Source organism: Physcomitrium patens, chromosome 14, assembly GCF_059467195.1.
Source record: "Physcomitrium patens ecotype Gransden chromosome 14, ASM5946719v1, whole genome shotgun sequence".
In the NCBI taxonomy this organism is placed as follows: domain Eukaryota; kingdom Viridiplantae; phylum Streptophyta; class Bryopsida; order Funariales; family Funariaceae; genus Physcomitrium; species Physcomitrium patens.
In genome coordinates this window covers 809,605-881,693 of record NC_143423.1, presented here as the reverse complement: position 1 = coordinate 881,693, position 72,089 = coordinate 809,605, and the positions used below count along the sequence as shown (strand labels likewise).

Sequence of the window (72,089 nt, the reverse complement as noted above, 5' to 3'; positions counted from 1 at the left end):
ATTGACAAGAGTACACTTACAATATCAGAGCTTTGTTTTTTCTTGAGTAAGAGTGGATTACCCCTTTCTCTTGACAAGACATAAGCGTATTAGAAGTTTGCGGATTACCCACTTCTAAACTGATATTGTTCTTAGTATCTTCTTTGTTATCAAGTCTTTCTTTTCTTTTGTCTTGAGCAATATCAAACAAATTTTTTCTTCTTAGTATCATTATGGCAGAGCTTGTTGAAATAAAGAGTGCAATGGCACAAATGCAAGAGCAAATGAGGGAGTTAATGCTTGCGATGCATCAACTCAATTCACCAACACAGGAAAGAACAAGAATAGCAGAAAGTGGAGATATAGAGATGATCGGAGCTGCTTCAACATCTACAACAAATCACGTTCCTTCTCCAATTGTACAACACCCTATAAGCACTAGAGAACCAAGAATTGCCTTACTTGAGAAATTTGATGGTACGAGATCAAAGTTTCGAGGGTTCATCAATCAAGTACAATTGGCAATTGAACTTCAACCGCAAAGCTATCCAACTCCAGGATCACAAGTCAGGTTTATTGGCACTCTACTTTCTGGTTCTGCATTATCGTGGTTTTCGTCTTTTCTTGAATAACGAAATCCAATATTGGACAATTTGGAAGCTTTTTTGGCGGAGTTTCGATCTATGTATGGTGAACACGATGCAACTCGTATTGCAACAAATAAGATCCGAATTCTGCGACAAGGAAATCGCTCAGTAACAGTATATGCTTCACAATTTCGACAACTTGCAATTGACATCAAGTGGGATGATGCTGCACTGATCAGTCAATTTCTTTATGGATTGCAATACGAAGTAAAGAAATTGATGCTCAACTTACCCGATCCTCAAACTTTGAGTCAAGCAATCGATTTTGCGGTAAAATGTGATAATCGACTTTTTGAATTTCGATCTGAGAATCATTCACGGGAACCTCAACGTTATTACTCAATGGCAACATCAACATCTTTGCCAAACGTACATTCGGAAGTAGAAGACATGCAAATTGACGCGGTACGTTTTAAACCTCTAACTGAGCAAGAAAAGATTCGTCGTCGTCAAGAAGGATTATGTTTGTATTGCGGAGAACCTAAGCACACTGCTCAACATTGTCCAAAGAAACGACGCAACTATAAAATGAGGGGTACGACGGTCAAAGAAGACAACATGTCGGAAAACGGATCCGTCCAGCTACAATAGGGACCGTGCAGCTGGAACCTTGTACAATTCCTAATGAAGGTCCTATCCTCTCCTCAGAACCCTCTCCTTGTTTTATAATAGACTTATATTTAGGACCTAAGAATTACAAAGCCTCTGCTTTATTAGATTCGGGAGCCTCAGCATGTTTTTTAGATGAACAATTTGTTAAAAGTCGTAAAATACCCTATGTACAGAAACCTAAACCAGTACATGTAGAAGTCATAGATGGTCGTCCCTTGTCTTCTGGAGATGTCACTCATGAAACTCATCCTATAAAAGTAACAATAGACGGTCATGATAGCTACATAGCTTTTAACATAATTAAATCCCCGTCCAATTGTCACGGACATACATATAATTACCTATATGAATAGATAAAAGTATGTAAAAGTAGGTTAATTGTGTAATATCTTCTAGAGAAGCTTCTTAGAAGCTTCATAGACGCTGCTTTGACTTTATAGGAGTCTATAGTTGACTTTTAGGTTAAAAACTTGGTCAACAAGTTAGCCATGTGCCACGCATGTTGGAAGCTTAAAGAACAAGCTAACCACGTAGTCCATCCATAGAAAACTTGCCTTGCAAGCAAAGGCATGTGGCCTAGAAAGTCAACATATATTGGAGGTCTTATAGAACATCGCCACGTGGCTTCTAGTTAGATAGTATATATAGAGGCAAGAGTGAAGCCCTCTTCACTCTTGTCAACTCCTTTCTTGCTTCTAGTCTAGTTTCAAGGGTCTCTAGTTGTCTTCTATTTTGGCAATAGCCATTCCAGTTTCTTTCTTAATATACATATTTCTATTTTGTCCTATTTCTTTTTGAGAAAAGTCTCATTTACTCTTTAGCTTTCATCGAGTTCTTGTCCTTGACAGATTGACAAGAGTACACTTATAATATCAGAGCTTTGTCTTTTCTTGATTGAGAGTGGATTACCCCTTTTTCTTGATAAGACATAAGCGCATTAGAAGTTGCGGATTACCCTCTTTTAAACTGATATTGTTCTTAGTATTTTCTTTGTTATCAATTCCTCTCTTCTATTTGTTTTGAGCGTTATTAGACATCTTCTCTTTTCTAAGTGCTACTATGGCAGAGCTTGTTGAAATGAAGAGTGCAATGGCACAGATGCAAGAACAATTGAGGGAGTTAATGCTTGCGATGCATCAACTCAATTTACCACCACAAGGAGCAACAAGAATGGTAGGAAGTGAAGATATAGAGATGATTGGGGCTGCTTCAACATCTGCACCAAACCATGTCCCTTCTCCCAGAATGGAACACCCTTCGAGTGTTAGAGAACCGAGAGTTGCCTTGCCCGAGAAGTTTGATGGTACCAGATCCAAGTTTCGAGGATTCATCAATCAGGTCCAACTAGTGATTGAACTTCAACCCCAGAGCTATCCAACTCCAGGGTCACAAGTAAGATTCATTGGTACACTTCTTTCAGGTTCAGCATTGTCATGGTTTTCATCTTTTCTTGAACGACGAGATCCAATATTGGATAATCTGGAGGCTTTTTTGGCGGAGTTTCGATCCATGTTTGGAGAACATGATGCAATTCGTGTTGCAACCAACAAGATCCGTATTTTGCGACTAGGCAATCGATCAGTAACATTATATGCTTTGCAATTTCGACAACTTGCAACTGATATCAAGTGGGATGATGCCGCACTTGTGAGTCAATTTCTCTACGGATTACAATATGAGGTAAAGAAATTGATGCTTAATTTACCTGATCCTCAAACATTGAGTCAAGCAATTGACTTTGCTGTGAAGTGCGACAATCGACTTTTTGAATTTCGATCCGAGAGTCGCACAAGTGGGCCTCAACGTTACTACAATTCAATGGCAACACCAACGTCTCCTCAACACATACCTTCAGAAGTAGAGGATATGCAAATTGATGCGGTACGTTTCAAACCTCTTACTGAGCAAGAAAAGTCTCGTCGTCGACAAGAAGGATTGTGCTTATATTGTGGAGAACCTAAGCACACTGCTCAACATTGTCCAAAGAAGCGACGTAACTACAAAATGAGGAGTACGGCTGTCAAAGAAGACAGTATGTCGGAAAACGAGTACGTCCAGCTACAATAGGGACCGTGCGGCTGGAATCTTGTACAACTTCTAATGAAGGTCCTATCCTCTCCTCAGAACCATCTCCTTGTTTTATAATAGATGTGCGTTTAGGACCTAATAATTACAAAGCCTCTGCCTTGGTAGATTCAGGAGCCTCATCTTGTTTTTTAGATGAAGAATTTGCTAGATGTCATAGAATATCATTAATACAAAAAACTAAACCTGTACACGTAGAAGTCATAGATGGTCGTCCGTTGTCTTCTGGAGATGTAACTCACGAAACACTTCCTGTAGATGTAGTAATAAATGGTCATAGTAGTTGCGTAATTTTTAATATAATTAGACCTCCCTCTAATCCAGTAATTTTAGGCTTATCATGGTTAGAAAAGTATAATCCTCGAATAGATTGGATTTCTCGTAAACTTGATTTTCCTCAGAGCATTAGTAACAGTTCTATTAACCAAGTAAAAAACCATGAGTCTAGTATAGTAAAACTCGCACCTATAGGTGCAAAAGCATTTATACACGCAGCAAAAGAAGGATCAACTTTTGCTATTTATGCTGCACCTATTTCTGAAAGCGTAAAGACTTCAAGTGGCATTCCAAGTCAATATCAAGATTATCAAGACGTTTTTGAGAAAAAGAATGCAGATATTCTTCCTGAGCATCGCCCATACGATTGTTCAATCGATCTCAAGGAAGGAACTCTGCCACCATTTGGACCAATTTACAGTTTATCGCAAGATGAGTTGGCTGAACTCAAGACATTTATTGACGAAAATTTAGCGAAGAATTTCATACGCCATTCAAAATCTCCAGCAGGAGCTCCAATTCTATTCGTAAAGAAAAAAGATGGATCTTTACGAATGTGTGTTGACTATCGAGGACTCAACAAGATCACAATCAAGAACAGGTATCCATTACCTTTGATATCAGGACTCCTTGACCAGTTGAATCAAGCTAAGATCTATACAAAAATAGATCTAAGAGGAGCATATAATCTAGTACGGATCAAAGAAGGAGATGAATGGAAGACTGCGTTTCGAACCAGGTATGGACATTTCGAATATAATGTCATGCCCTTTGGACTCACGAATGCACCAGCTGCTTTTCAACATCTCATGAATGATGTATTTCGTGAATTTTTAGACAATTTTGTTGTGTGCTATCTAGACGATATCCTGATCTATTCCAAGAACGTCGAAAAACATGAAATACATGTTCGTCAAGTATTACAAAAACTTAGAGATGCAGGATTGTACGCCAAGATGGAAAAGTGTGTATTTCACACTACTCAAGTTGACTTTTTAGGATACATCATTTCAAATGATGGTCTTATGATGGATTCTAAGAAAGTCCAAACAATCATGGATTGGAAGATTCCAAAGACTGTAAGAGATGTCCAATGTTTCTTGGGATTTGCCAATTACTATCGGATCTTCATCAAAGACTTCTCACGAGTTGCAGCTCCACTTACACGCTTGACTAGTAAAGATAAATTCCAATGGAATCAAGAAGCGGAAGCAGCATTTGAAGCCTTGAAGACATCGTTTGTCGCTGCACCAGTCTTATATCGTGTTGACTTTTCCAAGGCATTTTTTATGGAAACAGACGCATCGGATTTTGCCTTGGGTGCAGTTTTATCACAAATGGGAACAGATGACAAACTTCATCCGATAGCTTTTCATTCAAGAAAATTCTCAGCAGCCGAGATCAATTATGAGATCCACGATAAAGAACTTCTTGCAATCGTGGATTCTTTTCAAGAATGGCGTCATTATCTAGAAGGTGCTTCTAGTCCAGTCATTGTGTATACAGATCACAAGAACCTCGAGTATTTCATGTCAGCACGCGTGTTGAATCGTCGTCAAGCTCGTTGGAGTATGTCTTTGTCAAGATTCGACTTCATTATCACTTATCGGCCAGGAAAACAACAAGGTTTGTCCGATGCCCTGTCTAGACGTTCTTATTTTGCACCAAAAGAAGGAGATGCAGCTTTTGAGCAACAAAGAACGGTCCTCTTGAAACCGGAGCAATTTCATCTCCGAGCAGTGAAATCAACATTGACTGTTGATTCAACTTTTCTCAAGCAAATCCAGTCCAGTATGTCCTCAGACCCTCTTGTTCATGATATCGAGAATAATTCTTCGAAGTCTCATGATTCTTCTAAGTTTGAGTTCAAGAATAATCTATTATATTTTGAAGGACGCCTATATGTTCCAGAAGGAAAAGCACGTTTGCGTGTTCTTCAAGCACGTCATGACTTTCCAGCAGCAGGGCACTTTGGATATAATAAGACTTTGGAACTCATATCAAGAGATTTTTGGTGGCCACAAATGTGGAAGTCAGTCAAAGACTTTGTACAATCATGTGATATTTGTTCAAGATCAAAAATTCCTCGTCATCGACCTTACGGACTTCTTCAGCCATTACCTATACCAGAACAACCATGGTCTTCTGTTTCTATGGATTTCATCACAGATCTTCCAAGCTCAAGATCTTATGATTCTATATTTGTGATAGTAGATCGTTTCACCAAGATGGCACATTTTATGCCATGTACAAAATCTATCACAGGTGAAGAAACAGCTAAGCTTTTCATTGATAATATCTATCGCTATCATGGATTACCTAAAGATATCATATCGGATAGGGGAACTCAATTTGTGTCGAGATTTTGGAGGACTCTTTTCAAGATTTTAAAAGTGGACATAAAGCTATCTTCAGCTTTCCATCCTTAAACTGATGGACAAACAGAGCGCGTAAACCAAGTCTTGGAGCAGTATTTAAGGTGTACCATCAACTACCAACAAGATGATTGGACAAACCTTCTGCCATTGGCAGAGTTTGCTTATAATAATACGGTACATTCCTCCACGCAACAAACACCTTTCTTTGCCAATTATGGCTATCATCCATGACTTGATACTTTTGATTTTTCAAAAGTTGATAATCCTGCAGCAGAAGATATGGCAAATCGGTTGTCAGAGTTACATGCAATAATGAAGGCGCAGTTGAAGAAAGCTCAAGAACGACAAAAGATAAATACAGATGTATATCGTAAAGAGCAACCACAATTCAACGTGGGTGATAAGGTATGGCTACTTCGTCGCAATATCAAGACCACTCGACCTTGTGACAAATTGGACTATCGTAGGCTTGGCCCCTTTTCTGTTTCTGAACAGATCAACCCAGTTGCATATCGGTTACATCTACCGGAGTCAATGAAGATCCATCCTGTATTCCACGTGTCTCTTCTTGAACCATATAAGACAATGGATATACAAGGAAGAAGACAAATGCCACCGCCTCCTATAGAAGTAGATAATAATGAAGAATTTGAGGTGGAAGAGATATTAGACTCAAGGCGGCGCCGAAATAAGCTGGAATATCTTGTTCATTGGTGCCGATATGATATTAGTGAGCGCACATGGGAGCCATCTAGGAATCTAGCAAATGCATCAGCTAAAGTCAAAGTTTTTCATCAACGACATCCATCAAAACCAAGATGAAAACCTCTCTTATAAAAGAGACAAGATTGAGGAAGTTATGAAGGCCTCAACAGTGATCAAATAATAGGGTGGTCTTCTCGCCCTGGAATGGGACACTATCGATGGCTAAGAGGACCCATCAACTATCTTCGAAGATAACAAAGATCAGAGTATGTAGCAAATACAATTCGCCGCATATTAGATTTTCTCAATATATAATCACCGCTCCTCGTGGAACTCGTCCCTAGAAGGGGGGGTAATGTCACGGACATACATATAATTACCTATATGAATAGATAAAAGTATGTAAAAGTAGGTTAATTGTATAATATCTTCTAGAGAAGCTTCTTAGAAGCTTCATAGACGCTGCTTTGACTTTATAGGAGTCTATAGTTGACTTTTAGGTTAGAAACTTGGTCAACAAGTTAGCCATGTGCCACGCATGTTGGAAGCTTAAAGAACAAGCTAACTACGTGGTCCATCCAGAGAAAACTTGCCTTGCAAGCAAAGGCATGTGGCCTAGAAAGTCAACATATATTGGAGGTCTTATAGAACATCGCCACGTGGCTTCTAGTTAGATAGTATATATAGAGGCAAGAGTGAAGCCCTCTTCACTCTTGTCAACTCCTTTCTTGCTTCTAGTCTAGTTTCAAGGGTCTCTAGTTGTCTTCTATTTTGGCAATAGCCATTCCAGTTTCTTTCTTAATATACATATTTCTATTTTGTCCTATTTCTTTTTGAGAAAAGTCTCACTTACTCTTTAGCTTTCATTGAGTTCTTGTCCTTGACACCAATCCAGTTATTTTAGGTTTATCCTTGCTAGAAAAATATAACCCTCGAATAGATTAGAATTCGCGTAAACTTGACTTTTCCAAAAGCGTTATTAATAGTTCTACGAACCAAGTAAAAAATTATAAGTCTAGTACAGTAAAACCCGTACTGATAGGTGCAAAAGTATTTATACACGCAGCAAAAGAAGGATCAACTTTTGCTATTTATGCTGCACCTATTTCTGAAAGCGTAAAGACTTCAAGTGGCATTCCAAGTCAATATCAGGATTATCAAGACGTTTTTGAGAAAAAGAATGCAGATATTCTTCCTGAGCATCGCCCATACGATTGTTCAATCGATCTCAAGGAAGGAACTCTGCCACCATTTGGACCAATTTACAGTTTATCGCAAGATGAGTTGGCTGAACTCAAGACATTTATTGACGAAAATTTAGCGAAGAATTTCATACGCCATTCAAAATCTCCAGCAGGAGCTCCAATTCTATTCGTAAAGAAAAAAGATGGATCTTTACGAATGTGTGTTGATTATCGAGGACTCAACAAGATCACAATCAAGAACAGGTATCCATTACCTTTGATATCAGGACTCCTTGACCAGTTGAATCAAGCTAAGATCTATACAAAAATAGATCTAAGAGGAGCATATAATCTAGTACGGATCAAAGAAGGAGATGAATGGAAGACTGCGTTTCGAACCAGGTATGGACATTTCGAATATAATGTCATGCCCTTTGGACTCACGAATGCACCAGCTGCTTTTCAACATCTCATGAATGATGTATTTCGTGAATTTTTAGACAATTTTGTCGTGTGCTATTTAGACGATATCCTGATCTATTCCAAGAACGTCGAAGAACATGAAATACATGTTCGTCAAGTATTACAAAAACTTAGAGATGCAGGATTGTACGCCAAGATGGAAAAGTGTGTATTTCACACTACTCAAGTTGACTTTTTAGGATACATCATTTCAAATGATGGTCTCATGATGGATTCTAAGAAAGTCCAAACAATCGTGGATTGGAAGATTCCAAGGACAGTAAGAGATGTTCAATGTTTCTTGGGATTTGCCAATTACTATCGGATCTTCATCAAAGATTTCTCATGAGTTGCAGCTCCACTTACACGCTTGACTAGTAAAGATAAATTCCAATGGAATCAAGAAGCGGAAGCAGCATTTGAAGCCTTGAAGACATCGTTTGTCTCTTCACCAGTCTTATATCGTGTTGACTTTTCCAAGGCATTTTTTATGGAAACAGATGCATCAGATTTTGCCTTGGGTGCAGTTTTATCACAAATGGGATCAGATGACAAATTTCATCCAATAGCTTTTCATTCAAGAAAATTCTCAGCAACTGAGATCAATTATGAGATCCACGATAAAGAACTTCTTGCGATCATGGATTCCTTTCAAGAATGGCGTCATTATCTAGAAGGTGCTTCTAGTCCAGTCACTGTGTATACAGATCACAAGAACCTCGAGTATTTCATGTCAGCACGCGTGTTGAATCGTCGTCAAGCTCGTTGGAGTATGTCTTTGTCAAGATTCGAATTTATTATCACTTATCGGCCAGGAAAACAACAAGGTTTATCCGATGCCTTATCTAGACGTTCTTATTTTACACCAAAAGAAGGAGATGCAGCTTTTGAGCAACAAAGAACGGTCCTCTTGAAACCGGAGCAATTTTATCTGCGAACAATGAAATCAACATTGACTGTTGATTCAACTTTTCTCAAGCAAATCCAGTCCAGTATGTCCTCAGACCCTCTTGTTTATGATATCGAGAATAATTCTTCCAAGTCTCATGATCCTTCTAAGTTTGAGTTCAAGAATAATCTATTATATTTTGAAGGACGCCTATATGTTCCAGAAGGAGAAGCACGTTTACGTGTTCTTCAAGCACGTCATGACTTTCCAGCAGCAGGGCACTTTGGATATAATAAGACTTTGGAACTCATATCAAGAGATTTTTGGTGGCCACAAATGTGGAAGTCAGTCAAAGACTTTGTACAATCATGTGATATTTGTTCAAGATCAAAAATTCCTCGTCATCGACCTTACGGACTTCTTCAGCCATTACCTATACCAGAACAACCATGGTCTTCTGTTTCTATGGATTTCATCACAGATCTTCCAAGCTCAAGATCTTATGATTCTATATTTGTGATAGTAGATCATTTCACCAAGATGGCACATTTTGTGCCATGTACAAAATCTATCACAGGTGAAGAAACAGCTAAGCTTTTCATTGATAATATCTATCGCTATCATGGATTACCTAAAGATATCATATCGGATAGGGGAACTCAATTTGTGTCAAGATTTTGGAGGACCCTTTTCAAGGTTTTAAAAGTGGACATAAAACTATCTTCGGCTTTTCATCCTCAAACTGATGGACAAACAGAGCGCGTAAACCAAGTCTTGGAGCAATATTTAAGGTGTACTATCAACTACCAACAAGATGATTGGACAACCCTTCTGCCATTGGCAGAATTTGCTTATAATAATACGGTACATTCTTCCACGCAACAAACACCTTTCTTTGCCAATTATGGCTATCATCCACGACTTGATACTTTTGATTTTTCAAAAGTTGATAATCCTGCAGCAGAAGATATGGCAAATTGGTTGTCAGAGTTACATGCAATAATGAAGACACAATTGAAGGAAGCTCAAGAACGACAAAAGATAAACGCAGATCTATATCGTAAGGAGCAACCACAGATCAACGTCGGTGATAAGGTATGGCTACTTCGTCGCAATATCAAGACTACTCGACCTTGTGACAAGTTGGACTATCGTAGGCTTGGCCCCTTTTCTGTTTCTGAACAGATCAACCCAGTTGCATATCGGTTACATCTACCGGAGTCAATGAAGATCCATCCTGTATTCCACGTATCTCTTCTTGAACCATATAAGACAGTGGATATACAAGGAAGAAGACAAATGCCACCGCCTCCTATAGAAGTAGATAATAATGAAGAATTTGAGGTGGAAGAGATATTAGACTCAAGGCGGCGCCGAAATAAGCTGGAATATCTTGTTCATTGGCGCGGATATGATATTAGTGAACGCACATGGGAGCCATCCAAGAATCTAGCAAATGCATGAACTAAAGTCAAAGTTTTTCATCAACGACATCCATCAAAGCCAAGATGAAAATCTCTCTTATAAAAGAGACAAGATTGAGGCAAGATAACATTCAATTTCCTATCCTTGTTTGTAACTTCTTTGCATTTGTGATGCTAATTAGATGGAGAGCCAACAACCAGCGGATTCAACTCAAGAACCTTCGTTTGCTGACCTACCGGATGAGACATTACGATTGTCACAACCTTCAAGACGACGCAATCGAGATGAAGATCTTCAAGAACGACATGTTCTTCCTCGAACAGATGGTGAGATACAACGCGTTTGGTATCACGATTTGGGAAGGGACTCCCGATGTTTGGTGTTTTTGCTAGAGGTAGGAACAACTCCTGATGGTGTTCCAAATATTCTATTCGAAGGAAGTTATGAAGGCCTCAATAATGATCAAATAACTGGGTGGTCTTCCCGCTCTGGTATGGGACACTACCGATGGTTGAGAGGCCCTATCAATCATCTTCGAAGAGAACAGAGATCAGAGTATGTGGCGAATACAATTCGTCGCATCATAGATTTCCTCAACATATGATGACCGCTCCTCGTGGAACTCGTCTCTAGAAGGGAGGGTAATGTCACGGCCATAATCATGTAAGCTAATAATTACATATAGAAATAGGTAGAAGTAAGTAAAAGTAGATAAAAGTAAGTTAATTGTATAATATTTAATATAGAAGCTTCCTAGAAACTTCTTAGACGCTGCTTTGACTTCATAGGTGTCTTTAATTGACTTTTTGGATTAGAAACGTGGTCAACAAGTTGGCCATGTGCCACACATGTTGTTAGCTTGAAGATCAAGCTAACTATGTGGCCCACACGTAGAAAAACTTGCCTTGTAAGTCAAGGCATGTGTCCTACAAAGTCAACACATATTGGAGGTCCTATAGAACGTTGCCACGTAGCCCCTAGTTAGATAGTATATATAGAGACAAGAGTGAAGGCTTCTTCACTCTTGTCAACTCCTTTCTTGCTTCTAGTCCAGGTTCAAGAGTCTTTAGTTTCTTGTCTTGTGGCAATAGCCATTCCAGTTTCCTTTTAATATACCTACTTGTTTATATTTTGACTTATTATATCGAGATAGCCTTTTGGTGTATATTTTTCCTCATCGAGTCTTTGTCCTTGACACAATGTTGATTATGTCTATGAAAGATAATATTATTCACCATGTAGACAACATTGACAATCCAACACAAGTGTGGTAAGTTTTACATAATTTATTTTACTGCAAGAATGCAATACAAATAATGCTTCTATTTAATCAACTACATTCTACCACTATGGATAAAGAAAGCTCAATTGGAGATTACATACACAAGATAAGCAAGATAATTACACATCTACATTTAGCAAGTAAAGAAGTACTTGAATCTAGACTTGTTTATATTACATTGAATGATTTATTTTGCACATATAAAGACCTTATCCAAGGTCTTGTAGTTCTAGATGAACTTCCTAGATTTGAAAAATTCACTGGAAAGCTTTTAGTCAAAGAATCCAAACGATGTAGTAAAATGGTGCAACATAGCAAAGTACTTCTCTTTTGAGAAATCAGATACAACTCCATTGAGAGAACATAAAGTAAAGAGTACATATAAAAAAACCAATAAAAATTAAGATGCTTTTTAGAAAAAACTAACAAAGCCACTAAAAGAAATAAAAGATATAATAATTGTAGGCAATAGAATTACTAGGCATGCAAATGCATTTGCCCTCATCAACCAAGAAAACATACAAATCAACGTGCAAATATAGTGACAATAGAAGAGATACTAAAGAAAGAATTACATAAAGAAAGCTAATTAGATTTTTTTGACTTTACAATACTAATAATGAATTTAGAAGAAGAAGACCAATCATCGTACCTTGATAGTGGAGCATTAATACATGTGACCGACAATAACACCTACTTTCAAAAGATCTCTACCACATCCCGCATTACAAGAGTAAAATTAGTAGATGGTGACTTCTACCTTGTTGTCTAAAAAGATCCTATAATAATAAATTACAAAGGAAAAAATTGACAAATCCAAAATGTACTTTATGTACTTGGAATCAAGAAGAATTTGTTGTCCATAGGTATAATTGTTGACCATAGGATACAAAGTTATCTTCTCTTTGGAAAAATGCTAGATAATGAAAGAAGGCTAAATTCTTTTGCTTGTAGCCAAAGGCATCAAGGACAACAAATCACGGCTCTACAAACTTGTGCCAAGAGAAAGAGAACCATAACTACTTATGATCAAACAACATGATGCCCAAATCTAGAATAAGATGTTTGGACACATAAATTGCCACTCTTTACATATTTTGTAGTAATGATCCAACAACATACTATACATATCAATGGAAAAGAGTTTTTGCTATGAATTCACCAAAGGCAAAGCACAAAAAAGAAGTTGCTCAAAGTCCACTATTACCAAATCAATAAAAAAACATCACTTATTGCATTCCAATTTATGTAGACCATTTAAAACAACTTTCTTGAGCAGTTCTAGGTACTTCCTTATAATAACAAACAACTATAATTGCAAAACATGGATCTTCTTTTTGAAATACAAAAACAATGTGATTGAGACCTTTAAGGAATTTCATCAACAAATCAAAAAAACTAAAGACAAGATATAAACACTTCAAACATATAAAGGAGATAAATTTTTATTCAATGATTTCATTTTCTTTTGCAAACAATAAAGAATAGTATGTTTCATCAGAAAGCCTTATATCTCATACCAAAATGGAATTGTGGAGCAAAAATATCAAATAATTCTTGACAAAGCAAAGAATATGGCTATTGATGCAAAGATACCTAATCTTCTCTAGCTGAAAGTAATTGCTACTACTACTTATTTGACAAATCTCACCCTATCCAAGACAAATCAAAATTTGTCACCAATAAAAATCTATACTAGCATGGTACTTGACCTAAAAAAACTAAAGGTCTTTGGATATACAATAAATACCTATAATAAAAAGAGCCAAGAAAAAAATTGGAACCTAAAGTACATTTATATATCTTTGTTAAGTACAATATTTGGACAAAGGATTACCACTTTTTCGATCTAGATAAAAATAAAGTTTTTTTTATCAATCAATGTGTGATTTAACAAACTTATATAGTATTCCTTCTCATTTCTTCAATGCCTAATGTTAAAGTTTTAAAAATCCCTTTTGAATTCTTTAATTTAGCTAGTAAAATCCACACAAGAAAAGATATATAATAATAGGTTGATATCAACTCACCCTTCTAAGATGCAAGCAATATTAGTAATTCATCTATGTAGCACTTCAATTCACCATCCTTGCCAAGCACCACAGGATTTAGTATTCTATCAACATAAAAGTCATTGAGACTCTAAGGAACATTGCACTACTCAAAATATTATATACTTTCTTTAGACACTACCTCAAAACCAAAGAATTTTAATAAGGCCTACAAAGACCTCATCTAGTACAATGCAATGAAAAGCAAATATAATTCACTTATTGACAATGGAACCTAGAATCTACTTTCTATACCTATGGATAAGAAAGCAATTACAACCAAGTAGATCTTTTGTACAAAAATTTTGGCATATGAGAAGAAACTACAATTGAAAGCAAGGTTCATAGTAAGAGGGTTTCAATAATAATAAGAGTATTATTTCTAAGAAATCTCCTCATCCACATTAAAATGGACTACAATAAGAGTAATTATTACTTTAGTAGCTATGAATTGTTGGAACATGCTCCACTTGGACGTCAAAGCCACATACTTAAATGGAATACTTATAGAAGAAGTTTATAAGACATAATCAAAAGGCTTTAAGCAAAATCAATACAAAAACCTCATATGCAAGTTAAAGCAAGAAATATATGGACTTTGACAATTTGAACAAGTATGGTATAGGGATATAGATTTGTATATCACTACCCTTAGACTTCATCGCAGAAATACAGATTATAATTTTTACACCAAAATTATCAAATATGGAATCTATATTATTTTAGTCTTTTATATTGACAATATAATGCTAATAGAAAAGGACACCACAAGAATGTAGTTAGTAAAAACATTATTAGAAAATAAGTAAAATATGTCAAATTTAAGATGTATGAAATTATACTTAGTGTTACAATTGATTTGCTTACACAACAAGTTGCAGATTGTGCAACATAGTTACACCATTAGATTCTTCAAGAAATATGACATAGAAGAATCCAATCCTTATTTTACATCTATAGAAGAATTAGTCCATCTAAATTTAGTAATATATTTAAAATCAACAAATACAATTAAATATCAAAGTCTTATTGAGAATTTGATATTTGTCACACACATTAGATTAGATTTATTGTACATAGTAAGTGTTTTTAGTCGTTTTATGACAAGGCCACTCTAAACTTATATAAATATGGAAAAAAAGGTCTTACAACATTTCTAAGGCATAAGCAATGAGGACATATTAGAGCAAAATAAAATGCAACTTGGTGCATTCTCTAGCTCTAATTAGGTACATGATCTAGATGGCAAGAAGTCAACAAGCAGCATATTTATTAAACTTAGGAAGTATCAATCTTGTGAAAAAGTAGGTTATAGCCTACAATGGCAACATCGATTGTAAAAGCAGAGTATAAATTCATGAGCAAAGCAGCAAAGAAAATTGCATGGACTCAGTCATTACTATACAACTTCAAAGTAAATATGATGGAATCTTCTCCTTTGCATTGTAATAATCTCAGTGCCACCAAACTCATTAAAAATCTATATTGCATATGTTAGAATCAAACATAACAAAATCCAATATCATTTCATCAAAAAAAAAAGGCTGCATCAAAAGAAAGCAATTCCAATACATGAAAACCTTTTAATATCCAAGAATAATGACATAACAACTTTAAGGAGAGAATACTCATTATACCAATTGTGATGATATCAGAGAGAGAGGGTTGGAGCATATCATTACAAAGCAAGTAATAAGGTCATCCAAAAAAGAGCCAATATTAGTAATTTAGGAATATTTCTTAAAAATAAGATAAACTTATAGTATGTCTTTTTAATCAAAAAATACCAAATAAATATAGAATAACATGGTGGCAACTTTGAGTAACAATATAGTATGTATATGAATATATTTATGTTCATTAATTAATGCAAGCATTTTGTCTCATTCTATATCTTGTGATAAATATGTTACAGTTTGTTGATGCAACATAATTTATTAAATTTAGATAATTTTTGATTTTATAAATAAATTTTTTAAATCAATTAAGAATCATAGAAATACTTATTGAGGTGTTAAGGCTTGAAAAATTGGATATTTAAGACAAGTACTAGAATTTGAATTATATCCATTATATTTACATATTCTACATCTTTGCAAAGATCCTTGTAGTGTACCTTTCACAATTTCAAATTGTGGGAAGTTACACTGTGTAGATGTCTCTACTTATGCAACACTTGGCTGTAATCAATTATAGGATTAAAAAGAGCATGGGAGTTGGGTCAATTTATAAATTTCTTAATTTTAACTATAATATTATAAATAAAAAGTTTAGATATTCTAATTCAAAATTTAAAATATTAATTATTTAATATAATTATTTTAAAATTTATTTTACTAATTAATATTTTATTGATTTAATCATATTATATATAGTAAATTAGAGATTATTTCAAGTAAGTTTAATTTTTTATTTATTTATTGATACATCAATATGATTTAATCATAAAATTAACATTATGCAAAAAAATTGATTTTTAAAAAAACTTCTCAAAAATTTAAATATTATATATAAATATTCAATAAATATGTAATTTCTTAAATTTTATTCATATATATATATATATATATATATATATATATATATATATATATAACTCAATTTTAATTATAATAATTCAAGTGAGCCTTTTTTTTATAATATTATATTAAATTTTAAGTTCCATAAGACATGCATAGTTTTTATTTTATCTTTACATTCAAGTTTTAAATTTTTTTAAAATTTATTTAGAAAATAATAATTATACCTATTTTTAAAATTACAAATAAATTCCATTTTTTTATAAGTAAATAAATTAAATAAATATTTCTATAGAAAAATGATAAAGTGATCCAAATTTTTACTAAGTCAATCTATATGTTTAAACCATAATTGTACTCTTTCAACCTCATCCTTATTTCTAGCCATTTCTTTTTTCTAAACCATCACCCTTGTTCTCAATGTTCCTAGCTCCCTGCTCTTGTTCTTAGCAATATTTGAGAATAAAGAATGGCTAAGAATAGGGGTGGAGGCTGCAAGGATGCAATGATGGTTAAAGTAGAATAGATCGCTTTAGTAAAAATTTGGGTTGCTTTATCATTCTCCTTTTTATATATCTATATTATTATTTATATGTTTTTAGTAAACTTTTGTTAAAAATATTTTCAAAGTAATTCATAATTTTGTTATATAAAAGATTTCATAAGTCATTTGAGAGTGAAAATTTGGTAATAAAACTAAGAATGATCTTAGTATTGCATTTATATATACAAGTTGCAAAAAGAATCACTTCATTTGTTTTAGCTTCTATTAATTTGCTAAAGAAAATATAATAAAATACCATTACAGTAAAATTAGTCACTAAGAGAGTTTGATTTTGCAAATATAATTATATCAAACCACATTACTATTGAAAGAAGATTTTTGGTTGAATTGTATTTATTATAATTAAATTTGATAACATTGTAATCTAAATCTAATAACTTTAGGAACTTGAAGAATTGAGCTATGAATATGAAGGCAACTAAAATCAAATATTTTTAAAATTAAATTTTAATATTTTTTTTAATACTTCAAAAATAGCTCAATTTTTTTAATTAAAGTCTAGAAAAATCTTATTAATAGTTAAAAAAATTTGATTCTTATTTTATTCTTATTTAATTATCATTGATCTTTTTAAGTAATTATTATTTTTTTATCTATAAATTAATATACTACATGTTAATTGTTAAAAGATTATATATATATAAGGCTGATTCCAGTTGATTCCGGTGGATGCGAGCCACCACCGACATCCCGGCGATGCACCAACTCACCCCCCACGCTTCCTTCTCTGCATCCCTCTCATTCATGCACACTTTCGCCCCGCATAAAAAAATAAAATCTTACTTTTACCTATACTCATCACATCTGTCATATGTATTAAACCCTTCATCTAAAGTGGCCTTTAAACTGAAAAGTCTACGAGCTTGTGGCTAAAAGCTGTGTGTAAAGGTTACTTCTTTTTTTAATTGAAAAGTCAAATTTTTGGAAGTCAAGGAGATAGTATAAAGTGTGAAGAGGTCATTACATTATACATATCTAATTATCTCTATTATTGTAGTTGAGATAGAATTTTATTTTTATTTTTATTTATTTTTTAAATCACATTTTATTTTGGTTTATTTGTTTGTTGTTGTCTTTTTTCATTTCTTCTTTTTCCTTCAATTTATAGTATGGAAGAGTGTTGAGTTTTTTTTTTTAATTAAATATTCATATAATTAAATTGTTGTATTTGTTAATAGAACATGTTTTTTTGTTGAAAGGTTGTAATAGTATTTAAATGGTTAGAAACTGCTTGTTCCAAAGTTACTTTTAATCTATTTTAATGTTGTTTTATTTTTTATTTTTTATTTTCGTATTTTCTTATTTATTCGAAAGTATTGACTTAAATTGGCATGATTCATAATATATTTTTAATGTTAAATTATGTTGTATTGTATTATCTTGACCTTCTTTTTTTTTACTGGAACTTCTTAAAAGTCAATTTTTAATATATATTTCTAACAAAATTCTATCTTTTATTTTTTCTTATAACCTTATAATCTCGTTTTTTTTTTTTTTTTTTTTTTTTTTTTTTAAGATTTTTTTTCAAAATTTCTTCTAATCTATCTTATGACATATAGTAATTGCATATAGTTTTTTTCCTTTGATAACTTTACAATCTTTAATTTTGAAAAGATTATTATCTAAAATAAATTTTGATGAATTATTCTTTTTCTAACAAGTAATTTTACTACTACAATAATAGATTTTTTTTTTTTTTTCTTCTAATCAACACAAATGATTTTTGAAAAACATAATGGCTAAAATAAATAACAGTTTCAGCAGTTCGAGCTGCGCTCAAGAGGATCACGCTCGAAGCCATCGAAACATCACATTCTCGGCCATCGAAGAAAAGATCTAATCTAATCAGTCCCCCCCCCGCCCCACCTGGATTGCGCTAGACTGATGAAAAAGCAGAAAAAACAAGAGCTGCAGAACAAGTCTGGTGCTGGGAAGACCCAGTCCCGCCATCGAGCGGAGCGCCTTGCGGAAAGCTTTCACGTCAAGTCTGGCACCCTAACAAAATACATATATATATATATATATATTATGTGCGCATCAGATCGCACCGTCGCAGCCTCTGGACTGGTGCCACCTAAGTTAGCGCCATCCGAGACCCATGCAGATTGATAGAATCCAGGTTTGAGAGGGAGAGGGTTGTGGGGGGAAGCGGGCACTGTCCACCAACTGATGTGCTCCATGCGTCCAGATAGTCGTTAAGTTGTACTTGGGAAGCTAGAGCCTGCCGAACTTCGCGCAGCGACAGTGTACGGTAGGAGAGCTGATTTCATCAGTTCTGATCTGGAGGGTTCATGCTCAATTGGTAGCGTATGTAGAGGGCCTGTTTGCGTCTCTAAGCACGCAGACGACGCTATGATGCAGTGTTGAGTAACTTGACGCCAAGCTCTGGGTGGAAGTTGGCCGATGCGACGCTGAAGCAGCACAACATTGTGAGCCGTGTGCTGGCAGTGATGGACTTTTTTCGACGCTGAGGGCAGTTTTGGTCACAGGAATTAGAGATTGAAACTTGTAATTTGATGCATGGAGCCACAGAGGATGGACAATCGGAAAATTCTTGGAATAGCAGATCTAGGGAGCTTAAAGAATCGAGCTTCCTACTTGCTGAAAGACAGCCTCAAAATTGCGCGTCTTGCTTTGGTGGATGTCACTACCACAGAACTGTACGCCGGTTTCACTTCGCTCCCAATATTCGTCTCTGATTATTCTCTGTATCTTGCGGTTAATGTTGCAGCCGAGATTTGTAGCCTTCTACATTGATTTATTTTGTGTAAACACTGATCGTTGCAGCCTGACGGAGGATGCTACTAACGCTGATGAGTGGGGGCCGACCACGAAGCAAATGGCTGAAATTTCGAAACTTCTAGTCAACTCTGAAGATTATCTGCGTGTCGTGCAAGTCCTCCACAAGAGGTTCGCTCTTAGGACCCAAAAATACTGGAGACAAATTCACAAGTCGCTCATTCTTCTGGAGTATCTGCTGGGCCACGGTCCAGATCATTTAGTGATGGAGTTTCGTGAAGACAAAGACAGACTCGAGGAACTCACTCGCTTCGTTTACGTAGATTGGAAGGGGTAAGCTGCAGTGCTCACGCCTTCAAGTTTCATTTTGCATATCGATATGAAATTAGAAAGAATCTCTGCGCTTTCCTAAATTGACAGCGCGCACACCCACACACATAAAAACAACAACAAGGAAAGTAGTGTTAACTGGTTGGTCTTCAACTTCTGTGCTGCAGTATTGACAGAGGCTCAGCTCTTCAAAGAAGAGCCACGCGTGTGCTTCATTTGCTGATGAATGAGGCAGCTTACATGGGGCACCGCACACAATCTCAGAAAACCTCGCGAGGCATTTCTGGTTTCGGTAGTGAATCTCTATGGATCAATTGTGATAGCCCAGAGTATGATCCTCACATTTTTAATCCCCGGAGCAAATTAGTTTCCGACGTATTACATAGCAATTCAACAGAAGAATCGACAATACTATTGGTCAACGAAGAGTATCGACATTCTACAATCCCACTTGGTGTCCAACAGACCCCCACATACTCAGATTCTGTCAGGGAATGGGAGGCTGACAACTTTTCGCCGAACACGAGCGAAAAAAGCTGGGGTACACCGTCGGTAAGTTAGGACTTCCAAATCAAGCATCTGGTCCATTATTGTTTCCAGGATTTCAAGTTCCCTCATCTCATGAATGCTGTGGATCTTCGATGATGCAGAGATCGCCAGGCGGTGAGAGCCCTAGTGCAAATGGTCGTTGCACTAATTCTTTCGGCAGTGATGGAAATCCCAACGAAGAATCACCATCTTTCGCCGCGTCATTCTGCAAGACCGCGCAAACTTCGGTCAAGGGTAGTTATGCGTCTGGAATTGGATTAACAATAATTGTCCCCGTGCCGCAGGACCAACGTCCACTGGCACCAAAATTCGAGGATCGTCATTCGGATAGTACCAGTCCAGTAGTGCAGAAATTGCCACCTCCTCCACCCACGGCAGAGTATAGATACGTCATGTCTCGGCCGCTTCAAACTAGTCCAATGACTACATCCCCACAATCCAAGAGAGCAGAATTGAAGCGCGATACAACACCGGATCTCATCGTCCTTTGACTGCAATCCAAATTGTGGCGTCTGTTTATGGTGCTCGTCAACAACATCATTGACCAAGTGGGTACAATCAAAACATCGTCTTAGTGCTCCCAGATTACGAAGATAACCACGGACTGATGACCTTCAAACAAATTCAAGTTCGAAAGCACTGCCGATAACAAGTTCATGCGAAGCCTCGCCGGATCGTGATCAGTTGAGACATCATCACCGACACCGCGAGCAACGATATGTTTTGTTTATTAGTTTTGCATTTTTGTTGTAACGGAGCCATGTTCGATGAACTTTTTTGCATCAGTTTAACGGTAAGAGATAGTGAATCAATCCCAGGTCGACAAGGTTCACGATTTCATGTAAGAATCCAGAAGGAGAAGACAAAACAGTTGTGTCGGTATAATGGCATTTCGAACAATTCAGTGAAGTCGTAGAAAAGTTTACGTCATGACATCTTTGTGTAAAATAAGCCCATTTTGTAAAAGTCTATTTAGTAGGATGAACAATAGAGCATTGGGAGAGATATTGAATAGTATATTTTTATTTTTATTTTTTTATTAATAGAATTCTGCATTGTAATAGTTTAATCAATTTTAGATCTTTGTTACTTAATTATTTGAAAATACCATGAAATAAAAAAATAAATAAAAATTCAGAAATAACTTGTTTCTATTTCAAAACAATAGTTTTTCAAAGAATTAAACTTACAAAATTGAATTTATTAAAAAAATTACAATCTTAAACATACTATAATTTTGGATTTAAAGGCAATTACATTAATCATTTTAAAACTCTTTCATTTCAAGTATGTTATTTTTCAACTATTAAATTGGATGCATTTATTTCGAAATATAGATTTTGAAACAAAGTTTAATTTTTTTCCTATTTATAATATTTCATTTGAATTCTAAAAACAATTTAAAATGTACATATATATATATATAGAGAGAGAGAGAGTGATAAACTATTAAATATATTGAATTATGCAACATGGACATTTTGATATTTTATTTGAATTAAATAGACACCTTTGGATTTTTTTTTTTTTTTTTTTTTTTTTTCAAATATATCTAGCTTAGATTTTTAGAAATATACATATAAATTTATCACTATAATAATTACACCAATATTTTACTAATTCTGGGTTTTCTTGTTTCTTCTTGAATATATATATATATATATATATATATATATACATAAACTATTTTTGAATTCAAAAATTAACTAAAAATTATACATATAAGAAGTTGACTTTTTCTCAGTATAATATTTTATAGATTAAAATTTTATAAAAATTATAAATTTTTAAAATAAATTAACATTCTCTAATGGTAGCAAAAGTATTGATTATATTTAAGTTAGTTCAAACAAAAAAAAAAAAAACTAGTTAATTTGTTTCATAATAGAATTGATTGGTAGTTTATGTGGTTAGAAATGAGTTTTGTTTGTTTGTTTGTTTTTTATTAGTTTTATTTTTTACTAGAGTTCAAGAATATATAAATTTTAAAAAAAATCTTTTATCACATTTTTTTCTTTAAAGCATTTAAAGATGAATTCTAATCTTTATATGAAATATAGAAAAATATTTAAATTTTAATTGCTAATTTATAGAACTTTACATATAAAAAATTTAAAATTATAAAATTATGTATAGTAAAAATTTGAGTATTTTTACATGCAGCCACGATATATTTTAAAAGCAGAAAAGATTGAAGTGACGCATTTGTTACAGTCATATAAATTATTTTTAATTTAAAAATATTTGACATGAATAGAACTTATTAAAAGTAATTGTTTTATTATTATTCTATTTAACACAAAGTATTGCCTACCAAAGTATTTTTTTATACTTAAAATATTAAAAAATATTAGTCCTATAAAACTATATAAATACCATTTAATATACTAAAAGATATAAAAATATGTTATAATTTTTAAATTTTAATTATTTAAATAATTTATTTTATAATTAAATTTTTTTATACTAATATAAAAATTTAAATTTATAATTACAATATAGAACATCTAACCTAACGTATTAATTCAATCAGAGTATAAAATAATTAAAAAAAAAAAATTATAGTTTGAAAGTTCTAGTATCAAATATTACAAGATATTAATTTTTAATATCATTTCTTATGAAATTAAAAGTAATAATATTATTTTATGAAAATAATATTATATTTAGAATTAATACATCATAAAATAAAATTATTTTTAAAATTTTTAAAAAAATCTTTGGAATACATAGAATATTAATATTTAAATAAAAATACTTAAAAGATATTATATTAGTTTAGTTTATTTTATTTTAAAATAAATTAAAAATATGAAGCAAAAAAACCAAATTTCTAATTGTATAAATAATATTTAAGAATTAATTTACATTCTTTTAATATCTTTTAAATTATTTTTAAGAAGTTTAAAACTTAATTATATATATAATTATATATTATTATACTTACATATATATATATATATATATATATATATACACACACACACACACACACACACACATATATATATATATATATATATATTGATCAATTGAAAATACTTAAATTTTAAAAAATAAAATAGATAAAATACTTCAATAAATTTGTTGAGTTATTGTATATATTAATTAAATATTTTTTAAATATAAAAATATTTAAATCTACATATATAAAAGTACAAACTTAAATATCAATCCTTTGTAAGAATTTTTTTTTCAATTACATAATAGTTACAAATATTTTAAAATAAAATTAATTCAAGTAGAATTATTTTTTAAAAATAAATTTTAAAACGTTGAATTTATTTTATTTCATATTTTTTTGAAATCATCATAAATTATTTTACTTTAAATTTTAATTAAATAGAAATAAAATATATCAGAATTGATTACAAATTTGTACACACAAAATATATACAATCCAGTAGAAACATGTAATGTAAGTGGTTCTCTTCAAAGTTGAAACTATGTCCACTAGAGCATATACATAAGAATTTGATTGTACTAGAAAGTACACATACTATGCAGCATAGTGTTGTACATAGGATTTTGTAACAAAAACTTTAAGAAACTCCATTTCTAACTTTAATGCCTTCACTAAACTTACATTAAATTGGACCTAGACCAACCCATAGGAGCTACTTAAAATTTGGCAAGCAAAGTCTGCCAAAAGAATTCACAATATAATCATATGATAAAAATAACTATTATAATTATAAAATCATTTATAGAATTTCATTTTATACTAGATTATTTTTGTTTGGTTATTATGTATAAAATTAATTTACATAAGCTAATATATTTTATAGTAAAAAAATTAAACAAAAAAAATGGTCTTAATAACATTAATATAAGTTTAAGTTAATTTAATCAACTAAATATCTAATCATAAACTAGAGTGCTATAATAGCAAAATGTCAAGTATTATATGTTACACTTATTAGTGGTATTAAATTTAGTAATAAATATATATTTTGTAATTTTTTGAATATAAAATATGATTTTATCTTTAAGATTTATTTTTATTTGTATTTTTAAAAAATGATATCAGAGCATGATGTAAGATAGATTCAAGCTTCTCTATATAAACTTTTCATCTCAAAATTTTGAAATAGATATTAAATAGATTGAGTATGTTGAGATAAATAAATATGACAATCTAAAGTCTAGCATCTAAAACATATATAATTCTACCTTTGACTACAACGAACTATATTTTAAAGGACATTGAGATTAAGATGTTATTCATTTGCTTCAAATTATGAATATAATAAATGGATCAAAAGTTCTTAATATAAGCAATTAAGTTGGCCTATTAATATGAAAATTAAAATATGCAAAAGCTTGTTAGATATATTGTTGTATTATTGCAAAAAACAACTAAGTGCACTTAAATATATGACTTCTTTTAAATAAGTGTGGAACAAGATCAAAAATATTTACCAACAATCAAATAAAGTCTCTTAAATAATTTTTCATAAAACATTATGCTATCTCACAATATCTAATATTAATAATATTTTGAGTTTTTTTAAGTCATGCTAATTTATTCTACTATAAGAAGCTATTATTGATTGCACATTTAATAATACTAAATAAGTTATGTTATTATTTTTTGCACTTATAAATTTATTAAGTGTGTTTGTTATAATACATAGAAGTATTTTTAATCTAACTTTCTCTGAGCTCCTCTCAAATTCTTTTTAAAAAAATATCATAATAAATTTTAAGGTTAAATCCTTAAAAATAATTGCTTTATATGTTAAAAGGAAATTTATTAAACCACCATTATTAAAATTTAAAAAGTTTTAAAATCTAATTAACAATAAGATAAAAATCTTCTAAAATCCAAATCATTTGCTCAACCTTAAAAAACTATACACTCCTATCTTCTATTTTATATTATTTTTGTGGTAAGTTAGATCACAAGGCTTGAACGTAAGAAAGAGAACTTAACTTGAAAATTTCAAAGATACACAGCAATACTACTATTTCAAATAAAATTCTACATTTATTTTTAACCTTTGTAAAAACTCCTGTAATATCATTATCATAATGTTTAGACTTTGATGCAAGTCAACATATGTCACCTCTTTATGCTTTCTTTTATAACTATAAAAAATTAAATATATCCAAGACTATTCTTTTGGATAGTAATAGCTCTTATGCTACATTCAACTTCAGTTTTGTGATTCTAAAACTTCTACTAGTGAATCTTTACTAGCTCAAGATGTCCTTCATATACTTGGTTTTATTAAAATATTTCTTTTTGTAGCTTAAACCACAAGTATTAGAAACTTATGATTACCTTTGCTTATAATCAATAAGTAATCAACACCAATTCACCAAAAAATCATTAAAACATAAATTTTTGAATTCAAAATGATATATTTTTTTTTAGATCTTAAAATTGATTCTTTTATTTTAAATTGTGTAGCCACTACAAAATCAAAGGTTGATACTTTAAAGGGGCAAGAATACTTGTCTCATCTTAAATTACAATTATTATGCAGAATATAAACTTATAACTTGATCACTAGCTTACTAATTGCACCTTTAATAAATATTAGTAGACAATTTATTTACATGATCATGCAAGTAAAGTCTTGGTACTTCTTATTCTTGTTTATACAAACTCATATGGTCAAATGAAGACTCTCTCATATAATAGTCATTTCTATTTTCTTTTTTAAAGAAATATATATATATATATATATATATATATATATATAGATATATATATATGTGTGTGTGTGTGTGTGTGTGTGTAAAAATTATATAAAGTTTTATTTTATTTTATTCAACTTAAGAACTTAGTAAATAATTAAATAAATCACAAAATATTTTTATTTTAAAAATTAAAGTAAATTTATCTCTTAAATCTTTTTTCATTTTTTTATTAAAAAAATAGAATTTAATATAAACTATACCATTTTTTACTAGATAGTATGATACAAGCCAATTTGTTACTTCTAAAGAAAACTATTTATTGCATGAAAAAAAATATTCAATTTCTTAAACATTAACTTTTTTTCAATTATGATCTTAATATTTAATATTATTGTTTTTTCTAATCACCTCATAATTTTTCACTTGAATCATAATAGTTCTCTTACCAAGCTTTAGATTCTTCTATTGTTCTTTTCAATAAAGACAATCTCTAAAATATTTTTTTTAAGGCTCATAAATAACTTATCTTTGAAAAAATAAATTAATTAAGTTTTCTCTAAATTGGTATTTATTGAGGAATAATAAAAAAAATTGTTATTTCAAAAAATATCATGAAGAAAACTACTATATCTATGTTGTGATGGGAATAAAACTTCACATTAAATGCATATAATGAATCAAGAATATAAATCTTTAGTTCAAAACAATACTTAAAAATTAGAAGATCTTCTTTTAAATCAAACCATTATTAATACTAAGTAGTTATTTTGACAAAAATCTTATAATTTATCTTAATTGAATTTCAACCAAATCTTAAGTAAATCCTAAAAAAACCTAATAAAACATTATTCAAATTCTTAATAAATCTTCAAAATTCCTAATAGAATCCTAAAGTTATCCTATATAAATCAAAATAAAATTATAATTAAATCGTAATCATATACTAACCAATCTTAATCAAAATCAATAAGAAATTTAAAACATCAATAATTAAAAATTAAATCATTGATCTTGATTTAAAATTTGCAAGCATTTTAAGCTACTAATTGACAATAAAAACTTAAAATTTTAAAAGAACTAAATATGAAAGTTGGGAGAAAAAGCTCCTAAATTGCTTAGCTATTGATTGTCTTCTTTTTCTAACCTTTATATCAAAATTCTAGGATCAATAATTTCTTTTTTGTACCATCAAATTTTCTTCAATTTTTTTGTAGGTGTTAAAAACTAAGTCTACCATTAGCTCATATAAAACCACTTCAATTCAACAAAATAATTCTCATAATCATAGAAATCCTCACTAATTCTCTAAATCCAATTTGAGAGTCTAATCCAATTGAATTTTAATTACTTTTGTTTTAATCCTGAAATTAAGTTTGAAGATATAAAATACTTCTAATAAATTTTTTATTACAAGCTCAAAATTTTTTATTTAAGGACCATAAATAAGAAAAAGAAACAATTTTTATGAAAGACAACATTAATGCCAAATGTTTTACTACCTTCTTAATTTTTACCTATGTTTTTCTAAAATAATTTTTAATTAAGTTCTTTTATAACATAATTCATATTTTTTTTTTCACCCAATAATCATGTCACAACACTAGTTAGCACTCTTATTTTTTCTTTTATTTGATATTCCATTGTAGATATTAAAAACTTAATTTTTAATAATAATTTACTTATTAACTTTTTCTTATAATTATCGAATTGGAAATTTTCAATACTCACTCTCAATGACATGTTGGGGCATTGCATTCCTTTCGAATCGCCTTGCCTAATAATGTTTAAACTTGCTTCAAAATATTAATTGAGAATGAAACTTATTATGTGATACTTTAAAGGGTTCATGACTAAAGACTTGCTTTATTGCAGTTGATGCTCTAACATCTTAAATCTACTAAATCTATAAAACATGACTTTCTCTTCAAGAATGTAGACTATCTCATATTTGTTATATTTTTTCTAAGGACGCCACTAATCTAGAAATTGATAAGGTAATGCTGTTTCTGTGCATTATTTGTTTCTGGGTTGCGAGTCTTTTGCTAGAATAGATAATATGCATCGGCAGTGGCACAAGAAGCATGATCATACCAGATCTGTGGACACGGTACAACTTGTAGAAGAATGAGTGAACAGGAAAAGGCTTTCTCAGCTATGAATCGCTGGCCAAATCGTTCTGCAACGCGGTGCCGCCCTCAATGTTCCAGCTTCTCCGAGGATCATGTGTAAAGCTTTTGTCATGCGAGAGTCGAGGTCATTAGCTTAATGAGGTACCGATCAACAGGGTGGGTCTTCACGGGGCTGATGTTTGCCTCCGCATGTGCATAAGCGCCATCCGATCCCACGTGAGTACTTCAAGTGCGGGGCCGTTCCATGGGCCCTGCACAAGGCTTGGCCAGGTCGTCCAAGGTGCACACGTTGATCTGTCGGGCATTGTGCAGCTCATTCACCGCGTTTTTCCAGTCAATACTGTTGATTGCCAGTGTTTCGACAGATATCTGACTAGAATGAGGACATTGTCAGTGGCAGTCTCTCAGTTGAAGCTCTGGAGTGGTTCACACATGGTGCTATGAATCGGTGCAGACGTGGGGATAAGTTACACTAGCAGCGTGAGGATGGCGTTAGTGAACTGAAGGAATAACTCCGTCATCAATTTCCTGTTCCTAACCCGGTTTCCCAGATAAGTAAACTCACACCCGCTGGTGGAATACTCCGTCAAGAATAAAATTGGCAGCATCCCTCCCTGCGTTGTGCATAAAGGTGCGGCTCAATTCTGAGACCTTTGCTCGAATGGGGAATCTTCCACGGAATGTCGCCCACTCCGTATGGGCCACGCCAGAAAGAGCCTACGCGGCGCCTCTGGTATTCAGCCCAGCCTTCAACGGATTCCAAGTTTCAAGAGTGTGGCCTCGGGAACCCACAACGCTTGAAGATTGCGGGGTTGAGCAGGAATCAGGAGCAAACCAATCTGACCCCATGCATGACAAAGCAACAGAACAGCGGAAGTAATGCCGCGTGGAGCGGAGGGAGGCATGAAGATTTTATCAGAGTGGAGTCAAAACGAGAACAATTCTCTAGAAACTGTTCAAGCAGCGTCGATCAATCGAATACTCAGGATGGGCACGTTGCATTCCTGATTATGTCAAGCATCCAGTTTGTTTCTGAACTTTGCTGATCAGTCATGTGATGACTGTAAGCTTGCGATGCTTTCACGTCAGAATTCCTTGCAATCTAGAGTTTTGGTGAAGGGGTGGTGCAGTAGAGCAAACATCACTCGTAAAGTGTATATCATGCTTCCTGTACAATCACAAGTGGAATGAGGTGACAATTATTGGATCTATAGCAGTAAGGCGTGAAATTATTCAACAATGGTGATATCATTATTTGCAATATATACTAGTCTTAGGTCTAAAGCTAAGGATGCAATTTTTCATATATAACGTTTTCTATGATCGAAGGTAATCTAATTATTTCATTTATAGGATGATTTATCCTAACACCTCTTTGATCAAATAGTTTGTGAACTATTAATGTCTAAACCCATAAGACTTAGACAATCACAATGTTTGTTTTTAGGTAGACTTTGGTGAGGATGTCAATAATCTTTTGTAGAATATGATATTATTGTAATTTTATTTTTTAATTTTGGAATTTTTCATGAATAAAGTGATTTCTAATATTAATATATTTTTTATAATCATAAACTTTTGGATTTTAAAAAAGTCAAATAACACTTTGATTATTTGCATAAAAAATTGTGGATGAAGTTGAAAATAACTATTGTTGTTAAATAAGGAGCAAAGTCAAACAAGTTCAGTTGATGCTCAAGAAAGTGACATGTGTCTACTTTTGCTGGAGTTAAGTGCTACTGAGCTTTGTTTTTAACTAGCCCAAATTACATGAAAAATTATCTACAATTAAATTGATAATTATCCAAAATACAATTCCAATTAGCATCAAAAACCCCTCTTAAGATTAAAAAGAAAAAAAAAATTGTTAATTGTTGATATATATTACATCACTTTAAAAAATTCTTTAATCAAAGATATTTAACAACTATGCTTGTAAAACAAAATGTGAAGAAGTTAAGTATTGAATGTAAGATTTAATAAATTTTTAACCAATCTATTATAAAGACGTCATTTTATTTAATTTATTGCAACCTTACAAATAGAACTATTAGCTTTAATCAACTTTATATTTGATTCTATAAAACTAGTTAAACATCGATATAATTTTATTTTAAATTTAGATAATAATAAACTGACATATTTGGATTGAAATATTTAAGATAAAATTTTCTTTGATTGGATCTAATGTCCAATCCCAAAATAGTGGTTTATTGTAAAGGTTCTATATTGGTCATTTCAAATTCAATAAATAATTGGCTTTTGATCTTAGATAATAAACTAATATTATTAGTAAAAAGTAAGAAATTATTAATATATATATATATATATATATGTATATATATATATAAATATAATAAAATTATTATCATAATATTATAAAAATATATTTTAATCAAATTTATTTAAAATAAAACCAATAAATATGAAGAACTTGACAAATATTTAATACCAAATGTCATTTAATTATTTTAAACTATAGAGTATTTTTGTAACTTTAAAAAAAATTAAAAAATAGTTGAAATATCCAATAATTTAGATAATGTGTATTCTTTTGGTTAATTAATAAATATGAAATTTGTTGATTTTTTATTTAAATATGTTGTAAGAACATCCATTTGGTATGTATAAAAATAATAATATATTACAAAAGCTAATAAGACGTGCAAAGAAGATAATTTAAGAACATGTATAAAAATATTTTCATAGTTAATACCTTCTTATTGAAAGTAAATTTTAGAAACTAGTCTAACCTTTTTTTTAAGAGTTTTATTATTAGATTTTTTTTAAATACACATTTATAAAATTTTGAAGATTAATTAGAGGATAAATTTACTAAATTTCAAGAATTATTTCTAAGTAATAATATAAATTAAGCTTAAATGGCCATTTTCTATTCTTTGGTATTTTTATTTTTTATAGTTTTTTGATAAAAAAAAAGTATGATATTAGGTAATTGATTGTAATTTGTTTCAATAAATTTAGAATAGATCACAAAAGATTGCTTAAATTAATTATGCGTAGTAGTTTTTAGTTTAGAGGTGTTTTTTCTATACTGTCAATAAATTATTTTAGCAATTTTTATAGCAAGTTAAAGTAATAAATAACAGGTGAATGATTTTTTTGAATCATAATGTAAAATAGAGGATTCTAAAGTAAGTTGAATAACAGTTTGTAAATGAAATTCATATGGAAAATAAAGTAGAAAGATGTCAGAGGAATTATTTTAAAATATTTTAAATATATCTTTAAATATATTGAAGGATTATTAGAAAGAATAAGTTGATTGAACAAATAACTTAAGTAAGAAGTAAGTGTACTAGGAGAAAGATTGAAATATATTATAAACTCTTGATTTAATGAAATGGCTATGAGAGGATAAATTGCAATGTAGAAATAATTTAGAAGGTTGTGATTAAATATTCATATTGGTTGAGTACTAAGATATGGTCTATAATATTTAATTTTAATAAAAAAAAATAAAGATCTATATTTTTACATTCATTGTTTAATATTTTTTAAATAAATTATCTTCTTAAATATAATATCTTTAAATAAAATTATTTATTTTTTGGATTTTTCATAAAAGAAAAATTATTTTATGCCATTTATATAGTTTAAGAACTAGCAATTAATCCAATACATTCAAAGATCTTATAATAATAAATATTTGGTTTTAAATTATTTTAAAATTTATATAAAGTTAAAATATAAAGTATATAATATAATAAATATACAATAAGTATTCAAATTAAAAAAATGATATACTTTAGATATAAATCTTAGTTTTTTGCTTAAAACTATAATAGTGTCATCATCTTCATCTTGTATTTTATAGATAGACCCATCATTGGTGTATACAAATTTATCCTTAGAGATTATAGTATAATTCATAAAAATATTTTTATTATAAGCCATACTTTGAGTAGCTCTAGCATCTACAACTTAATTGTTTAAAGAAATAATGCTTATATATAAGGTTATAGTATATAAAAGTTTTTTAGTTGATTTTTAGTTGTAAGAGCCATTGTGGTTTTTATCAAAGAGTTATTTTTTTAAATCATTAGAATATAGTTGAGTTTACTATAATGAAAAAAAAACCTAGTATAAAAACCTTTTGGAGTAATACTAGAATTATTAAAATGTTACAAACACCTTCATCAAGAAGAGTTATTAGAATCTTTAGAAGTAGGTTTTGATATTGTATGTAAAAGTTGATTTAACTCTAAGAAATTACCACTAATTATTTTATCTTGAATATTCTTTTCATTCTATTGTGCATTACTCCTTTGTCTTATTAGAAAGGTATGATTAATAGTACCTCTAAGATTATGAGGTAGAATTTGTAATTATTATTTAAAACCATCAATTTTTATTATTGTTTTATCATTAAGACTCTAAAATTAATTGTGTAGTATGCTTTGAAACATAGAATTTTTTTGATAAGATTTACCAATAAAATTTTAAATTTTTTATTATTATTTTCCTTATTATTAGTTTTTTATTTGATGAAATTTTATCTACGTTGGATGATTAAGAAAATAGAAATTAATAAATTATATAAAATCTTAGTCTATATTTTTTATTATAATTTAATGCATTTTTAAAGCATCTATATTTTATTTTTATCAAAATTATCTATTATTATCTTATTTTCTAATTTGATGATATTATCATAAAAAATAAATTGTGACATATCATGTAAAAATTAACAAAACTTTGATACCATATTAGATCTATAAAAGAAATAAATAATGAATTATATGGTAATATATATATATATATATATATATATATATTAATAATATTAATGCCATTTTTATAATATATACTTGTTTTAGGACTAAAACCAAGGATATATTTTTTTATATATAACATTTTAGATGATTAAAGTTAATTTATATACTTAATTTATATGATGATTTGTCCAAATAAAAGTGATCAATGTAAAGAAAAATATAATTAAGATGTCATTAAATAATAATAAAAAATATATTTATAATTATTAATTTAATTAGTATGATTAAAAATATATATAAATAAGATAGATAGATAAGATGAAAGATTTTGAAATTTATGTTAAAATTTTATATCTCTCTTATTTAAGTTAAAGACAATAGTTATTCATACTACTTTTTTATTTTTTTTATTTATACAATATGTACATAGAGTAAAACAAAATTATAATAAAATTACAAATATGGTATTTTTATAAAGTATATAAAAAAAATATGAATAAATAATATAATAATTCAAAAAATTATTTCAATTTTGACATGTTTTGTAAAGAATAGTGTATTACAAATGAATTGTAATAAATAATGATATGTGGTTTGTATAACAAGTAAAGTACTCTTTTACAGCTCTCAAATGAGCCCAGGTTGAAAAAATTCAATAGATAATTGTAGAACTATGATCAATCCAATTTTAAACAGTATTGAAACATTTTTTTGGGTGTATTATCTAATTACAGATCAATACTTTGTAGGGCCTCTTTTGGCCTTGATAATTGCTTTTTAATCTCTTAGGTATACTTTCTATTAACTTTTGGTACAAAATTTCTTCAATATTATTCCATTCCATAGCTATTCTTTTCCATAATTTCCAAACTCCTTTCGGTTTTATCTTCCAAGTGTTGAGCTCGTATTTGAGGTGCTCTCAAAGATATTCAATGGAATTAACATCAGGAGATTAAGTAAGTCAATCCATTACTTTAATCCAATGGTCAAACCACTTCCATGTTAGTTTTGAGTTATACTTGAGATTATTAACTTGCTAAAAAATCACCTCCTCCTCAGAATTGTCAGATTCTTTAATGTTAGGAAGCAAATTTTGTTCAAGAATTTCCACAAATTGCTTGGCATCCATCTTTGCCTTAACTTCTACCATCCTCTCAACCTCATTCTATCCTATACAATTCCATACCATTATATTTTCACCTCCATGCTTAACTATTTCTTGGATCCTTCTCAGTGTTGATTTGGCAAATGATTTTCCTTTAATCCACCATAATAAGCTCGTTTGGTCTACCTAATTTAAGATTTTTACTATTAAAAATAATATTTTTTGCTAGTGTAGAGATAATAATTTTATTATAGCTAAGTTTAGAAGCAATTTGGCCATAAGATTTTTGAGAATGAAGAAGAACAAATGTGATGTTGGCTTGAAGAGAGAAGGAAATGGGTCTCATAGTTGTTCAAGGAATTGTCAAGGACACAAGAATTTGACAAAGAAATATGTCAAGATTAAAGACAAAGAATGAGATTGATAGCAAAAGTGGTTCTAAAGACTCTTATTTGTACTATAATAAAAGTTACAGAAGTCTATGGTATTTTCTATGAAAGTTTTTAGAAGTCCAAAGAGGCTTCTAGAAGCGTATAGAAATTTCTAAAAGATTGTAGAAGATTCTATAAGTATCTAGAAGATTTTTGAAATTTATAAAAGATTCTAGAAGGTCCTAGAATGTCATAATTTGGAATATGTCTATGCCAAGAATTATTATTAAGAATGGTGTTTTTATAGGTGCTAGTAAGCATTAATGATGTCATTAGATTAATAATAATATTTTCATAATAAATCTGATGATGATAGAATGTTATAATGTTGAGTAATTGATAGAATTCAAAAATTAGATACCACACTCAAAAAATTATTTCAATACTATTCCAAATTAGATTGGTCATAGCTCCGCAATAATCTAATAGATTCTTTTCAACTTGGGCTCATTTGGTAGCTATAAAAGTATAATTTATTTGCTATACAAACCATATATCATTATTTACTACAATTTATCTATAATACACCATTCTTTTCAAAATATATCAACATTGAAATAATTTTTTAAATCATTGTATGTATAACTTTTTTGTAGTAAAAAATAATACATAAATATTAAAAAATATTTATAACTTCTATAATATTTTAATTTTTTTAAATATATATAATTTTTATATTAATGATATGAAATTACTTTATTTTTGTATATTTTAATATGGAACTTAAGTAATATGTCATTAATTTTAAAACTATTACTTAGATCAAATTGCAAGATTCTTCAATAGATTTTTAGACCTTTCTTAAAAATCCTTTTTCCTTCATATGCATTTTCTAGATTGTTCCACTACTACATTTTTATTTTGATTAATGGTTGTATCCAACTTATCTTCACTAAAACAATTGAATCTTAATGCATTGTTTATTTTCATGCTACCAAACTAAAGATGAAACTTTAATAAAAGCTTCTAATCATGTAATCTAAAATATCAATTAAAATATTTAGAACTAACTTTTAATATTGACAATAATTGTTGAACTTAACAATACATTCTACTTTACTTCACTTATTGAACTAGTACAAAAGTGGTCTTATATACTAGTGAGCAATAATAATTGATATTAGTAAATAGAAACTATAGACAGCCTAGCACCTATATTATGATGAAAGCATGATAGATGCACAATCTAATTCTTTGATTATAGGATAGATGTTGATATTGTTAACACCCTCCTTCAACCTTTGAATTGTGATTTATTCCAATAGTTTCAAGTAGACATTTTAATTCAGATTTTCTTTTTTGTAATTTAGATTTTGTTTTGGTATTTCTATCAAGTTTGGTTGGTAAATTGATGAGTTTCATGGAGAAATGTATCTTCTTTAGTATTATTCATAGACATAATGATTCTTCTAGAGAATGTTAGGATATTTCTTTTTGGATGTCAAATATCATATTGCAATTAGCTAAGAGTGAATTAGATACTCATGAAATGCAACAAAGAGAATCAATGTTGAATTAACTTTATAGATTTTATAATATCTTCTATGGATATTGGCCTAGTATCTATTTTATATAGAAAGATTGTAAAAGAGAGATGAAGGATTTTGCTAGAACCAAATTTAAATCCTTTCAAACTTGAAAAGAAGTAGAATGGTTTTGTTTTTATTTGTAACAATATTTCTACAATTTGTGCTATGACTTTGACTGTTTGGAATTCAAAATATTTAATAATGAATTTTATATGAGTTTAAAATTTACCAGGAATAATTATTTCTTAAATTTTTAAAATAAATTCTTACCTAATGGTTTTATAAAAAGATTGGCTAATTGCTCATATGAAGGTTTGAATAATATCTTGATTTTTTTGCTTTTAATTTATTTTTTGAATAGTGGTAGTGTATAAATATATGTTTTGTTTGCTGATAGAAATTGAAGTTGTAAGCAAGTTTTGTAGTACTTTTATTATTACAAAATATAGTGTTGGATGTGTATTATTTGACTCCTAGATCCAATAGAAGTATATTAATCTATATTGACTCTCTTGTAGTATCATATAACAATCTATATTCTACTTTGGTGCTTAAAAGTGCAACCATTAATTGTCATTTTGAGTGCCAAGAAATCAGACTTATTCCAAGCTAAAATATAATATCCATTGTTGATCTCTCATTTTCAATATCTCTTGCATAGTCATGTCTAGTAAGAATTGGTTATTCTCCTTTCACAAATAGAATTCCATGATTTTGTATATCATTAAAGTACCTCTATATTCTTTTAATCACTTGTATGTGTGAAAGTTGGAAATTTTACATGAATTTATTGTAGCTTCTTATAACCATATGAATATTGTAACAATTATGAATAAGTTGTATGAATTTTTTCTCATGCTTCTAATATAACATGGGATCATCTTCTTCTTCACCATTTTCCAATATTAGTCTTGGATGTTCAACTATAGGTGTAGTTATATATTAATTTTTGTCTAATCCAAATATTTTTAAACACTACTTGATATAACTTATCTGAGACATAAATATCTATTATCAACATTCATATTTATTTTAATAGCTATTTAAGAAATATGAATAGATAGAAATAAATAAAAATAGATGAATTTCATAATATCTTTTAGAAAAGCTTCTTAGAAGCTTCATAGATGTAATTTTATTTTTATATATATCTATAGATTATTGGTAGATTAAAAACTTAGCCAAAAAATTAGTCATATATTGCATGTATTAGTAGCTCGTGGTATAAGCTAACAATATGGTATACATATAAGAAATTTGCCTTATAAGTTAAGACATGTGTCTTGCAAATTAAACATATGTTGGAGGTCCTATAAGATGTCACCATGTAGCTCTTAGGTAGATAGTATATATAGTGACAAGAGTGAAGCCTTCTTTACTCTTATCAATTCCTTCTGTACTTCTAGTCTAGTTTCAAGGATTTCTAGTTCTCATGTCTTTTGGCAATAGCCATTTTAGTTTCTTTTTAATATACATATTACTTTATTTTGATTTTTTATCTTTTTTTGAAAAAAATCTTATTTGTTTACTTGTCTTCATTGAATTCTTGTCCTTAAAATATTCCATTAGAAATATGATAGAATTCAAAAGCTTGATATGTGATTTCAAATCCTTCTTTAAGAAATGACATTTTGAACTTTATTTTGAGTTGCTAGCTAGACCACTCAATTCAAAGTAAGTGATTGCTTGGAAATAACAAATTGTTAATGTATAATAGAAGAATTAGAATTTTATTAGATTGATCGTAAATGATGTACATATTATAATTTGCAGTACTTTTTATGAAGTTTTGACCTTCTAGCCATGAATCAATTTTTTCATACCATACACAAGGCATCTATTAAAGATCATATAATTCTTTTTATAAATAACACACAAGATATTATTTTCCAAATTAGTAAATCTTTTAGGTTGTAATATATAAACCTCTTTCCTCAATTTTTTAATAAAAGAAAGCAATTTTAACATCTATGTATATAAGATTCCAGTTTTATTAAACAACTAAGGATATTACTATGTGGATTATTTCCTACTTCATCATTGGTGCAAAAATCTAATTAAAATCTACTCCATGTTATTGTTCAAGTTTGCAAAAGATAAGCCTTACTTTGTATTCGTTAATGATTCTATCACATTTTAATTTAGTTTTTAAAATCCATTATATTGATATTATCGACTTTCTTTGAGAAAGAAGAACAAGCCTCTAGATATTATTTTTGTAAATTAATTTATTTTCATCTTCTATTGTTGTAATCTAATGAAGATCAATACTATTATTACTAAATCAATCATCAAATTGAGATATAAATAGAAGAATGAGATTGAGTTGGTACACCCGATTTAGCATTGTGTTGAAAAAAATATATAGATCAGGGCTAAATGATGCCAAAGTAGCCAACATAATATATGATGAAGACAAGACTACCTCAATGCTATATTATAATTTTAGTTTTGATATCATATTATGCACAAATTTAGTCTTTTTTGGTATTACTTTATCTATTGTTTATGGTGTAGAATTGTATGAAAACAATTGTAGAGACACTAATCTCTAAGCTTCAATTGGCTATACAATCCCAACTAATTCTTTGAATTGGTAGTCATTATTTTAGACTAGTCTTTTGAAATAATATGTTTTTTCAAATGTGACATCTTTGCTAATGGTCAATTTTTTAGTTTATGGATTAAAAACATAGTAGGCTTTTGTTGCTTTATCATAAAACAACAAAAAGCAACAAAAGCCTATTATGTTTTTAAAACTAAATATTTTTAAATAAACATATTTTTAAATCTATAAATTAAATATGTTTTTAAATCCATAAACTTTAAACATATTTAGTTTATAGATTAAAAACATAGTAGGCTTTTGTTACTTTTGTTGCTTTATCTAAAGAAGATTGTTTGTTCAGCCTTAGATTATAACTTGTTCTATTGGATTAAGTTTAAATAGACATAGGCTAGACATTTGAAGATATAAAGATGAAGCAAATTAAATTATACTTAAAAAAAGATCCTGTATGATGTTGCTCTTATATTGGCCTTTGTTGAGAAGATAGATTATAATTTTTGATACTCTATCTATAAATAGATTATTACATTTCTTTCAAAGAACATGCTTTGTACCTTTTGAGAATTATTTTATTCTTTTTTTTTGTTATGTTGAGAAGTGTAGGATGTAGATACTTATTTATTGATACCATAAAGGTCACAAAGTTTTAAAAAATTCAACAATTTTTACTCTCCATGTTATTGGACATATTAGTAAAGATACAATAATGTGTATGGTTTTTTACATGATTTTTAAAGATGAAATTTTTTCCAAATATTTCATTTTATATTTCAAGAAATATATCTATGTTTTTCAAGTATGATCATTTGTAAAGGTTAGAAAGTACTCAATACCACCAATGGAAGGCATAGGCAATAGATTGCGTAGATCAGAGTAAATGATTTCTATAATTTTTAAGGTTCAATGTTCTACTTATTTTTGAAAGATTGTTCAAGTGTTTTTACTCAATTTTTATACTTTACAAATTTCATTTAATATTGGAAGCTCTTGAATATAAAAAAATTATTTACTCACTTGTGATAGGCTACCATAATTTAAATGTTTCAATCATGCATGCCAAAGCCTTACTAGATTTTGTTCTTCTGATTTTGGTTTTGGTAATTGGAGCTACTGAAGGACTAGAGGTAGGAAAGTTGGCTTCATGATGCATTAAGGATTCTAAAAAAAATATTTGTTGAGAAAAAATTGGAATTACTATGTTGTGTACTTTGAGACTTCTAACCAAGGATGATAATTTGTACATACCATAATTCAAGTCTCTATTACCTATTGCAATAGTTCTATATGGTTTCTGCTATGTCAAGACTATACATTGACTATGTATAAATAACACAAGATTGCCTAAGTTTCTACTGAAGCCTAGGACATAACAAATGTCTTTGATTGTTTTTATTTTCACCACTTGGTGTTGGCTGCTCAACACTTCTTTTGCCTTCGATCACATGGTCTTACTTGAAGCCAATGTCACCACACCTTGTGAACTATGCTGATCTCAGGTGGAAAACATGATGGGGTTATTAGCAAAGTGGCAAGATGCACTTGAGATAAGTACCCAATCATAATCAGAGGCTGTCTCTACTGAGAGAGTAGCAAGAGCTGCTTCAATGCCTTCATCAGCAAATGGTAGAGGACAATCTCCTAATAACTCGTAGAATATCCATACGGCTTTTGAAAGATTGATGAAAGTGGCGTTGGAGCAGTGCATATCTTGGAAAGTGACCTAGCTCATCGCATCGATTGCAAGTGAGTTGATCTGGTTGTGTGTGGTTGAGGCGAGATATGAAACCATTTCTCCTCTAGAAGTTGGTGTTTGCTCCTCACCCATGGTATGAGAATTGGCCATTGCAAACTACATTCCAGATCCTCATAACCAGTGCTTCTTCTTGCAATGGTCCTTCCAGAACTTTAAGTTAGTTTCTTCTAAGTACACTTGCTAAACAGTTCAAAGATGGAAGGAATTGTTCGTTCATTTTAAACAACACTTACAAATTGATTGAAACAAGATGGCAAGTGGGTAAGAATTTTGTAAACTATCGTGGCATCGTCAATCTGTTGGCTCGCTACTCGTAGCTCTCTTAGAAACCTGTAGATCAGCTGCATGAAGGCAGACACATCGATATTGTTCATCATGCACGCTGTTGACCATTTGTTTCCAAGGACTATGACGTCAATCAAAGTGTGGATTTGATATAGTTTTTGAAGCTTCAGCCACGCCGCCTTAGGGTCGCGTAATTTGGAGATGAAATCTTGTAGACCTTCTGTTAGTAAGAGTTTTAAGATGTCGAGGGCTTTTCTCCTCCTCTTTCACTGAAGATTCAACTCTTGACGTATTAATGTGGGATTCTTGAGTCCCATGCTTGTTGCTGCCGCGAATCTTGATCCAGACGCTTTAGTAGTTGAGCCACTCATTGCTCCACTTTCTTTGTTGTTGGTGGACTCGATTCAGTCCCACAGATCCTCTTTTCCAAAAACATGCTCCATTGTGGTCTTCCATGATTTGTAGTTTGCTAGAGATTCCAACATCTTGCCCCTCAAGATACCCTTTGTTCTAGATCTGACTTAAAGAATACTCTCAATGTGTCATCGCATTCCTAATTCGACTCCATTGAATAAATAGTGGTCTCCTATTGTTCTCACTCTCCGAGAATCCTACACTGCTCTTATACCATTTTAAACTTAACAATACGTTCTACTTTACTTCACTTATTGAGCTAGCAAAATAGTGGTTTTATGTACTGGTGAGCAGTAACAGCCAATGTCAGTAAATAGAAACTACGGACACACTAGCGTCTCTGTTGTGATGGTTTTAAGATGTGCACATCATGGTTCCTTGATTACAGGGCAGATGTTGATAATTTTAACCAATCATACCTGCGACTACTTTGCAGCAGATTCCAGCTCACGACGGAAGAGAACCTGACGAACGACCGAGGAACTACCAGTCGCCAGAAGAGATAACAATGCCCCCAAGTAGATCAATTGCATTTCAAACCCCAAATCTGCATCGATTTCATTATATGGCATATTAGGGTTCAGGGTGGATGCGATTGCGACCCCAGAAAACTCCACCAGAGCAGGCAATACATGAAAGCACGATTTTCCGTTTCATTTTTAGGAGGATTTTGGAGCAAAACATTTTCCAAAGAGTGGGTTACGCAAAACTGAAGCCATCGCAGGCTTTTGAACTGTATCAAGTTTCCAGAGTGCGACAGGAAAAAGCTATTCGAATACTATTTGAAGACACAGCGTTTGGGCACTAGCGGACGACACCGAAAGAAAAATGAGTGAGTCAGGAAATTCAAACCTCAGTCCATCCTCTCCCACCAAAATGGGGCCATGGAATGACAATCTTAGGTGGCATCAGATTGCTGAGGTGGACTAGGTTGCTGAGTTGGAAAGCGCAGGAAATGGGGGTTGAGAATGGTGGCGAATCTTATCCATTACCGACCCACCAATCTGGTCTTCCCCTGAGGCTCCCCGTTCAGCGGCCAGATCCTCTTTCCATCCCCTCCACGGCTTCGGCAGCACCTTGTCCTGCCACACCTTTCACCGTTTTAGTGCCCCGTCACCGTTGTCGCACTTAGTTGCTAAATATCCCCTTCCTTTTAGTTTCTGTCCAAATCCACTCCTGGGTTAGTATTGCTATCAAAACTTACCATAAAATGAGCTTTTCATTTTTTAAAAAATAATTCGATTACATCCCTGAAATGCTTGTGGAGTGGGTTTTGGATTACAATCAACCACTAACTTTTTAGAAAATTATAAATAGAATGTCAAGATGAAAATTTGTATCATATGTTTTTGTAACTTGTTATCAAATACTTTATAAGCTTTTTCCAGAAAATGGTAATTCTCATTTAAAATTTTCATACTTCGTACCACTTCCTAAATTATTTGCAATATTTTTTTTTCAATAATATCCATGGTGTGGTTTTTATTCATTTTTTATATTTTTATTTTTTATACAAATTTTTTAGGTCTTTTTGATATTTTTGATATTTTTTCTTTAAAAAAATATATAGATAATTATTCTTGAATTTATTTACATGTATATGTATATTTATTTACATATTAATTAAATTTATTTATGAAATGCAATATAACGAAAGTATTATCATAGCTCTTTTTCATCATGTATTTAATCTTTGCATGGTAGTTTATTTATTCAACAACATTTACTCTATAACGTGGTCAGAATATCTGGGTCAAAATTTAAACTATCAAAAGTTGGATCTACTCACGATTACAGATCAATTATGATTCACAAGTAAGTTCAATAAAGATAATTCTTACTAAATTTACTAAAAAATTAAATTCACATTATTATTTTTTCCAATTATCTAAAATTTTATAAAGAAGATAGTAATATATATATAAATGCATCATCATTGCCACTAACAAAAAACAATTACAAAATGAAACAAAAAGAAACCCACTAAAATGCAATAATAATCAATACAAATGATCGCCTAAGTAAAATGTACTCACTTAATATACATTTATAATCTATTCCTAAAAAAATAATTTATTATTGGATTTATACAGTATATGTGCAGTTTACTTTCATAAAGAGTGTTAATTATGGAAATTACTTCGTTATTCAACATTAATTTAAATTCAAATTGACAAAAAACTTTCTCTTTTCTTTGTTTGTGAAGGTTATAATGTAACTGACATAATTGTTTCTTACAACTAGAACTTGCACTAATTCTTTGCCAACTCCAAACACTCATTATCTAATCAAATAATATTTATTCTTAGGTTTCCTCTCTAGTCCTATTTGCATACATTTTTACATGTTAAGAAGTTTTTATTCATTCATCGTTTTCAAATTCTGCATGTCGTTAAACATGTCTTTAAACATGCCATTAATTTTGATTTTTATCCATGTAAATTCATCTTGAAATAATCCATAACACTTCTCACTTAACATGTTTAACATAAATTCCATCCTTCTCGCTGTAATTTTAAGAATGTCCAGTACTATTAGGCTTAGAAATTGAGTTGTAAAGATTGTGACCCAGTAGTCTAGAATTTAGTACTTCAATTTTTGTGATACCATTACAAGTTAGTACCACAGTCAATCGTGTTTATTAGATTATGTTTGAAAGACTGTTTCAAGAGCTTGAATAATTATCCTATGACAAGATTTTTATTGATAAATAATATAATCATAATTAATAAAACTTCTTACTTGAAATTACAATGCTAAAAAGAAGTGATATTGCATTATTTTAAAAAAAATGATTATTATTTTGGGATGGAGGTTTTTCTAACTTTATGCAGAAACTCTTCAGCTATTATGACAGAAACTTGGAAAAGAAGAATTTACCTCGGCAACAAGAAGTATGAATAGACGCAACACTATGACCTTTTTGAATGCCGTCAACTGTTTTGTTGAGTTCTATTTATGTCAAGACGTGCACATCGTTCTATCTTTCATTAGAACAATCATAGCACTGTATCTTACTTTGACATGCTCAATGTGTGTTTTGGCTTCTGAACCTGTTTCATATGCAATTATTAACTGTAGTGTCAAGCACTAAATAGTGTCTTTGTAATCTGTAAACATGGATACACTGGTCTTTTGAGCTAAAAAGTCTATGGAGACCAGGAAGCTACAACGAAGAGCCCATCAAAAGATGGAAGGGCTCAGGATAAGGGAACCTTCCTGGGTACCAATAGGGTCTCAACCGAGGATGGCGAGCACCTTGGCTCCAAGCATTGCAACGCCATTGCCTGCCCAGGACGGAATTCTAACTCTGACCCTTGCATCGCCATAGCTAGGTTGGTTCTCCATCGCCGCGCGTGGGCTTGCGATTTGGTGGTGTTGTACTGGCAGTGGTAGTGGGATCGGACTTAGACTCGAATACTCGGAGCAAAGTGATGCGCGAGTGAGCGTCAGGGGCGGAACAGAGGGAGAGGAGAGCGAAGGAGACGTAGAAATTGGCTATGGCGGAGGCATGGTGCGCCACCTGCTGTCCGCCTGCTTTTCGGCCTGCCCTCTTTGCAATGCCGACTTGCAACGGCGCGATGAAATTCTCCGCAGTGTATTCCGATAGCTCCCTGCGGATTCGGTCCTGTCGCAGCAGTGTGGCAGTGCAATCCAGCCGTCGTTACTCGGACCCGCGTGGCTGTTGCTCCTCTGCTTCCACACCGGAATCTGATGATTCTGATTCATGTAGTGTCGAGTCGCATTTGACTAGCCGGCGACAGCTTCTCCTTCTCGTGTCCGGCGCGGCTGTGACTGCAGCTGCTTTGCCTTCTTACGCTGATGAGGTATCGTCTCTTTTGGCGGTAGTTCTATATCATTCATGCTTTTGCGCTTCGGGCTTAATGCGTGCACTATTTAAATCTTATATTAGCCCGATCCTTCTCAGGCTTCTATCCGTAGTCAATTTGGTATTAGCGGGCGACAAGAGTGCGTTATTCATCTGGTCATCACAGGTGGAAACTTGAATCAACTGTTATCTTGGGAATCGACAGAAAGATTTCACAAGTTGTGAAACCTATGCAGCTAATCAGCCATGTGCGGTGCCACAATTGCTTCTGATTCTACAATGCAAATCATACTTTGAAATGATAGATTTTGAAATGGTACATCACATGAAGGATAAGAGGGTAGACTTCGGGGTGGAGGCCCACGCTACTCAGCAGTAAGGCTTCATCATTCTGCGAAATTGGTCAGAGGAACATCGCATAATCGCTATACTTTGTAGTGCTACTTTCACGAGAGATGTACAATTAATCTTTGTGACACAGGGTGAAATAAGATTTTTATTTATTCATTTTTCTCCCCCCTTTCTGATTTCTTAGTTTCAGTTGGAATGATTTCTGAATCAAAGCTTGCAAGAGGCTGTTTCTGGAATTTTTCTTGGAAGGATGCCAGTTTACTGCATCTTATTGTCCGCTAAGAATTTATCCCCAACTTTTGATGCTTCCTTCTCTGGTCGCAGGAGACTGGCACATCGGGTGTTGACACAACAATTACGGATCGTGTCTACCTTGATATTATGGAATGTCCTAGCTTAGCGAGGGCCGATCGAACTCTTGGCAATACGTCGCTGATCTGCACCGATGGTGAAGACTTGGGGCGTATCGTCATTGGCTTGTACGGTAAGCAGGTCTGTTATCTTTGTAATGGCAGCTTAACTCCACCAATGCTAATGCATTTTATTCTTTCGTTCCTCTTTGGCGATTATCTATTTTCTATGTCCTGGAGTAGAATCAGGTATCTGCATTGCGTTTGTAGATATAGTTTGGTATGCTAATTTCGGACTTCGCCTACACGCAAAAATAAGCTTTGAATTCCTTGTGTTTCTTGAGGACGGCTCAAGACGGATGCCTATGTAATTAAATAAAGATAATGAGTGAGCTGCACGCACCATAAGCCTGGACTACTGCTGAAATATCTTCACTGTGTCTCAGGTACCGCAGACAGTGAAGAACTTCAAAGCCATGTGTACAGGAGAGGCGGGTTCTTCGTATGAAGGAACCATTTTCAATCGAGTTTTACAAGGCCAGTACATTCAAGGAGGCCGACAAGGTGCAAAGGACAAAGGAGAAACGTCACCTCCAACTAAGTTAGAACGAAATGAGGAGGTCGTTCGTGGTAGTTCTTTCAAATTAAGGCATCTGAGACCTGGCACGGTCTCCCTTTGCCTATCAGAAAATGACGACGAAGAAGCGATCAAACTTAATACAGACTACCGGAACGTGGAGTTTTTAATAACTACAGGTATAAATACTTCTGTTTGTTAATGATAGCACTTTGTGAACGGGTCACATTTCAATTGCTGTGAACTCCCGCATATCCTGCAACTCCTGCTTATGGCTTAGTTTCGGGTGTCAGGCCCCGGACCTGCCCCTCAGCTGGACAACGGGAACATCGTTTTTGGTACTGTACTTGAAGGTTAGTTTCTGCTTTTTAGTCCCTGAAATTTCTAATTTCTCTATCTTAAAGCACTGGGTAGGTCTCAACCACCACCATACAGTAAACAGTTCTAGAAATTGTGATATATTCATATAGGTGAAAAGGATGCTTGAGGGAAGAACTTTCATACTTTATTAACTAACTTCAATAACTAACTTTGGAACAATTTATTACATGGATTTTATTTTTTAAGGAAGGATCGAATGAACTCGAAAGCGGACCCAGGGCTATTTTTCTTGTCTCGTAAAAGATTACATAAACGTGATAAAAGATCGATTATTTTATTTTTTTAAAGCTACGCCCGCATTTTCATAGTAATTGCATTCCTCATGAAACTGAGTATGAGGCGCAACTCTCAGCCATATGACTCCAAAGAGCGTTCTGCCAGAAAAATTATGCAGTCACATCACTTGAAATCGAAAGCGATTGCGTCGTTAGGGTGGTATGAATTACTCCCAACTGTTCCTCTACACTCTGAATATACTAATTTATCGATTATTCAGGTATGGATGTGGTGGCTGCGGTATCAACGGTGCCTACATACAAACCAAGTGATCGAATTCAACAGTTCAATAGTTTTGCACAGCTGCTGGGGGACGACCGTGCTGCCAGTGCTCGTGCTAATTGGGACAAGCCCCTGAAATCCGTTGTTATAAAGAAATGTGGTCTTTTGAACGTTGCAAGACCGCATATACCCCCTAGTCTGCCATGACTGCAAAAGCTTTCATGTAAGACTTCAGTTTTAGCTCTTGAGGATTTGTTACTTTCGTGTCCGATAAGCAATAGTTATGAAAGATTGAGCTAGTGAAATGTAATTAGATTTAGACGAATAAAATTTGTTTTTCTTTTGTCGCAGTCCAAAGGTGTACTACTTGAGTTATGTGGAAATGAATCTGCGTAATAGAGTAAACGTGTCGGAAATTTTCTCATCTTTGGATAACAAAGGGTATATCTTCTGAAGGTTAACTGGAGGCGTAACTGGGGCAAATATGAACAGTAGCATACTCAGTCGTTGCGTTGTGATTAGCAGGTTTTAGAAGTCTTGCTCTAGTACAAGTTTCAAATCAAGATCTTTAGTCCCGTTTACTATTTTCCAGGGGATCCAACATATTGTGAATATTAAGTAGGAGCCTCGTGCTTATGTAGATTGTGGGTAATTTTCCTAGATACATGCATTTCATGCATTCCAGGATTTTCCGCAATGAATTGAAAAATGAACTTCACGTCCCGTCAAACTTTATGTGATTTTTCGTGTGTACTTCTGTTGTTTGTTCCTCAATTAACCCGAGCATCATGAGCTCCAGTCATGTTTTATACTAGGCCTACCGTTGTCAACAATTACTATTGAGTGAGTTTTTGATGGGTTCTCAAAGCGATATATATTTTTTTGCTTGATGTGGATTGAAATTCCTCACCAAACACGTTACTTAGTCTAATTGTTTTGGTTTATGCTTTATTGAACGCTTATGACATACAATCAATAAAATTCAGAGGCTGTGTGATTTGCAAGCTTTCAGTTGCACAGTAAATCACTGCAATGATGCAATTATGCGGATTCATGTGTAGTTAGTTGTCTTAGTGAACTCTCTCACAGCATGGCAAAGGCCACTGGAGACAATCCTAGGAGAGAACCAACTTCCCACTAGCTGCACCAAGTTTTAGACAATTAAATTCTATTGCAGTCGGAAGAATAGCATGAGCACCTACAGGATTGTGATCTAACGGCACGAAAAAATCATGTGGTTGCGCTTTCAAAAAAACGTGTATTTCATTTCATAACTTTCTTTCTGAAACCTATATTTCTGAACGAGCACATTATCGTTAATAAAAGTAAATAAATAAATCATATTCTATAAATAGTAACAAACTATTTACTATCTCAACTAATTTGTTCTATATCTCATAATCTTTTTGTTAGAGTTGTAGCTCTTAAATTCTCTCTCTCTCTCTCCCTCTCTCTCTCTCTCTCTCTATATATATATATATATGTATACATACAAAGAATGCATGTATTTACTAAATCAATCCACCCAACCAATAAAAAAATGGTTGGTCAATTTTCATCATAGTTACCATATTTTTTTATCATAGTTACAATCATGGCCTTTTTTTTTTTTTTTTTTTTTTTTTTTTTTATTATTATCTCCCTTTTCTTTTTTGGGGAAAAAATCCTAATATTTCTCTTGTCTCCCTCACCTTTCTTATATTAAACCTAAAATTATTATTTTTTTAATTTAAAAGAAGAATCTATTTTTTTTTTCAAATATCAAACCTAAAATTATCCTCAAAAATACTTTTAATTCTTAAAGCATTTAAATATAATTTTAAAATTTAGAAAAAATATTGAAATTTTCAATATTACTTTAAGTTTTCATCTTTTAATATAAAAAATTCTATAGAATTCGATTTACAACTATTTACCTATTTTTTTACTCTATGACCTTAATCTATTGTTTGTGTAATAAGTTTGTGTACCTACTTTGTATTTTTTTTAAAAATAATAATCAAATATTAATTGATAAATTTTAAAAAATATTAAATAATTTTTATTTTTCTTGAAATCTTTTAATCTATGATAATCTAAGTATTCTTAGGATCCATCATATGACCATTGTTTGAAATAATGTATTGTAGAAAGTCAACTTAAATAATATACACTTTTCTATCTTAATGTATAATCTTGCATCTTTAAGTTTGTGTAATACATGACAAATATAAAGTTCATGTTTTTTTGTGTTCTTAGAATAGATTAAACTATTATCTAAATAATTGATGAAAAATCATCTAAAAATTCTTAAAAGACATCATTTACTAAAAATTAAAAAAAAATTGATCATGTGAGTCTAAATGGCATGATATCATATTTAAAATATCCATACTTGATTTGAAATATAATCTTTCATTCATCTACTATTTTATTGTATACCAAGTTATATATTCTTTAAAGATTTATTTTTCATAATAATTGACTTGATTCAATTAATTATAAAGTCTAAATATCAAAGATAAAAGATTCAATTAATAGTAATCTTATTGAGTCTTTTGATAATCTATACACATTTGTAGTGATCCATCTTTTTTCATTACAAATAAGAAAGATGCTTCTTTTAGTGAGTTTAAATGGCATACAAAATTCTTAGCTAAGTTTCTATCAATGAAGTTGTTTATTTCACCTAATTTATTTTGTGATAATTTTATAGATTAATCCAAATGGGAGTTGAGCTCTTTCTTGAAGGTTAATTAAATAATCATAAGAAGGATGCTCTAGAAGAATATTTGCATATTGTTTTTTCAATTTTTTTTTAATAATCTTCATGTTGGTTTAAAATATTACATGAAGTCTTTTTACTATTAGAAATGGATATAGCATATATAATATAAGATAATAGTTCCTTTGCAACATACATGAAAGTTTTTTTACTTATCAATAAGAATTTAGTTGTTTTATATTTATAATTTTTTACTTGATTAATAAAGCTTTTAATTGTACATTAAAAAAAGTTAAGACTACAAGAAATCCAATTTATCAAGGGATTATATTTTTTTATCCAAAATAAATCTGAAATGACTAGATTAGAAGAAGATCTAATTATATTGAATATCACAAAGCTATTATGACCATTTATTGTTAAATTTCTAAAAGATAATAGATGACCATCTATGACTTCTACATGTATAGGTTATATTTTTTTTATTACAGATATTCTATATCTTCTAACAAATTCTTCAATTAAAAAAATAAATTGAGGCTCTTGAGCAATGTAGAAGTTTAGGGGTTTAGGATTTAGAATTTAAGATTTAAATTAATTTTTAAATTCTTGAAACTTTGATCTTGTACGAACAAACTTTTTAAGCAAGACAATTTTTAATTTTGTAATGCTTAAAAAATATTTTATTATAAGAAGAATAATATAATATGGTTTAGACATTGAAAGAGTATCAAAGATGAAAACTTAAAGAAGATATGTAAAAACAAATGAGCTATGTATCAAAAAAAGATGAAAAAAAAAATACATATTGAAAAAGAAATTAGAATGAATATTGCTAAAGACTAAAAAAACTCGAGACTTTTGAAACTAGATTAGAAGTGAGAAAAAAATTAAAAAGTAAAGAATGCCTTGCTATTGCCTTTATATATACTATTTAACTAAAAGATATATGGTCATGTTCTGTAAGACCTCTAATATGTATTCAAATTATAAGGCACATATTTAACTTATAAAAGAAGTGTTAGGGACATAGTCCTTAGAACCTTCTAGAGATAAGTTTCTAGAACCTTCTAGAAGCAAGTCTCTGGAACCTTCTAGAAGCTTCCTAGTTGGTAGAAGTTGCTTAAGAAGCTTCCTAAATAGGAGTATATATTGGAAACGAGGCTGAAGAGTTCTTCAGTCTTGACAACACATCTCTTGGAGCTCTAACTCACCTCTCTAGTGTTGTTCTTGTATTCATCTGATTAATCTAGTTCTTGCCAGTTCTTCTTGGACTTCTTATTAGATCTCGAGTCTGTATTTCTGTGTTCCTGATAAGAAGCTTTTTCTATGTGCACCTCATATTCAACCTGTACTTCAAGTAGTCAACATATGGAATATATAGGCAACTTGTTAGCTAAGTTTTTAATCTATCAATTACCATATACAAGCATAAAGATACAACCACATCTACAAAGCTTTAAAGAAGCTTTTCTATAAGATATTATTAAATTTATTTATTTTTATCTACTTCTATTTATTGATATAATTTAGATAATTATTAAAATAAATAAATATATATATATATATATATATATATCTGTAACAATCAAATCCAATCATATCTATATTTTTACTTTTTGCTAATCTTATTATTCATTGTAGTGGTAAATTAAATTAATGCATTATTAGCATTTACTTTTTCATTTAATTTTTTACTTATGTTATTTTTTTTATTTTATTCTAATAAGTTTTGCTATAATAATATAATAAAAAAATCTAATAATATTCATAATAAATATAAAAAAAGATTGAAGAATAAAGAAAGTTCTAAGAGGCATATTAATTTAAAAGTTGATAATCTATAACTACTAATATGCTTATGTCTTATCAAGAAAAATGGATAATCCATATTTAATTAAAAAAAGACAAAGATATAATATTATAAATATTTTTGTATCAATTTATCAAAGATAAGAACTTAAAAAAATATAAATTAGTAAGTGAGATATTTTTCAAAGAAATATAACTATATATATATATATATATATATATATATATACTATATAACTATATATATATATATAACTATATATATATATATATAATTATATATATATATATATAATTATATATATATATAAGAAAAAATTAGAATGATTATTGCTAAAGACTAAAAAACTAAAGACTCTTAAAACTAGACTAAAAGCAAAAAAATAATTGATTAGAGTAAGAAAATCCTTATTTTTATTTCTATATATATTTCTAATTAGGTACTACATAGCAATGTTCTATATGACCTCATATACGTGTCCAATTTGTAAGATACATGTATAATTTATAAGACAAATTTTTAATATGTACGTTATTGTTTAATAACACAACCATTAAGTTAAAGAAGAAATAAAGGATTATATTATAGAGGATATTAAATAAAAATATTTTAGCAAATTAACTTAAAAATATAGAAAATACACAAGGAGATAATAAAAATTAATAAGTGTTAATGCTACCCTCTTATAGAAGAGACTTCTATTTATTTTATAGAGATATAAATGAATCAAATAAAAAGAAATGAAATAAGTAATTGATGTAGGTATCTTTAAAAGAAAGTTAAGAATAGATTTTAATAAAATTTTCTTCAAAATATCAAAAATTAATACCCAAAGAAGACCAATTATGAACTAAGGTCGAAATCAAACCTTAAGGCATAAAACTACATGCCTATAGTAATTTTGGAGTTCTTTGGTTGACCAAACACTATCAAGGATATAAATCTCAAAGAAAGAAATTTTCAATATATTCTTCTATCACTCAAATGAATTAAAAAGTTACTCAAAGATAATATAGTATTAAACTAGAATGGTTATTGCCAAAGATAAAGAAAATAAAAAGTCTTGAAATAAGATTAAAGATTAAAAAAGCATTGACAAGAATTAAGACAACTTTATTCTTGCCTCTATACATACTCTTAATTGGAAGTTATATAGCAATGTCCTATAAGACCTCTAAAACGTTGTCGTGTTGCAACACGACTTTATGGTGAAAGATGATAATATGGATTTTATTATAGAAGAGCCAAGTTAAAAGAAAAAGTAGAAAAATATGGATAAAAGATAGAAAGGTAATAATACTTTTAGTAGTAATGCTGCCTTTTTAGAAAAGTGACTTCTATTTACTTTGTAGGGCCAAAAATAAGGCAAAAAAAGATAGATTGGAAAAACAAATGATATAGACATCTTTAAGAGGAAGTTGAGAGTGAATTCTAGCAAAAATTACTTTAAAAAATTAGGTATTGATACTCGGAGAGAGCCGGTTATGAGCCAGGGTCAAAATCAGACCTTGAGGCTCAAAACCGAGTCTCGATGACAACTCCAGATCTCTTTGGCAGATTGAAGAGTGAGATTTGATAGCAGATTAAATAAGGTTTCTAAAAAAGTTAATTTTGGATGATTTGAAGTTGTTATGACTTTCTAAGAGCTTTGCAAAGTCAAGGGTTGTTTTAGATGACTTGGATTTTATGAAATAATATAGGATTTATGTTTTGAGTGATTTTTAGAGATTTGTAGCAGATCTATAAGTAAATTTTTTTGGATTCATGGTTATAGTTATGTTTAATATGTGTTATAAATTTGAGCTTGATCTAACAATTGAAATAAGAGATATTTAGGTTTAAAAGGATCAAGATCTCATAAAGTAGAATTTTAGGTCTAGTAAGGGTTTTTATGATTTCTTGCAATCTACTTGTTGGATTGGAGTAAAAATTATGTGAAAAGTTATTAGATTTGTTTTTGTATGTGTATGAGAAATTTGAGATCAATCAAATGATGCAAAAAAGAGATATTGACTCTAGAAGATTGGCATCAAGATTGGAGAAGGAGGCCAGCCAATACCCAAGCACATTTTTGAAATTATCGTGAATTTGGTAATTTCGATCCTTTTTAATTTTTCTCTGCTTGTTTTTAACTTATTTTTTAAGAAGTGTGCAAAGTTTTAGTTAAGACCAATGATTAATTTATTAGTTCTTGAGATTTAAATTTGTTGTAGGAATTATTAGGATTTGATTAGGGTTTGGTTTAGAATTTGGTTTTGGATTTAGGATTTTAATTAGGGTTTGTTTTTGGATTTGATTTAGGATTTAGAATTTAAGATTTGGATTAGGATTTGGTTTAGGATATAAGATTTGGATTAGGATTTGGTTTAGGATTTAAGATTTGGATTCAAGTTTGGTTTAGGATTTAGAATTTGGATTAGAATTTAGGATTTAGAATTTGGATTAGAATTTAGGATTTAGATTAGAATTTGATTTAGGATTTAGGATTTGAATTAGGATTTGATTTAAAATTTGAATTAGAATTTGGTTGAGGATTTAGGATTTGAATTAGGATTTGATTTAGGATTTAATATTTGGATTAGGATTTGGTTAGGATTTGATTTAGGATTTGGTTTAGGTTTAGTTAGGATTTGGATTAGGATTTGATTTAAGATTTAGAATTTGGATTAGGATTTGATTAGAGTTTGATTTAGAGTTTGGTTTAGGTTTGGTTAGGATTTGAATTAGGATTTGGTTAGAATTTGATTTAGATTTTGGTTTAGGTTTGGTTAGGATTTGGATTAAAGTTGAATTTAGGATTTAGGATTTGGTTTAGGATTTAGGATTCAATTTAGGATTTAGGATTTCATTAAGATTTAATATTTAATTAATTTGGTCTAAAGTTTGAATGAAGTTCAATAGGATTTTAACAAAAATTAAATTAAGATTGAATTGACATTTATTTGAGTGATATTTGTGATCATTCTAATATTTCTTTAAAAATTCTTATTGTTTGTTTTAAATTTCTTTGAGGTTTTTTTGAATTGGATTAAGCTTGCTTAATATTATTATGGTCTAATTAGAGCATTGTTAGTATTTTATTAGAATTAAGATTTTGTTATTGCAATTTTCATTCTTTCTTCCATAGCTAGGTACCCAGAGCATTCTCAAGCAAGACTTGATGTATTACAAGAATGTGTTGATTTTGGAAGATATGTATTTTAATTTTCAAAGTAAGTTTTCTATATGTACAACATAATTATCTTGTTTCATAAGCTATCAACACATGATTAATTTATTGACTAAGTTTTTAATCTATCAATTAATTACAAATACATGTAAAACCAAAGTAGTATCTATGAAGCTTCTAAAAAGCTTTTTTAAAAATTATTATGAAATAAATTTATTTTTACTTAATTTTATTTAATCATATAGATAAATATTAGAATAAATATGTATATCCATGATATTATACTCCCTTCTAGGAATAAGCTCCATGATGAGCAACATCACTTTCATAGATCTTACAATTCTTCATCTTAATTTTGATGGATGTTATCAATAAAAAACCTCAATATTCTTTGTTGTATTTGCAAGATTCTTTTTTAACTTCTATGTGTATTTATTAATATCATATTGGCACCAATGAACAAGATATTCCAACCTATTTCAATGTCACATTGAATCTAAAACTTCTTTTATCTTAAACTCTTGATTATTATGTATTTTTGTAATAGGGCATGAATAAGATATTTGTATTATTTTCATATAGAGATATGAAATTCGAGTTGTTTTTGAGAAGTTTCTAGAATTTAGATTAAGGTGGTGGTCCATGTGAGATCCATTATAGACCCTTTTAGAAAAGCTTAAGATATTTATCATAGTAGAATCCATGTTTAGAATCTTTTAAAAGGGTGATTATCTTGGTGGAGTCCACCATTAAGAACATTCTAGAAAGATCTAAGATAGTTGAACAAAATATAAATAAAACTAACTAAGGCCATTTGGACATTTGGTCAAGTATGGGTTTGAACCTTTTCTCTTAGTAAAATTCGATTTTGCATCTTCATGTTCAGTTCTATTATATTCTATTTATATTTTCTCAATTTTTGTTTGGTCAATTTGGTCAATTTGGTCAATTTTTTCAATTCTATTCTGTTCTATTTTTGATTGTTAATGAAGTATCAAATATTATATTTTTATATTTTTATATTTTATAAAATTTATTTGCATTATATATACTTTGTATTACAAAGAAATAATCAAATTTGTTGTATAAGATTTCCAAATTATTATTGGTAAATTATTTATATATATATATGTATATATATATATATATATATATATATATGTGTATTTATTAGCTATATCTTGAACATATTTTTTCAACTCATATTAATATATAATAAATTTACATCAATATGCCCTAAACCATGGCTTATGCATAAATAATAGTTGAAAAATATCCTTTCACTTAGCTTAGTATGAATGCAATAAAAAATATAAATTTTTAAATTCCAAGATCACAAAAATATTTGAAAATTTTAGAAATTTGATCTAATTTATAAGATCATAGATTTTTTTAATATAGGTTATATAAAAGATTAAATGTTTTATTTATTTTTTATTTTAAAAATATTTAATTAATTTAAAAATACTATAAATATATATTATTATCTTTAATTAAATTAAAAAGATAAAAATACATATGAAAATATGTTTAAGCATCAAATAATATTAATTTTTTAAAAGATATCAAAATAATCATATTTATGCTATATTTATTTTAATATCATATAATACATATTCAAATCAGATAATATATGCATACACATCATTTTATGTATTTTTATATTTTTGTTTTATGTTTTTTCATACAATGATCCATCCATTGTTAAGAAGTTTTGAATTATTTGTGACAATTGATTCTTGTAGGATCTTGTAAATTACATTCCTATTATTCTCACAAATGTTGCATACAAAAAATCCATCATTGAATACAAAGCTAAGTAGTTTATTCTTTCATCCATTTTTATTTTACAAAAAAAAAAAAAAAAAAAAAAATTAGAAACCTTGCTCAATATCTTTTTTTACCTGATTTTAAATAATAAAGGCAAGGAATATATGTATCTATTAAATATAAAGACAACTATTTGAACATTCTTAATTAGTAGTTAAATTATACAAAAAGATGACATGGCAAGGATGACAATTGTAACAGGGTGTAAAATATTTGTACTGTTCAAAGTTAAGAATAAATAGTTGGAACCATGTTTGAAAAGTTATGGAAGTTTTTAGAATTGATTCTAGATTAATGGATTATATAGAATCTAATATAGAATATTCTAAAAGATCCTAACATGGTTATTTAGGTAGAGTCTATTATAGAACTTTTTGAAAAGAATTTAGGATAATTATTTAAATAAAGTCCATCATCTATAAATATTTTAGAAAATTAAAGGTGGTAGAATAAAGTATAAGTAGGATTAGTCAAGGCCTTTTGGAACATTTGGTGAAGTATGACTTTACACCTTTTCTCTTAGTAAAATTTGATTTTGCATCTTTTTGTTCAATTTAATTCTGTTTAATTTTTATTTTATCAATTTTATCTTTGTATCCTATTTTGTTTAATTTTGTTTAATTTTATTCTAATCCATTTTATCTTACTTTGTGATGAGGTTTTATATTGCTATGGATTATAAGGATCTTAGACTCTTGACATAGATTGATATCAAAGCAAGTATTAGACTGTTCTTTGGTAGTGTCTTAATAGTCATCATCTAGTTTGAGGTCAATTGTTGTCGTCATAATAGATATTGTATTGAGGCTACTACAAGCTACTTTTAAAAAGTCAACCAAAAGATGAGAAGGCATTATAATAGTCGAATCCAATAGAGAAATTATGGCATGAAATATGTAGCAAAGTAATTCTAGATGGAGGCTCAAATACAACATCTTTTAAGCAAGATGGCTATTTTGTAAGGACAAATAGAAGTCTTGAGGATAAGGGAGTCAATATCTGCTAGGCTAAAATTAAATAAGTCTAGTATATATACTTTGAGACTTGAAAACAAGAAGATGTATGCCAATGGCTCTTCAACATGCAATAATATCTCCAACTATCTGGAACAAACACAACTAAAGGAATTATATATGCAACTAGTTATTTGAAAGATGCGGTAGCCATTTGGTAGCAACATCAAATTCAAAGCTATAGAGCTTAAGGTATATTTTGTAATTACGAGGAGTTTGAAACCAAGTTTAGGAATCAATTTTGATCCATCAATGCAAAGAAGATAGCACAAAATTAGTTGGTAAATCTTATACAATCTAGATTAGTACTATATTATGTCTCTCAATTCAAGTTCTTATATCTCAAAATTAGCAATATTTCAAAAGTAGAGATGATGGATCAATTTCTCCAAAGTTTGAAACTTGAGATTCAGCAAGAAATAGAATTAAAGGATCTACAAATATTTGAAGAAGTAATTAGAATGACTGAGAAGATTGATACTATAGATTTTAGAAATTGTGGAGCATGTCCTATAGGACAAAGTTTTATGTTGCTATTTAATACTATGACACAACAATCAATGCCAATAGGAATTGATGCCTTATAAAGATCATTGATACTACAAAGACAAAAAATATTGGTACAAAAAGGATTGTGTTTCTATTATTAAGAAATAGGCCATGAAATTAGAGGTTGTTTAAAACTTCAAAATTCAAGCACCAACAAAATAAGGCACGTTTTTAGTCTTGAAATTGACCAAGTTAATAATGAGATATAGTAAAAAAACAAAGCTTCCTAGTAAAGGTGCCAAAGGCTAATACTAGGCATAGCTATTATTTCTTAAAAACAATTGGTATAGCCTTGAAAAACTATAAAAAGAATCAACTAGTGCATCTAATGAGACTACTAAAAGGAAAGCAATATTAAGTGCTTGTGGATTATACCTCTACAAAAATTACATCTTGATTGAAATTATTGATTGACTTAAATTTAAAACTAAGGAAATTAAGAGAAAAAGTATGTACCTTATAGATGACTAAGAGAATATATTTAGTGAGATATATGAAAAAAAATGTTGAGATTGACTAATACCTATATCTTAAGAGAGAGGTTTAAGATAGAAAAAAAACTAAAATATGATGTTATCTTTGATATATCATAGCTAGAGGTAGAAAATAAGCAAATTAATTAGGTAGCAAAAATAATTTCTTTCAAATAGTATAGACACAAGGTGATTTTTTGTATCTCTACATTAAGTGAAGAAGAAAAATAATCTATAACTAAAGACTTATTTGTAAAGATGACTTTTATAAAGAAACAAATATAACATAAGCAACTGACATATACAGTGGTCCAAATCTTATATTAGTGCTAGAAAAGTCAACTAAAGGAGTAGAATAAGTAGAACAACTCATACAAGAATATTAGGATGTCTTTTCAATTGATCTATTCAGTAGCATGCCTCCCAATTGAGGTATCTTCTTTCAAATAGAATTCCTGCTTTGAGCCAAGTTAATAAGTCGGCCAATTTATTGCCTAGCACCAAATGAACTTAAAGAATTATGAAAGGTATTAGACAAAGTCTTAAAAAAAGACATCATTTGAGAAAGTACATCACTATAGAAAGCACGTATATTCTTTGCATCCAAAAAAGATGGTAGACTTTGACTTTATATTGGCTATTGAGACCTTAATAAGCAAATTGTTAAGAATGCATATCCACTTTTATATGTAGATGATCTTTTTGATCAACTTTAAGATATAACTATCTTTAGTAAATTTGATCTTTGAAATAGTTATTGACAAACACCTATTGTAAGACATGGTATAGAAAAGATAGCATTTCATATGCGCTTTGGATATTTCAAATAGCTTGTTTTGTCTTTTGGTCTCACTAATGCTCCAATTTCTTTCATGAATCACATAAATAGATTATTTCAGGACCTTTTGGAGAATTATATAGTTACTTTTATTGATTATATCTTTGTATATAATAAAATCTTTGAAGAATATGAGCAACACTTATAAAAAGTGCTATGTTGACTATAAGATAGTTGCTTCTATTATAAGTAATCAAAATCTAAACTTTAGAATTTAAAAGTTACTTTTTTGGAATAAGTGGTGTCTTTTAAAGGCATATGCATGGAATAGGAAAAAGGTAAAAGTAGTGGAGGATTACCCAACTTTCAAAGATGTTTTTGAAGTCCACTCATTTTTAGGCCTTACTGAATATTATTACCATTTTTTCTAGCAATTTGCACATATTGCTACTTTATTGACAAACCTATTAGAGAAAAGTGTATCATATGAATAAAAATTAGAGCAGCAAAGCGTCTTTGATAGATTGAAAGAGGCATTGATTATAGCTCTAATATTGCAATGATATGATCTCAATCTTCCTTGTATACTTGACATTGACGCTTTCAATTTTGTTATTGGAGTAATCCTTCAACAAGACTTTAGTAGAGGCGTTTAACTTGTGGCATAAGAATCACAAAAATTTAAAAAGGTAGAATACAATTACTTTGTATATAATCAAGAGCAATTAGTCATTGTATATGTTGCAAAGGTGCGGTGACATTATTTTTTGGAAAAGCCAATGATTGTTTGAATTGACCATTGATTTTTGCTACAAAATTTGCATCTAAAAAATTTGAAATCTTAACATTATGATTGAGAAGAATAATTGCATCTTTTTGATATCTAACTTAATTACAAGCAAAGACAACAATATATAATGTGAGACAACTTATTGGAAAGATTAGACTTGAAGGCCAAATTGAAAGATAAGACAAAAATTACTACTATTAGTAGTATCATTTCAAACCTAACTAAAAAGATAAAATAGAAGAAAGCTATGCATCGAGATGCTTATCTTAAGATGATTAGCAATTGACTAAAGGTGGATGATATACAATATCTAGATTATAATCTTTGTGATGGCTTGCTCTATTTCAAGGAGTAAATTTATGTACGTGGCAATGCTATACTTTGGATACACATACTTAAAGAAAAACATGACATCTTAATATTTGAACATCTAAGGGAAGAAAAGACTCCAAAACAGATGTGAAGGATATGATTTTGAGAAGGTTTGAATCATGATGTTTGAGCTTTTGTATACTCCTATGAATCATGTTAATATAATAAAGTACCCAATGCAACATCTCTTAGACTATTGTACCTAATTCCACTACCTACAGCACATTGCAAGTAGATGACTATGGATCTCATTATGTATTTATTACAGATGCCTTATAATCACATTATAATTATTTTCTTTGTGGATTGACTCTTGAAACAACTTCACTTTGTCATAGTAAGCTTGGATATTAATGCCCTAATATTTGCATGGATCTTCTTTAATATTATCTTTTATCAGTATAGATTACATCATGTTATTATTTTAGATTGAGATCCATATTTCATAAGAAGTTTTAGACAAGCCTTGTTCAAGCTATTTGGTACATAACTTGTCATGTCTATAGCCTTTCATCCTCAAATAAATGGACAAATAGAGTATGCAAATCAAACCTTAGAAGATATGTCGTAGATATTTGTAATAGTTCATTGTAATGATTGGAATGAATGTTTGACATCTTTGGAATTTAATTATAATGATAGTATTCAAATAAGTACCAATCATTCACTATTTTTTCTTAATATTGATTAAGATTTGATTATGCTAGTAATTCTCCATTGTTTCATTGATACCAAAAACTTGACAATAGAGGAATTAATGCAATGGCTTACAACAACCTTACAAGAGGTACAACATTACCTCCTTATTGTAGAGAATTGACAGAAGTAGTATACAGATAACCATCGACAATACAAGACCATTTGGAAGGATGATTAGGTATTACTCTCTAATACCAACTTGCTATTTACTATATCAATCCAAATCCATACATTAGCACCTTGGTGGATTAGACTTTTTGGCATTTATATAGTGATTTTTGATGTCACATATAACATCAAGTCTTTCTAGAAAGAATTTACAACAATTATCTAAGTAGAAACTATCATCTAAGAATATTTTAAAAAGTTTAGGGTGATAGAACAAAGTATAAATAGGACTAATTAATGTTTTTTGGAACATCAAGTTAAATATGGCTTTCGACCTTTTTTCTTAATAAAATTTGGTTTTGCACCTTTTTATTTAGTTTTATTCTATTTTATTTCTTTTTATTCAATTTTGTCTTCTTGTCTTATTCTGTTTAATTTTATTTTTGTCCATGTTGTCCTATTTTGTGTCACAGACATAATCATGTAAGCTAGTATTTACATATACAAATACGTAGAAGTAAGTAAAAGTAGGTAAAAGTAAGTTAATTCTATAGTATTTAATATGGAAGCTTCCTAGAAGCTTCATAGAGGCTGCTTTGACTTCATAGGTTTTTTTAATTGATTTTTTGGATTAGAAACGTGGTCAACAAGTTGGCCATGTGCCACACATGTTGTTAGCTTGAAGATCAAGCTAATAATGTGGCCCACACGTAGAAGAACTTGCCTTGTAAGTCAAGGCATGTGTCCTACAAAGTCAACACATATTGAAGATCCTATAGAACGTCGCCACGTAGTCCCTAATTAGGTAGTATATATAGAGATAAGAGTGAAGGATTCTTCACTCTTGTCAACTCCTTTCTTGCTTCTAGTCTAGTTTCAAGGATCTCTAGTTTTCTTGTCTTTTGGCAATAGCTATTCCAGTTTCTCTTTCAATATATATACTTGTTTATATATATTTCATTACCTTTCTTTGAGTGAAGGCTCACTTGTTTGAATTATTTTTTCATCGAGTTCTTGTCCTTGATAGATTGACAAGAGTATACCTATAATATCAGAGCTTTGTCTAATCTTGATTAAGAGTGGATTACTACTTTTTTTTGATAAGATATAAGCATATTAGAAGTTGCGGATTATCCTCTTCTAAACTGATATTGTCCTTAGTATTTTCTTTGTTCTCAAGTCCTCTCTTCTATTTATCTTGAGCGATATTAGACATCTTCTAATTTCTAAGTATTATCATAGCAGAATTTATTGAAATGAAGAGTGCAATGGCACAAATGCAAGAGCAATTGAGGGAGTTAATGCTTACGATGCATCAACTCAATTTACCACTACAAGGAGCAACAAGATTGGCAGGAAGTGAAGATTTAGAAATAGTTGGAGCTGCTTCAACATCTGCACCAAACCATGTCCTTTCGCCTATGGTGGAACGCCCTTCAAATGTTAGAGAACCAAGAATTGCCCTACCAAGAAGTTTCATGGCACCAGATCCGAGTTTCGAGGATTTATCAATCAAGTGCAACTTGTGATTGAACTTCAACCCCAAAGCTATCCAACTCTAGGATCGCAAGTTAGATTCATTGGTATGCTTCTTTCAGGTTCAGCACTATCGTGGTTTTCATCTTTTCTTGAACGACGAGATCCAATATTAGATAATCTAGAGGCTTTTTTGGTGGAGTTTCGATCCATGTATTGAGAACATGATGCAATTCATGTTGCAACCATTAAGATCCGTATTTTACGACAAGGCAATCGATCAGTAACGTTATATGCTTCACAATTTTGACAACTTACAACTGATATCAAGTGGGATGATGCTGCACTTATTAGCCAATTTCTCTACGGATTACAATATGAGATAAAAAATTAATGCTCAACTTACCTGATCCTCAAACATTGAGTCAAGCAATTGACTTTGCTGTGAAGTGCGACAATCGCCTTTTTGAATTCCGATCTGAGAACCGTACAAGTGGATCTCAACGTTACTATAATTCAATGGCAACACCAATACCTCTTCAACACATACATTCGGAAGTAGAGGATATGCAAATTGATGCAGTACGTTTCAAACCTCTTACTGAGGAAGAAAAGACTCATCGTCGTCAAGAAGGATTATGTTTATATTGTGGAGAACCAAAGCACATTGCTCAACATTGTCCAAAGAAATGACGCAATCACAAAATGAGGAGTATGGCTGTGAAAAAAGACAATATGTCAGAAAACGAGTTTGTCCAGCTAGAATAGGAACCGTTGTCGTGTTGTAACACGAGTATACAGTGAAAATAAAAAGAAAGGGGAATTTTATTAATATTCAGTTACCTCGAATATTGGGAGCATCGACCAACTCCAGTACAAATACTGAGTGGTCAGGTTCAGTGACTCCGTTACAGTCAGCCGGGGCATACTGAAATGCCCCGTTCGATTCCAATAACGGGAGTCAGCAGGAAGAGAAGGACCAATTCACACGACGGGTTCGAGGAGCCAATTGGATCCAATTTCGATAATCCAATCCGGGTCCTCTTACCCAATATGAGACCTGTATTGGTGGGGCAACCCAATGCAGTCTAGTTACGGGAAATCCAGGTCTTACTACGGGTCTTAGCCAATCTGACGCGAGGACCAATTTGACCCAATTACGAGAATATCCAGGTTACTACGGGCATCTTTACCAATATAGGACCTGAATTGGTCGGGCGACTCAATGTGGTCCCGATTACGGGGTTCGATTCTGTTTCAGGCTGTCCTGTTCTCTGTGCCGTCTCAGGGAACGTTGTTTTCGGTAAATGGATTTCTTAAAGGTAAAAACGGAGGAGAAAGCTTGGCGGCGAGAGCCAATTTTGGATCCAAGCTTGAGGTGGGAGCCAATTCCGGATCTAAGACGGAAGATTGAAGAAATTCAGAGGATAAGGTTAGGTGGGATATAGTTTTGGAGGGTGTGGGTTTTTTTTTTGAGGGAAATCGGGGGGGGCGAGTTTTCAAGCTTTTACAAGGTTACTAGTTTGGTTTTTCATTGGAGGTTTTTGGAAGATCAAGGGAATTAGAGAGAGGAGCTTCATGCTTCGGGTCGGGGAAGGAAAGACATAGAATTTGGATTTTTCTTCTTCGTAGAGTTTTGGGAAGACTGAGGCAATCGCTGCTGAAGTTAGTGTTGTAATGGTGAATCGGGATTTTTAAATGAAGTGGGTTTGAATACTCTTGACTGTTTTGTAAAATCGAGTTACGTCTGTGATTGAAGGATTAAAGGGGTGTCTATAAGATTGAGTATGCGGAGTGAATGAAATTTATTGGGTTAATCTAACAGGACAGTCAGTGGATACAAGATCGTAAGTACAAAGGGGTATTGAAGATTAACAGTTTGGGTTGTTCGGGGTTCTCTGTAACATCTAGAGACCTATCGGCTGGGGCAAAAAGGACTTCGACAAGCAGTCGAAGAGCACCCGTATAGATTTACTGTACATTGTTGCAGTCGTTTATATTCCAGCAGTCAAAAACTGATAGACTGCATGACTATCGGCGAATCTCCATACAACCTTCTACAGCCAGACGCCCGGCGCGTTCTCGAGCAGAAAAGCACGTAATACGACATAAGTGGTGAACCCGACGTGAAAGCTTGAGGTAGAAGGTATTGGATTTCGGTTGATTTTATCTTTATTTTTATGGAAAACGAAAATAAAAATTTTGAAGGATTTTTGGGAGAAGTTTCTGGAGGGGAGTCTTCTAAAGGACAAGGTATGCACATGGATCCGTCTATTGCTAGTTTGTTTCAAGCCTTCTCATTGTCAATGCAGCAACAGCAAAGCAATGATCAAAAGGAAGCTTTGGCAACCAAAGCATTGTAAGCAGTGGTCAATAAAATTGATCAATTTGATGGGAGGAATATTTCAAGGTATTTAAGATGTTATATTCGTGAAATGGAATTAAATCGGGTTTCTGAGAAGAAAATGGTTGCACTATTTGGACTTGCCACGATACCGGAGATAAGGGACCACATTACATCGATTACGGATCGTTGTGGGAATTCATGGGAGGATTTTTCACATGCATTGAAAGACGAATATTTCTTGGAAGATGCTGATCGCGTTACTAAGAAGCTGTTTCTGGGATGGATTGAATGGCCCAATAAGAATTTGCAAGCAACAGAGCTACTAAGGGAATTTGAGAGGCAGTACTCTCAACTATCGAAGGTAGAAAAATTGACATTGGAGCCGAAAAAAGTTGATCTATTTCTTCAAGCTGCTGATGGAGAATTACAAGAGAAATTAGAACCCCTTCTTGAAGACAAAGAAGAAGATGAAGGATTGACAACAAAGTGGAAGAACGTTGAAGATGCGGTGGGGTTGTTTACAAAAAAAGAAAGGAGGAAGGATAGGAGTAATATTCCAAAAACAGTACAAGCACCCAAAGCTCCAGTACGTACAACACCACCGACAATGCCTACAGTTCAACCTTCGACATCCTTGTCAAAGAAAGCAGATATTGAAATGGAAGAAATTATACGAGGAATGCGAGATCTTCAAATCAAATTGGCAAGACTTGAAGAAAATACTTCTATAAACAATTCGAAGAATGTTTCAAAACAAAGATATGTACAAAGATGCATTTGGTGTGATGATGCTTCACACACTAGAAAAGATTGCAATGAATTTAATAATATGATACGGCAGGGAATTATTTGCTGGAAAGATGGAAAGATAGCATTGAAAGGTAGGGAGGATCTTCTTCAAACCAATTTTGGCAAGGGAGGAATGAGAGCATTGGTTGAAGATTACTTAAAAGGGCATGAAACAGTAGCACGAGAAAGTGCAAGTTATGGTGCAAGAGTAGAGGATGAAATTGGTGGGAGTACGGAAACTAGTGAGTTTTGGGCTTCTGTCGTTTCTACAATGCAAGAAGGGAAATTACCTCGAGAAGCGTTATTGAGAACTGCAGCTACAATACGAGGAAGAATAGGTTGGGAGGATCCTGTTGAGTCTCTTTCAGTTCATGCATATATTGCTAAAAGCCAACATGAAGCTTTGATGGAAGAAAAAAGACGAGGAAATTTTGATGATACTAGAGAAGGAAATTCTTTTAAGAGGCAAACTCGAGGAGACAAGGCTCGGGAGGCAGCTTCACAAGAATTGCCTGTAAAGGATACCTCAGCATCGTTGGGAGAAAAAACAACGGAGACAAAAGATAAGGGCAAATCAATTGCTTATAAGCTACTTTCTGACATTGAAGCGGCAACAAATTTGAAAGGGGTGTTGGAAGAACGTATATTAAATGCTAAGGTGGAATTCACATTGAAAGAAGTCTTGAGAATTGCAAAGAAGGAGTTTCATGATGTTATCATTGATAGCATTAAGCGAAAGAGGCAATTAATGAGCGAAACTAGAATGAGTCATGCTATTGATGCAAGAATATGTAGAGATGAAGAAGAGGTTGATATTGGTTACAAGCAACCAACAAATGAAAAGAATAGATATAATCAGCGAGTACGTTTCGAAGATTCTAGTGACAAGGAAATAGAAACTTTGAGCCATTATACTCGAAAGCATTGGGCAAGCGCAACTACTGAGGTATTGATGAAGGTAGGAGATATAGAAGAACCAATAGTTGCTTTGGTGGACCATGGTTCTGAAATAAATCTCATGTCTAAAGATCTTTATAAGAAGCAAAAATGGCCAATTGATATGGAACATGGATGGGCAATACGAGCAGCTAATAACACACGAGGCGAATTATATGGAGCTTGTCCAGATGTCAAAATTCGGATTGGGGATGTTGCGACGGAGCAACATTTCTTCGTTCAAGATACAACGTCTTATCCGTTGATTTTAGGACAACCTTATATCACGGCAACACGGATGGAAACAAAGGTACTTGACGATGGTTCTGCTTATGCAAGGGTACGGAGCGAAGATGGGAGGAAAGCTGTACAATTTCTAACAGTATCTCCTAACCATGAACAGAATCGAGATAGGTTGAGGGAGAAACCATTGCCAAAGATTGTTGAAGGATTTAAGGATTTTGGGGAGGTACCACTGTTAAGAAAGTTGATGATTTTAAAAAAAAAGAAAGAAAAAGATTATATGATATCGAAGGACAGTTACGCAAGGTAGGTACATTGCAAGATGATGAGAGGATTTTGGGTATTTATGAAGAAAATGGGCTGGAAGATTCATTGGAATTAATTACATCTATTGGGTTAGGGGATAATGATAAGATTGTTGAGATTCATTCAAGAGAGGTTTATACCATGCTTGAATCTTTTCAAGCACCAGAAGTTACAGTAGAGACGAGATATAAAACGGCAGATAAGAAGGTAAAGCCTGTTGCCGGACCATTACCAGAAGATTTTAAAGAACAAATGGGAGAAGCATCAAAAGAAGCAAGTTTAAGAGATCCAATGAGTATTGGACATCAGTTTACTGAAGAGACTTTTGAAGAATTGAAGATTGGTTCTGATGGTTCATTATTGCCGGAGGAAATTACTTGCTTCAAAAAGATGTTGGCTAAACAAGGTAGATCGTTTGCCTTCGAATCTCATGAAATTGGGTGTGTGGATCCAAATATTATAATACCTATGGTTATCTTCACTGTACCGCATGTACCTTGGAATCTAAGACCGATTCCAGTACCGAGGGTACATTTACCTAAATTGGTGGAACTATTGAAAGAATGTTAGAACCTTCATTTACGCCGTATTCTAGTCGATGGTTTACGGTACCTAAGAAGAATGGGTCACTGCGGTTTATTCAAGATATACAGCCGGTGAATGCTGTAACTGCCAGGAATGCAGGAATTGGACCTATTGTGGATGAATTTGCTGAGGCGTTTGCTGGAAGGGCGATCTATTCAATGGGTGATTTGTATTCAGGTTATGATCAATTTCAACTTGCCGAAGGAAGTAGAGATATGACAACGATGAGGACACCACTTGGATTGGTTAGAATGTGCACTCTTCCTCAAGGCGCGACCAACTCAATTGCGCATATGATGAATGGGATGAATAAGGTATTGAGAGATTTTATCCCGAAAAAGACTATGCCTTTTCTGGATGATGTTCCTATAAAGGGGTGCAGAGAAGGAGACAAGGATGAAACTTTAGATACGAGGGGATGTCGCAGATATGTTGTTGATCATATACAAGATTGTGAAAAGATTTTAACTCGGCTTGGAGAAGTTCATCTTACATTATCGGGTATGAAGTCCGTATTTGGAGTGCGAGAGGTTGTAATTGTTGGACATTTATGCAGATCTTACGGAAGAAAACCAGATCCGACTAAAGTTGATGCAATTGGAAGGATGAAAGAGGATTGTGATTCTTTAACAGAGGTTCACAGGTTTTTGGGTGCATGTGTATTTTATCGAATCTGGATCCTTCATTTTGCTCACATAGTGGATCCATTATATGAACTGTTACGCAAGGGTTACCGATTTGAATGGGAAGAAAGGCATATTCAGGCAATGCAAAGATTGAAGAAATTATTGATGTCACCTCCAATATTGAAGAAGGTTGATTATAAGTGCAATAGACCAGTGATTCTTACTGTAGACGCTAGTCCAATTGCCGTTGGATGGGCGGTGGGTAAAGATGATTCGAATGGGAGTAGATTTGCAGTTCGATTTGGAACTAAAGTTTTAAGTATTCGTCAGCGTGCATATTCGCAAGTCAAAAGAGAACTTTGGGGAGTCGTTTCGGCTATGAAAGCTGAAAAGGACTATTTGATTGGGGCAGTAGTAGTAATTGAAACAGATTGCTTGCCATTGCTTGGAATGATTATTAACTGTTCAACGCCGGATATTGCAATGTTGAGATGGATTGCTTATATTAAGTCACTAAATCCAGAATTTAAGCATATCACTGGAAAGGACAATTTAGTAGCAGACATGCTATCTCGAGCAAGATACGAGAGGGAGGACGAAATGGTTGAAGACATTGATGATGTCGGATTGAAATTCTATTCAATATCAAATCTCAACAGAGAAGACAAGCTATTTCTTGAAGAAGCTTATGAAGGAGAATTATTGGATATTGGTCATTATTTGAATACCTTGACTAAGCAAGGGAATTGGTCTACAGAAAAATTCAAACAAATAAGAAAAAAAGCATATGGATTTTTACTTCGAGATGGATTCTTATGGAAGAGACCGAAGAAAGGAATTGAGATGCCACAATGAGTGATAGGCGAAAGGGAAGAAAAACTAAAATTATTAAAGGAGTTTCATGATAGTTTATGGGCAGGGCATAGAGGAATCTGGGCTACTTTTGCTAAACTCAAGGAACGATATTGGTGGAAAAATATGTATCGAGATGTGCTCTCATTTGTAGAGTCATGTGAAATCTGTCAATCGTATTCTAATATCCGACATCGAGATGGTCTTCATTCTACGTATCCTCTGGCTATTCATTTTAAATGGGTTGTTGATTTGGTTATTATGCCGGTTGGGTTATGGGAGATGAGATATTTGGTTTTAGCTCGTGAAGATTTATCAAATCAAGTAGAAGGAAGAGCATTGAGGACAAAATCTATAGAGGGGATTTGTAGGTTTTTGCTTGAAGATGTCATTTGCTGCTACGGATGCATAGGAAAAATCACTGCAGATCGTAGAGAATTAAATGCACAAGAAGCTCGTAAGTTCTTTGAAAGATGTGGAGTTAAACTATCACTAACTACTGCTTATATTCCGGAAGGGAATGCAAAAAGCGAAAGCGATCACCCACTGATTGTGAAAGCATTAATTAAAGCTTGTAATAAGAAAGTTAAAGAGTGGCCACGGCTTTTGTCATTTGCATTATGGGCTGATCGAACAACACATAGTTCGGTGACAAGATATATGCCAGTAGAACTTATGACAGGTCAAAAACCAATTATGCCGATTGAAGAAAAGGTACTTACTTGGAGTATGCTACCATGGGAAGATGGATTGACAAGAGAAGAACTTCTGGCTATTAGGATTCGACAATTGGAGCAAAGAATGGAAGATGTCCAGATAGCATTAGAAAGGTTAAAAAGAGCAAGGTTACAAAACAAGGTGCGATTCGATAAGCAACATCGATTGAGACCAAAAGCAATCGAGGAAGGTGACTGGGTACTTGTTTATGACAATAGTCTGGATAATCAACATAGTACTTTGCGGAAATTTTCAAAACGTTGGTTTGGACCATATGTTGTAACAATTGTTCATGATAATGCGACTTACTCATTACGGGAGTTAGATGGTACAAAATTGAAAATACCAATTGCAGGGAAGAGAGTAAAAATATTTAAACGAAGATACACAGAGATGAATATGGAAGACCTTAATGAAGGTACAGAGATTCCGCAGCAAGAAGATGAAAGTGATATGGATAATGAAGGTGACGAAGAGGAACTGGACAAAGACGTAGGGGATATATTCTGAATCAAACAGCAATTGGGTAAATTGGTGCATACCGGAGGATGCACAGGTTCAGAGGGGGTGGATGTCGTCTTGTAACACGAGTATACAGTGAAAATAAAAAGAAAGGGGAATTTTATTAATATTCAGTTACCTCGAATATTGGGAGCATCGACCAACTCCAGTTCAAATACTGAGTGGTCAGGTTCAGTGACTCCGTTACAGTCAGCCGGGGCATACTGAAATGCCCCGTTCGATTCCAATAACGGGAGTCAGCAGGAAGAGAAGGACCAATTCACACGACGGGTTTGAGGAGCCAATTGGATCCAATTTCGATAATCCAATCCGGGTCCTCTTACCCAATATGAGACCTGTATTGGTGGGGCAACCCAATGCAGTCTAGTTACGGGAAATCCAGGTCTTACCACGGGTCTTAGCCAATCTGACGCGAGGACCAATTTGACCCAATTACGGGAACATCCAGGTTACTACGGGCATCTTTACCAATATAGGACCTGAATTGGTCGGGCGACTCAATGTGGTCCCGTTTACGGAGTTCGATTCTGTTTCAGGCTGTCCTGTTCTCTGTGCCGTCTCAGGGAACGTTGTTTTCGGTAAATGGATTTCTTAAAGGTAAAAACGGAGGAGAAAACTTGGTGGCGAGAGCCAATTTCGGATCCAAGCTTGAGGTGGGAGCCAATTCCGGATCTAAGACGGAAGATTGAAGAAATTCAGAGGATAAGGTTAGGTGGGATATAGTTTTGGAGGGTGTGGGTTTTTTTTTTGAGGGAAATCGGGGGGGGCGAGTTTTCAAGCTTTTGCAAGGTTACTAGTTTGGTTTTTCATTGGAGGTTTTTGGAAGATCAAGGGAATTAGAGAGAGGAGCTTCATGCTTCGGGTCGGGGAAGGAAAGACATAGAATTTGGATTTTTCTTCTTCGTAGAGTTTTGGGACGACTGAGGCAATCGCTGCTGAAGTTAGTGTTGTAATGGTGAATCGGGATTTTTAAATGAAGTGGGTTTGAATACTCTTGACTGTTTTGTAAAATCGAGTTACGTCTGTGATTGAAGAATTAAAAGGGTGTCTATAGGATTGAGTATGCGGAGTGAATGAAATTTATTGGGTTAATCTAACAAGACAGTCAGTGGATACAAGATCGTAA

The 72,089-nt window shown here is 31.6% G+C and overlaps 2 protein-coding genes across 3 annotated transcripts; both read left to right on the top strand.

Annotated features, from left to right (window-relative positions):
- The first annotated feature begins 19,174 nt into the window (after nt 1-19,174).
- LOC112291171 (uncharacterized) lies at nt 19,175-21,750 on the top strand. Its single transcript, XM_024538259.3, has 4 exons — nt 19,175-19,719; nt 19,847-20,131; nt 20,296-20,680; nt 20,779-21,750. The coding sequence occupies exons 1-4, from the start codon at nt 19,580-19,582 to the stop codon at nt 21,166-21,168; spliced, it is 1,200 nt and encodes a 399-aa protein (XP_024394027.1). The 5' UTR covers nt 19,175-19,579; the 3' UTR covers nt 21,169-21,750.
- A 22,848-nt stretch (nt 21,751-44,598) lies between these two features.
- LOC112291725 (peptidyl-prolyl cis-trans isomerase CYP28, chloroplastic) lies at nt 44,599-47,616 on the top strand. 2 transcript variants are annotated; one of them, XM_024539546.3, is made up of 5 exons: nt 44,599-45,107; nt 45,785-45,952; nt 46,257-46,566; nt 46,681-46,740; nt 47,265-47,616. In XM_024539546.3, exons 1-5 carry the CDS (start codon nt 44,781-44,783, stop codon nt 47,471-47,473), a joined length of 1,074 nt encoding a protein of 357 aa, XP_024395314.1. In that variant the 5' UTR covers nt 44,599-44,780; the 3' UTR covers nt 47,474-47,616. The 2 variants fall into 2 exon arrangements, with proteins under 2 accessions (XP_024395314.1, XP_024395315.1); XM_024539547.3 differs by lacking the exon at nt 46,681-46,740.
- The last annotated feature ends 24,473 nt before the right edge of the window (nt 47,617-72,089 follow it).

Bases quoted from the DNA above. Each gene is read 5' to 3' on its own strand.
- LOC112291725 (XM_024539546.3), top strand. From the start codon at position 44,781: ATGGCGGAGGCATGGTGCGCCACCTGCTGTCCGCCTGCTTTTCGGCCT. The intron at 45,108-45,784 runs GTATCGTCTCTT...CTCTGGTCGCAG, and splicing joins TGCCTTCTTACGCTGATGAG to GAGACTGGCACATCGGGTGT. The intron at 45,953-46,256 runs GTCTGTTATCTT...ACTGTGTCTCAG, and splicing joins TTGGCTTGTACGGTAAGCAG to GTACCGCAGACAGTGAAGAA.
- LOC112291171 (XM_024538259.3), top strand. From the start codon at position 19,580: ATGGAGCCACAGAGGATGGACAATCGGAAAATTCTTGGAATAGCAGAT. The intron at 19,720-19,846 runs GTACGCCGGTTT...TGATCGTTGCAG, and splicing joins GATGTCACTACCACAGAACT to CCTGACGGAGGATGCTACTA. The intron at 20,132-20,295 runs GTAAGCTGCAGT...TCTGTGCTGCAG, and splicing joins GTTTACGTAGATTGGAAGGG to TATTGACAGAGGCTCAGCTC.